Here is a 60,948-nt window from a genome sequence, read left to right on the forward strand (position 1 = left end):
CTGGAGCAATAGTATAGCTGATATTTGCCCTAGATGCAGCCAACTCAGGGCAAAAGATGATCTCTGGCATCTTATATGGTCCCCCAGGCCTGCTAGGAGTAAGCTCGGAGCACTGCCAGGTGTGGTGCAAAAACAATATTTATAAACTTCCATATCAGACACATCCAGAAATTTTATTGAAGAAAATATATGTAGAAACTTTTATAGCATGGAAGCTAATAGTACCTCCAACAATTCAGAACCAGTTGTCAAGCAATGGAAGCAAAGATAAATAGTACATCAAAAGAGAAGGCTCTGCACTGCAAAAGAAACAATGATGAGAATAAAGACACCCACAGACTGGAGAAGAATGTTTCTTGATAAATTTTTATCTGATTAAATCATCTGATAAAGAGTTAATAGCCAAGATATATAAAACATTAGTAAATTTTAACAAGAAAACAAAATTAATCCCCTCAAAAAATTTTCCATATTATCTCAGGGTTAAAATATTACTAAAATTTCTACTGTTGTATAGAATCCTTTAATAGCTCCCAATAACCTTTGACACTTTCCATTAAACCATCAATGAGATCTTTCCCTAGGGTCATCAGGCTTCAGTGTTCTCAACGTCTTCTTACCTGTCCACTCTCTCATCCTGTCATGTTTAGCTTCAACCACTGCTTCAATTTTAGGTTTCTGTTGCATGGAACCACACTTCCGGATGACCAAAGCTATTTCAGTTTCTATGATTATATAACAAGTTACTCCAAAATATAGTAGCTAAAAGAACACGTTTATTTTGTTCAAAATCTAAAATTCTGGCTTAGCCTGGTAGGAATAACTCATCTATGCTTCACCAAGGAAGATATAGGTAACAAAACATTCGGCAGAGCCTGGCAAGCTACCCGTAGCATATTCAATATGCCAAAAACAGTAATAATAAGAGCCTTCTTCCCATGACCCTGAAAGAGGCCCCCATACATCAGCGCTGGGAAAGATGAGTAAGGAGAGGTTGATAAAATATGCTCTTCATGTTCCTGGAGTGAGCAGATGCCATTGGGTTACGCTAGCACTCTACAGGGATGAATGGAGACATTACTGGTGCCTACTCAAGCAAATCAGTGAGCAACGGGATGACAGGTGATACAGGTGATGACTGACAGTTTGAATATTAAGAAGGTACACAACGGAGGCTATTATTAATCTCATCTTTGAGCCAAAATTAGGGCTGTCCTAGTGGGCAGTTGGAACAGCAAAGTGTGGGTCGTAACTGGGAAAAGTAGAAGTGAATTAATGAGCCAGTCCTTTAAGGTGGAAAAGCAGACAGGAAATAACAGATGAGGAAACAACCTTAAAGAACAGTTAAGAAACAGTGATGGGGCCAAATAAACTGCAATGTTCCCAAGATTGGCAAATACTGGGAACTGTGAAAAACTGCAACTGCTATAAAAAGCTTCTAGGAAAATCAAATTAAAAAAAATATTAAAAAGTGCTGTTCATGGAGAGACAGGTTTCCAAAAGACACCTGATAGAAAAGCACCTAGGAAGAAAAGAAAAGTCTAGTCTTAAATATTCATATGATCAGATTGGAGCTCCCTGCATGTTCTGCATTTCTAACTCACCCATCCCAATCTTTTTTTTTTTTTTTTTTGCTTTTTGGGTCACACCCAGCAGTGCTCAGAAATTACTCCTGGCAGTACTTGGGAGATCATATGGGATGCTGAGGATCAAACCCCTGGTCAGCCGCGTGCAAAGTAAACACCCTCCCCACTGTATTATCGCTCTGGCCCACCCATCCCAATCTTAACGTTGGGAGAAGATAAGTCTATCCACACTGTCTACTAAACAGGCAGAGGTGGTAGTGACCATTAGAACTTCAATACCTTCCAGAAAGTTTGAGTTATGAAGTTATTTTTACAGGCGGAATCATTCACTCAGGTTCATGGTAGGAAGTAATTTTTTTTAAAGGCTATTATTGTCTGTTTTTTCTCTACAATTTTACCTATCATTTTTATATAGTCAACCACACATTCATATTATATTTCAAACCTATCAAAGTCGGTGAACCCTATTGTGAATCTTAACTATTACATGTTTTCAAATAGAAGTGAAATTTTTATTTGGCAGTAGCACTGAGTTTGATTAGAATTGGGAAATTTAAGAAATGACTGTTGTATGCAAAACAGTATTTTATCCATCCTTACTTTAATGACAAATATGCAAATATGCCATGGGTAGCTTACTAGGCTCTGCCATGTGGGCGGGATACTCTCGGTAGCTTGCCGGACTCTCCGAGAGGGATGAAGGCTTTTAGAGCGGCCTCCAAGCGCCATTATAGGTGTTCCATCAAATACAGCGCGGTAATGATAGAAAATGGGTTGGAAGTGTTTATGATTGGTCCAGAAAGCGGCCTGAATTGTAGCGGCAGTTGGGTAGTGTAGGTTGGCGGATGAGGAATTTATCTGGCACCAGCAGGGTGGGTCTTATGGGTGTGACACCTGGGTCGCTGGAGAATGGTGGAAGCAGGCAGAGGATCTCAGTTTCCTGGTCCCGATGAGCCTAGAGTCAAAGGTCACAAAGTTCTGTATTACCTGGTTCTGTGGAACTTCACTCATGTGTGTTCTCGGCCTGAGCGTCCGGAAAAATGCCCTGGAGTGTGGTGGCTGATAAATGCCCTGGAGTGTGGAGGCTGATAAAATCTCAGGGTCAAACTAGGCTGCCAAAACGAAGAAGGACTAAAATGACTATTTGCACTTTTAACACATGTATGCTAGCACTGGAAGCATCCATCGAGGATCTGATGGTGCAAGCACAGAAGATCAAGTATGACATCATTGGATTGACCGAGACGAGAAGGCATTGATCGAACATATCACGTTGTTTTCAACACTGGAGAATAACTGTTTCTCAGAACATGCAACATACTGCATCAGTGGCATCAGTGTCCTTGTCAACAGGAACTTGGCCATGAGCATTGATTCGTTCAAATATCTAACAACTCAATCGGATGCCCACATTTAAATAGATGTGTCTCATGTCTTCGTCGTCTATGCACCAACATCCAACTACAACAAAGAAGAAATTGAGAAGTTCCACATAGAGCTGGAGAAGTTCTATAAAGAAGACCACACCTTCTACAAGGTCATTGTCGGTTAATTTAACTCCAAGATAGGACCTAAAAGGTCACCCGAAGAACTCCACATTGGGACCCATACCCTAGAATGGAATGAAAAGAGTGAGAGACTGTCTGAGTCCATCATGTTAACCAAGACCATCCATGGTAGGGACTGGAGTGATAGCACAGCGGGTAGGGCATTTGCCTTCCACTCGGCCAACCCGGGTTCAAATCCCAGCATCCCATATGGTCCCCTGAGCACCGCCAGGGGTAATTCCTGAGTTCAGAGCCAGGAGTAACCCCTGTGCATCGCCAGGAGTGACCAAAAAAAAAAAAAAAAAAAAGACCATCCATGGTAACTCACAGTTCCAGAAGGCTGAATCTAAACGTTGGACATGGGAGTCTCCCAATGAACAGTTCCACAACAAAATTGACCACATCATATTCAATCAATGATTTTGCCTGACCGACACCTCTATTGTCCCCAAATTCCAAACGAGATTAGACCTCTGTCTCCTTCATGCAAAATTCTACTTCACAGAGTGGGGAGAAAGGGTTGCAAATTTTAAGAAGAGCACTCCCAGAACGGCAACCAACTGGGAGCTCTTTGGCACTACTGTAGAAATATGGGAAGATGCCGTCATTGACAACATCAACGATGAATACGATCGACTAGTTCAGCACCTCTATGATGTGTGAGGAATGCAAAGAGAAAGAAAGCCACGAAAAGTCACCTGTCTTCAGAAAGCCTTGAGCTCATTCGCCATCATGGTCTGGCACGAGCCTCAGGCAATCACAAGCTAAAGTCTGAGCTCACAAAGCTGTGCAGAGAATCGATAAAGAAAGAACTCAGAGATAGAGCAGTAGTGTTGGCCAATGCAGCAGAAGCCGGGAAAAGTATTCGCAACACCCTCCTGTCCTTCGCCAACTATAAGACAAAGATGACTGTCCTCCGATGTCCTGGTCAATCTATCACACCTTCCAGAAGGGCAATGGAAAAGGATATCCACGACTTCTACTCGGATCTCTTCAATAGCCACATCCACCTGCCCACATACCAAATTCTGCAGGATGGATATGTCGTTCCCAGCATTCTCCCTTCTGAAATCCAACATGCCATTTCATCAACAAAGAAGCGTATGGCACCCAGTCCAGACAAGGTCAGACCCAAACACCTGAAGAATCTGCCGCCAGTATCGTCAATACACTGGCTCAATTCTCCACACACTACCTGTCTGAATGCAAGGTTCCGTCCCAGTGAAAAACCAGCAGGACCATCCTGTTGTACAAGGGAGAAATCCACGACATCAACAACTATCTCCTAATCTGCCTGTTGTCCATTGTCTACAAGTTATTCACTCGAGTCATCCTGAAAAAGATTTACAGGACACTAAACAAAGGACAACCATGGGAGCAAGCTGGGTTTGAAAAGGATTCAGCATGATCGACCATATCCACACAGTGACCAAGTTCATTGAGGTTTCACGAGAGTTCAAGATGCTGCTCTGGTGTGTGCTGAAAGTAGATAATGGACCAAGCATGATGACCTGTCAAAGTCTGTGCTGCAAGCCAAAATGTACAAAGAGTAGAGAGAGAGTATGGGGAATATTGTCTGCCATGGAAGCAGGGGGAGGGTGGGAAAGGGGAAGATATACTGGGGATATTGGTGGTGTGGAATGTGCACTGGTAGAGGGATGGGTGTTTGATCATTGTGTGATTGTAACCCAAACATGAAAGCTTGTAACTATCTCATGGTAATTCAATTAAAAAAAAATTTTTTTAATGCTGCTCTGTCTAATGTTTGTGGATTTAAAGAAGGCCTTTGATTCTGTTGAGACTGAAGCGCTCATCGAAGCCCTAGTCAAACAGGATGTTCAAACTCAATAAATGAGGATCCTCCATGAGCTCTATTACATATTCACCACCAGGATCTCACCAATCTACAAAGAAGTGATCATCAACATAAAGAGAGGGGTTCAGCAGGGCAACACCATTTCACCAAAACTCTTCAGTGCCACCTTAAAAAACATCATGTGATGACTAGAATGGGAAGGAATGGGAGTGAAGATAGACGGTTGGCAACTACACCACCGCCGCTTCGCTGATGACATTGCTCTCATAACACCAAATATTTGCCAAGTTGCACGAATGCTGGCCAACTTCGACCTTGAGTGTTGAAAGGTTGGATTTCAGCTGAATCTCACCAAGACAATGTTCATGGAAACACACTAGTTCCTGATGTTCCATTTGCCCTCAACCGAACGAACATCTCCAAATGCAGCAGTTATGTGTACCTAGGTCGAATTCAACATGACAAACGACCTGGCACCTGAGCTGCGCAGGAGGGAGAGAGCAGCGTGGAACACCTTCAAGAGCGTCGAAGAAGTGGTTAAGAGGACGAAGAACCTTCAACTCTGGGTACATCTTTTCGACTCCACCATTCTTCATGCACTAACATATGCCTCAGAGACCTGGGACTTACAAAAACAGGATGAGAACGCTATTCGGGTATCTCAAAGAGGAATCAAAAGAGCTGTGCTTGGAGTATCACGTTTCACTGAAGTGAGAGCAGGAATCTGGACTTCTGACCTCTGTCAATGATCAAGAATCAGGGACGCTGTCTCATTTGCCAAGGCGTCGAAAATCAGATGGGCAGGACATGTAATGCGATTTAGAGACAACCGCTGGACTACTGGACTAGAGCTGTTACCAACTGGATTCCACAGCACGTCAAAAGACCATATGGCCACCCACCTATGATATGGTCAGACTTCTTCGTCAAAACCCTGAATGCACGATTTGAGGCTGTTCTTGTTCCTGGAGTAAGCAGACACCATTGGGCTACACTAGCATGTGACAGGGACGAATGGAGACATTACTGGCACCCACTCGAACAAATCGATGAACAATGGGATGACAAGTGATACAAGTGATACTTTAATGACATAAAGAATCTGCACTCTCGGAATCTGAAGAAGTCGTGATGGCAACAGAAGATGCTTTCATTCTTAGAACTCAAGTGAACAAAAATTATAGTGAGATTCAAATAGAATCACTAGTGTAACAACTGTGTCACTCAGATAAGAACTTCTGAATTTTTAGTATTATAGAGTTCAGAGTATGTATGGAGCATGGAAACAGGAAAAATTGTTCCCCATAAAAAACATATTTTTTCTAAATAAGCATGCTTTATTCTCAATAGCACTGTAGCACTGTACCACTGTCATCCCGTTGCTCATAGATTTGTTCGAGCGGGCACCAATAAAGTCTCCATTGTGAGACTTCTTGTTACTGTTTTTGGCACATCAAATATGCCACGAGTAGCTTACCATGCAGGCAGGATATACTCTCAGTGCTTGCTGGGCTCTCCGAGAGAGATGGAGGAATCGAACCCGGGTCGACTGCTTGCAAGGCAAACGCCCTACCCGCTATACTATCGCTCTTATTCTCAGTATCCTCTCTTAAATAGCAAGGTTAAATAAAATTTAAATAGAACCTAAAGATCTTGATTTAGGCAGCTCTAACAGCAATTAGTGAATTTCTGTTTTATTATTTTAATACTGAAATAACAATTATTTTTGGTTTGGTGTTTTTCTTTCCTATTTTTTACTCCTTTAAAAATCAACCCCTATTTTTCAACTCACATGAAAAACTTGCTAAACATCACTAGCTTCTGTTTTGAATACAGATCTAAAAATCCTATCAACCATCAAAAAGCCATTGCCCCTAAGTGTGTTAATAGCTTCATTGAAACATCTTGTCCACCCAGCCCAGCCAAACTAGAGTGAGGGAACACTAAACCCAGTAATCGCCAATGAGCAGTAAAGGAGTTGACAGAGTCTCACAGTACGGCAACATATGCAAGAAACTGCCTAAAGCAGCAGGGACTGCGGCCATAACAATTTCTACACAGATGAAGCCGTCTATTCTGCTTTAGAATCTTAGGTATCAATATGCTTTATTTCTATTACTGGAATCTCAGTCCGAAAATAGAAGAAAAAATGAAACAGGAAAAAAATCTTAGCTATCAACTTGCTACATTATCCTACTTTGACATGTACATTATCTGTTCTTATTTGGGGGCCACAACCAGCAGTGCTACTCCAGGCTTAATGATCAGGGGTCATTTCAGGTGTTTATCAGGAGAACACACAGTGCCAGGCATAGATCATGAAGGTCTCACAGACAAAGCATGTGCTCCAGTTCATTGAGCTATCTCCTGAATCTTCCTTTATTTAGTAACTTGTTAAATTTTATTTATGGAAATTTTGAAATAAAATTTTGAAGGTATTTGGATAGCAGAAATTGATTTTCTATATGTATGCAGTTTCATTATCCAAAATTGTAACCCCTCCCCTCCAAAGAAAATGTTTGCAGAAACAAATCTGTTCTCTGAAAAACTCCCCTAAGACATTTTAAAGAATTATAATACAAGCATCCTAACAATAGATAAGCAAGACAAATTTTAAATATAAGACCTGAAATAGTGCAACTCTTAAAAGAAAGAAAAATCTCCTTAACTGTGAGCTTGGAAATGATTTTATTAATATGAAACCAAAGGTACAAGCAATAAAAAATTTGGAACAAATAAAACTAAAGGGCATCAAGGAAAGTAAGTGCTAAGCATCACCACTTGTGGGCCAAAAACCAAATTAAAGAAAAAAAAGCCTTCTAAAAGAAACCACCACCAAGGGGCTGGAGAGATAGTATAAGGATTAAGTCAGTAGTAAGCCTTGAGATTTGCTGGGTGTGACCCAACTACCACCCTCAAAAAACAAAATTAAACAACAAAAAACCAAAAAAACCACAATCAATAAAATTAAAAGGTAACCTACCTAATGAGAAAAAAAAGTATTTGCACACCTTACAACTGATACAGGATTAATATCCAAGGTTACAAGGAAATCTTACAACTCTATAGCAAAAATACAATCAATCATACTTAAAAGGAGGAAAAAAAACTGAATAGACATTTTTTAAAATGTAAGAGTACTGCTATTTATTTAGCTATTGATTACGCTGATTGAATTGGGCATGACCTCCACATTATTTTTTTTAATTTAATTGAATACCCATGAGATAAACCATTACAAAGCTTTTCATGATTTTGGGTTTCAGTCATACAATGATCCAGCACCCATCCCATCCCTCCACCAGTGTACATTTTCTACCACTATCCCATTTCCCTACCACCATCCTTTAACCCCCCACACACACATCTTCAACCTCTATGGGAGGCACTTTCATTCTTGCTCTTTCTCTTTTTTTCCTTTTGTGAATTATGGTCTGCAATATAGGGTGTATGTTCAGGGCATTCGGCATTTTTATCAGGACAATAAAGTTGAGGTAGCTTTTCAATTGGGTGGCAGCTTTAGGGTGTGGATGTGACTGCCGAGGCTGCTGAAATTACAAGGAGATGGGGAGAGGTAGCCCATTCTGACTCCAAGATAGCCTGGAAATTTCAGTCACAAATCCCACATACCAGAATTTTCAGCAGAGTATGTCTTGGTGAGATTCATCCTGAGACGGTGGAGTCAGGCCAGGGGTGTGATGGAGATTTTGGATTATGGAAGCAAGTGGCTGCCAGGGGCTCTGTTCAGGCAGGCACCAGGCCAACCCACTCCCCTCTGATTTGTGCAGGTCCAAGACTAAGTGTGGCTTGGTCGGTAGTAGAGCTTACATGGTGGCACTGGAGTTGGTTCATGGGGGTGACTGCCAGTCTTGGAAAGTGGGGAAGAGGTAGCCCATCCCAACTCTGAGAAAGCCTGCAGGGTTCAGTCACAAAACCCATATACCTGAATTTTTAGCAGATTATATGTTGGTGAGGTCCACCCTGAGACAATGGAGTCAGGCCAGGGGTATAGTGGTGATTTTAGATTGAGGAAGCAAGCGGCTACCAGGGGCTCTGCTTGAATGGGCTCCAGGCTGCCAGGGGCTCTGCTTGAACGGGCTCCAGGCTGACCCATTCCCCTCTGATTTACCCTGGTCTGTTCAGCCATGCGTGGGTCTAAGATTAATTGTGATCTCTTTCGAGATTTATATATAGGTTTCTGAAATAAGGCTAATAAATGAGCTTGTGTAGCTGAACTGAGCTGGTTTGTGGGTGTGGTTCCTACATACTTAACTTTTGGCTGTTTAATTTATTGGTAAACTTGGTCCCAAGTTGTTGAGGTTCGGCCAAAGGCACAGCAACAATTTGGGGGTATCATGAAGCCTGAAGTCACCATCAGGCTGCTGATGCACTTGCCCTGCAGGTACAGATTGACCTGCTGGCAGCACCATAGCCCCTGAATAGACATTTTTATAAAGAATACATACAAATGGTCAGTAGGTTAATGAAAAGATGTTCAACATCACAAATAATCAGGGAAATGTAAATCAAAACCACACTGGATACCACCTCATATCTATTAAAATGGTTATCATCAAAAATTCAACAGAAAACAAGTGTGTCAGTGCCTGTGGAGAAAAGGCCATCTGTGTGCCCCATTGTTAGGAATGCAAACTGTAGAACCATTAGAGAAAATGGCATAGCAGTTCCTTAAATATTAAGTTAAAAATAGAACTACTCCCACCGCTGCCGAGATGTGACCCTGGGGGCCGCACGCGCATGCGGCTCCTCCGCAGCTGCACGAGCGTGAATCCAGACCCAGCTGAACCAACTTCAACATGGGCAGCTCCTTGCAGATTGTCTCCAGCCAGAGAACTAAGCCGCGACCCCATGCCTGCCCAGGAGGGGAAAGGTATTTCTCTCTCTCGCCTGTCCCTTCCCGGGGATGAAGGGCGTGGGGACCGCCATATTATGACAACCACAGATGGGGTTTACAAGCTTGCAATGATCGAATATCCGGAAGAAATCTCCCTGGACTTAGTTGTTAAAGTACAGAAATACAAAACCGCGCGGCCGCTACCACGGCCGCATGACCTCATTTCCCTTCACAACAGGTCTGACTCTAGTGGGGTGCTCCTAATAATAATGGTGAGGTTTGTGTTGAAATATTGAATGTAACCAAAGTAAATAGAAAGTAAAGTGAAATTTATCAGTTACAAGGCGGGGGGTGTGGGGGGGCGGGATGGGAGGTGTACTGTGCTTTTTTGTTTGTTTGTTTGTTTGTTTTTTATCTTCGGTGGTGGGATATGGGCACTGGTGAAGGGATGGTTGTTTCAGCATTGTATGACTAAGACTTAAGCCTGAAAGCATTGTAATTTTCCACATGGTGATTCAATAAAATAAAATTTAAAAAAATAGAACTACTATTAGTCTAGCAAATAGAAACTACTGTGATCGACCAAGTCCATTTGTGTGTATAAGGAAAATAAAATCAAAATCTCAGATATTCATATGCCAATGTTCACTACGTAATTATTTACACTAGCCAAAATGCTAGTTGGGGGCCACCATCTTCCAGAGGCCAATGCACAGACAGGTTTGGGCCCGAAGTGAGAAGGCCCACGGGGACCTCATGGGTGGGGGTGGGGCCTGCCCTTTCCTCTCCCACCCAAACAAGACCCCGAGTCACAGTCCACTAATTGCCTCTCTGACTCCTGATTGAGTTGCTGAATGGCCATGAACCCAGAGACTCAGAAATAAGTACAGGAACCCAGTGGCGTTTGGCAGAACTCCCTCCAGATTTAATTATTAAAATTCCAGAATTCCAAATAATATATGCTATTCTTAATCAGCAATAGAAAACATAGTGTCTAATGTTGCCTTTTCGGCAGATCTAAGTGTTGGGAGAAAATTTCAAATAACAATTGCGGGCCCCGTATCGAAATATTGAATGTAATCAAAGTAGAGAGAGTAATATGGACATCATCTGCCACACAGGTAGTTCGTGGTGGGAAATGTGCACTGGTGAAGGAACGGGTGTTTCATTATTGTATAACCAAGTCTTAAACCTGAAAGCTTTGTAACTGCTCTCACGGTGATTCATTTTAAAAAAGAATGTTTAAAATTAAATAATAAGCAATACATTGTACCTTTTAAAGAAAAACTAACTCTGGAACACAAAAGAAAAATTATGTGCAGAATGATATGCCACAGATCCGGAGAGCAACAAAATCCAAGTGAACCAGAAAGTAAAAGTCTGTAAAAGAATCATTGTTCAAAAGTGGGTGGGGGTGGAATTCTTACATCCTAAAGTGATAAAGAAGTCAGATAATCTTGACAAAAAGTATTTTATGTCTTGTCAATAAGAAAAATACTTCTAAATTCTGTGGGGTAGCAATTTTTTAAATTATTTCATTGTAAATCAAAAAATTGCATGATTTTGAAGAAGTATGGAGTAAAATAAAAGATAACCCATTTGATCTTGATTCCAGATGCAACATGCACTTTCTTCCTTCCTGGTGAATGTTTGTATTGCTATGAACTTTCCTCTTAACACTGCTGTTGCTGTGTCTTATAAGTTTTAGTAATTCAGTAACTTGTATCCTCATTTTTTCTTTTTCTTTTTTTAAAATTTTATTTTATGATAGTTCACACTATTTAATATTTATTTAATACATTTAATATTCAAACACCAATCCTACCAGTATTACACCTTCCCATCACTATATTTGGGATATTTCCATCCCAAGCCCCAATCCCTGTCCGACCAAAATATATTTTGTATTGTTATGAAAAACTGCTGAAATACTACCAAAAAAGTATCTATAGAGGAAATAATATAGATTGTTCTATTTTGGCAGGTACCATTAAGACCTTCTTTAGGATATTACAAACATGTTGCTAAAAGATTGAGTGATGTGAACTTTCATATATATATATATCTGGAAATATATACATGCATGTATATATTTCCTATGTGGAAATATATGTACATATATGCATATATGATTGGTTGCCTACTATTTGAACGCCGTCAAACGTGGTGTGGCACTCATGGAGAATGGGTAAGGAGTGTCTTATGATATGTCCCAGCCTCAAGGTCCAGGAATAGTGTGCCTGAGGCTCAGTCTGAGCATATGGGGAGCGGCCTTGAGCATGACCAAGGTTGGGCAGTGAAGTTTTTCAGCTGCCAAGGCTGGGTTCCTTGGCACAGGGAGGGCTCTCACCAGCCCCTCTCTGGGGCGCCCCAAGAGAAACAGCCTGGTGTGGGGTCCCATGGCATGACAATGGCGGGTGTCATATTGCTTCCTTCCAGGAAAGCCATGCAACCTTATTTTGTTTTTATAAATCTCTTGATTTCTGATTTCCTCTCTCACCCACTGGTTGTTCGGCAGTGAGGTCTTTCATTTCTTTTTGTGGTTAACTTCTATTTCCAGGATATTATGGTCTAAGAAAATAGTTTATATAATTGCTAAGCTCTTGAATTTAAGGAGGTATATTTTGTGGCCTTTCATGAGGGGTCTATCATGGAGAATGTCCCAGGTGCATTGGAGAATGTGTATTGTGCTTTAATGGAGATTAAAAGTGTATGTGTACATATTAATATATTTATATATACACATATATATAAATATATATGACACTCTCTTTTATTTCTTCCTTCAAGTCCAGTATTTCCTTGCTGAGTTCTAATCTAGTTGATTTTCAAGTAGTGATAGAGCAGTGTTGAAATCTCCAACTATTATTGTGTTATCAATGTCTTCCTTCAAGTCCATTAGCAGTTGTTTTTATCTATTTTGCTGGTCTATTAGGTGCATGTATGTTTAGAAATGTGAGTTCTTCCTTATGTATATAACCCTTCATCATTAAGAAATGGCCCTCTCTTTTATAACTCTTATAATCCTGAGGTCGATGTTATCTGAAAGCAGATGGCCACACCAGCCTTTTTGTGTGGATTGTTGAAATATTCTTTCAACCTGAATATTGAGTCTGTTTGCCCTTACTGTTCAAATGTGTTAGCAGTAGAAAGTTGGATTCAATTTTCTAGTCCATCCTGCCATTCTGTCTCTTAATTGGTATATTTAGGCCACTGACATCGAGATTATTGTCATGAAGTTTTGTGCTATCTCTCTGTAGAAGTTTGGTGTGCTTGTGAAATTTGTTTTAAGAGTATCCCTTTTAGTTGTTCTTGTGGAGATGGTTTGAGTCTATGAAGTTCCTTGTTTATGAAGTTGTGTAGCATTCCTTAAAATCTGAATGAAGAGTCTGGCTAGATAAAATATTAGTGAAGCATTAATTTCTTTGAGTTTTTTAACTATATACCACCATTGTTTTTAGGCATGGATAGTCTCATGTTATAAATCTGCAGTAAATCTTATTAATTCTCCTTCACGATTTTTTTCTCTGATCTTGCTGTTTTAAGTATTCTATCTCTATGACATTCATCATTCTGATTAGGATGTGTCTTAGAGTATTTTTACTTATTTTTTTACTTGGTACCCTTTGGTACTCTTGGATCTGGCTGTCTGAACTCTCCAGCTCTGGTAAATTGTTAGCAATGATGTTTTTGACTGTTGCTTCTTCATGAGAATTGCCTTCCTGTCCCTCTTAGAGCCTGATGACTCCTATGTTGTTATTCTTGAATTCATCTTTTGTAAGCTGTTGAGTCTTTTTTCCATCTGCTGTTCTTTGGAGGTTTTCTGCATTTCATCTTCGGAGTTCAAAGAGGCCTTCAGTGAATTTTTCATTTCACCTACCAAATTTTTTAGTTTGATCATTTCTGCTTGTAGTTTTCTAATTTCTACTCTGATATCCTCTTGTATTTTACTGGTTTTCCATTCCATTGTTCCTTCAGTATCCATCGTTTCAAGTTCCTAAAACATACTTAGTACTTCTTCTCTAAAGTCCTTATCACAGTGGCCATATTACTAGTTATCACTGATTGAGTCTTCAGGGCTATCACCTTTAGTGACAAAGCATAGTGGGTTTCTGCATTGCGTTCCCATTGTACCTTTTGGTTCCTGGACATGAGATGAATTTTGTGTACTCTAGTGTGGACGAGTCTATAATTAGAATTGTCAGCGTATTCTCTTATGAGATATACATAAAAGAGTCTGGGAGCCTACTTAGGCTGGAAGGTGCACTTCTGGAGCTCCTGATTGATATGGGGGGTAAAATGGCACAGCTCTGAGTAAGCTCCTTAGTTGTGAATTCACAGGACCTGGGAAGAACCTTGAAGGACCTAACAGGGGTCTTCCAAAGGGCCTATCCAGGCTGGCTAGCACACATCAGGAGCTCTTGACTGATCTGGGGCAAAATGACAGCATTCTGAGTGCAGCGTCGTTGTTGTCTCCACTTCTCTTTTAAACCAAGGGTTATATCACAAGTTTGATATTAATAATTAAACCCTAACAAACTGTCCTTTAATAGTAAGAAATTACAAACATATGGCCCTGCTGCTCTTGAGCCAAACTTAAGTGTCAATAAGGTAACAGCTTTATTTAAAGGGAGAAATCAGAATTGATGTCCAGATGTTCCTCAGCAGTCTTGCTTTTATTTCAAAAACTGTTCCTCCACAAATTGCTCTTAAGAGTAGTACTAGGGTTCTGATAATTGTAGGAAATGTTGAATATTATACAACCTTTCATGGATTACTAGAAAGAGACACAAAAATATGATAAACTTGGACTCAGAGACAGCTTAGTGGTCTACTGTGCAAGAATCAGGCTGTGAATTGGATTCCTGACTCCATCTCATATGCTGAAGACCAGCTTTTGTAGTAATAAATAGGAGGAAAAATAAATAAAATTATTTTAATTTTATAAGGTCAATATTAACAAGCAAATAAAATAGAAACATTTGTAAAATTATTTTATAAAATGATCAAGATGAAAACAAATCCAGCACATAAGAGTACAAAAAGCACATATGCAAGCACACACATATATTGGAAAATGAAAAGAAAAATGTACTAAAAGGCACTTTAGAAAGCAAATAATCCTATACCCAGTCATGTGAGACCTCTAGGCGATCGTGGGTGAGGGGCAGGCCATGTTACACCCTACCGAAAGCCCAGCAGCTTCACTCACACCCCAACAGCTGCTTCCATGCCTCCAACTGAACTCCACCATCATATGACTGAGCTCCAGAGAGATCCTAATCTGCCAAAAAATTCAAGCATATTGGAGGTTTTTGGCTAAACAGTCCAGGCCTTCTCAGAGTCAGGATGGACCACCTCCCACCACCTCGCCATACTTCTGGAAACTCCAGCAGCCAAACCCACGTCCCACTTCTGCCACCATGTAAGCTCATCTATCAGCCTTGTTACAGAGATTCATAAATAAATATCCAAAGAGATTAACTAGTCCAAAAATTTCTTAGATATCCAATCCCATCTGAGACCCCAAGGTGATCTTGGGAGGGGTGCAGGCCATGTTCCCACCCTATTAGAGACCCAGCAGCTGCACTCACATCCCAACATCCACCACCAGAGTTGAGGATTATAGGCACGAATATTCAAGAGGCCTGAAGAGTCCCAGTGAAAACAGACCTAATAGACCCATTTAGTAAAACTCCAAGACATATAGTATTCAAAATAAATTCAAAGATAGAGACAGAATACTGAATGCAGAAAAATTTTAAAAAGGAACTTAAAGCCTGTAAGATGTATAGCAGATCTATTAAATGAGACTCTATAAGCCAGAATATTAATATAGTACAAAAACTCATCATCACCATCATCATCATCCCATTGATCGTTGAATTTCTTGAGCCGTTTCAGTAATGTATCCATTCATCCTAGCCCTGAGATTTTAGAAAACCTCTCTTTACTCATCCTTCCCAACGATGCCGCATTGGAGGCTCTTTCAGGATCAGGGGAATGAGACCCATCATTGTTACTATTTTTGGCATATGAATACACCATGGGGAGTTTGAGGGGCTCTCCCATGTGGGCAGGAAACTCTCGGTAGCTTGCCAGGTTCTCCCAGAAAGAGAACTTTGAGACCGCGTGCTTCCAGGAGCTTGGTTTTAAGTCTCTGGATATTGGCCGTTGGTGGGATTACATGGCACTGGGGACAGTCCCTGGGTGTGACCGCCTAGCTACTGGAAAATGGGGAATCTGGGCGGAAGAGGCCCAGTCCCGATCCGAGCAGGCTTGGAGGTCTTAGCCCCAGGTCCCACACACCTGGGTTCTGCTGGTACCTTCATGCATGAGGCTCTTCCGAGCATATGGAGAGGGGTCTTGAGCATGGCTGTGGCTAAGGCTCCGGAGGTCTTTGGCCGAGGGAGCTTTGCTCGGGGTGGGGAGGAAAGCTGAAGCCCATCCCCTTCCAGGGGCCCCCTGGGATGAGAGCCAGACATGCGGGCAAGAGACTCTCTGAAACAACTCAATGAAATGAATACCTCACGAAGGATGCTCTACCTAGCTAGAATATCATTCAGATTTGAAGGAACTATACAGAGCTTTATGGACAGCTTAGGGAATTTGAAGCCTTGAAATCAGTTTTGCAAGAGCTCCTTTGAAGGACAGGAGAGGGGCTGGAGCGATAGCACAGTGGGTAGGGCATTTGCCTTGCAAGCGGCCGAGCCAGGTTTGATCCCCGGCATCCCATATGGTCCCCCAAGCACTGCCAGGAGTAATTCCTGAGTGCAAAGCCAGGAGTAACCCCTGAGCATCGCTGGGTGTGACCCAAAAAGCAAAAAAAAAAAATGAAGGACAGGAGAAACTTCTCATCATGTGGCACCAAGTATGGCATTCACTAATTGTGCATATTGTTATACTCTACTAGATTAAGGAAGGTTAAAAAACATACAGCAATTAATCACAAAAGCTGAGTTTTATGGTTTATTTTCTGATAATTCTATTTTCCATTCTTTTCAGACTTTTAGGCCAAGAGAGATGAAATAAATGCCATATGCCTGCCAAGAGGGCAGACTGAGGGGTGAGAAGGAATTAGGGACGTTTGTGAAGGGAAGGGAACATTGATGGTGAGATTGATGTTGGAATGTTGTTTGCCTGAAACAACTCTATCATGAACTTTGTAGATCATGGTGTCTCAATAAAAATTCCTGAAAGAAGAAAAAGAAAAAAAAAACCAGAAATCAATTATTTAGGTCCATTGGGGGCAGCTCTGCTTCAAACTATGGTCAAATTGACTCCTCTCCATGTTTCTTCATCTGCAACTCTACGGGCAGCAGGTATCCAACACATATTTTGCTATACGAAGGTTGTAAATTCCCAGAAGATCAAACAGGAACACTTAATACCTCTTAAGGTTGAACATCAAAAATTATACACTGTAGCCAAGTGATAAATATAGTCTCCTCTTCCCATGAAGACAAGAAAATGCTATCAGCTGAACAATGATCTAATCTACAATAATCTGTAATTATTTACAAAATATTATAGACTTTTTTTGGGTGTTTTTGTCTTGGGGCAAAACCTGGTGGTGCTCAAGCCTTACTCATGGTTCTGTACTCCTTATGTAGTACACTATATGTAGTGCCAGGGATCAAACCCAAGTAAGCCAATTGCAAGGCAAGCACCTATCCACGATGCTATCACTCCAACCCTCCAAAACATTCTGATTTCTATGCAGTAAGCCTGATTCATGTAAAGATCAAGAGAAATGGAAATTAAGTAATGATAATTAAGAAAGCATATATTGATTGGGAAATGGTGAAAATGAGCAATATTACAAGAGAGTAAATGAATCAAGTTTAAAGTTGTTTAAGAAGTAGTACATGGGGGCTGGAGTGATAGCACAGCGGGTAGGGCGTTTGCCTTGCACGAGGCCGACCCGGGTTTGAATCCCAGCATCCCATATGGTCCCCTGAGAACCGCCAGGGGTGGTTCCTGAGTGCGCAGCCAGGAGTAACCCCTGTGGATTGCCAGGTGTGACCCAAAAAGAAAAAAAAAAAAGAAGTAGTACATGTAGGTAATATAAATTGAAGTAACCTAAAAAACAAAATGAGTTCAAAAAGTGTGGATACATGGTGCACGGGAGGTGTGTGTTCAGTGGCAGAATAACGCCCCCCCTCCAGGCTGGCTAAAGGCAACAAAAGAACATGAGGGAACAAACAAAGGAACTTACGAACAAACAGGGCCACAGACTGATTGGTAGTCAAGAGCCACTCAGTTTTCTTCTTTCTCCCTACTTCTCTCTTACAGTGTAGTTTTCCTTGCTCCCTCCTTACAACATAGTTATATAGAAATTGTGAAGGGTGGGGGTGCACATAGGTGGGGTTGAACATTATAAAAACAATAAACAGATCTAAAGCCCCTCCTTCAGGTGAAGTTCTAGATTAACTCAAGGACAAAATCTCATCTGGGAGTTCAGCACTCTAAATTACTAGGAAATCTGCTCAAGGGAGGAATTCTACTAAAAGCAGATTGCTTTCTCCTTTCCTTAGCTAGTAATCCATTTAAACAATCATATTACATATACCACTTACTGATATTTCTAGTCATTCTGTATGAACACAGTAAGAGATATATTAAGCATAAAGAGTATCTCTTCCTGGGAACAGCTTGCTTTATATCCCAGACTACAATCCTCAGGCCACATTAGTTTTTCCTAATCCCAGCAGAGTACTTATTCAGTTACTTCCCTTTGAGTCATGACAGAGTTTGTTCCATAACTGTGCTCTTCTTCGCTTGTCCCTTTTCAATGCCAGGGTATCTTACAGCTTGCCCTGGGTCCTCGTCCCTCACCAGAACCCTCATTTTGTTTTTTTTAATAATTCAAAATATTATTTTATTTTTATTGAATCACTGTAGGATACATTTACAAAGCTTTCATGTTTGAGTTTTGGTCATACAATGATCAAATACCCATCCCTTCACCAGTGCACATTTTCCACCACCAAAATCCCCAGTATCCGCCCCCCACGATCCCAACCCTTCCCCTGCCTGTGTGGCAGACAATATCCACAATACTTTCTCTCTACTTCTATTACATTCAATATTTCAACACAAGTCCCACCATTATTTGGAATTTTCCCAGTACCACTCACATCTACCGAAAAGGCAATGCTAGACAATTTATTTTGTATTGCTTGTTATGAATAGCACATGATGTCACGAGGCCATTCCTGAAATTCTAAAATTTAATAATTAGGGTCTGAAGAGATCTCTACAGTGAGCTGCTCAGTTCTGAGATTCCTTTGTGTGTCTCTGGATCATGACTGTTAAGGAGCTTAAATAGTAGCTGGATGCAGTTTGTGGGTGTCATCTCAGGGTCCCACTGGGGCAGAGAGACAAGAGGGACCAGCTCCTCCCCTATCCTGTGAGGCCTGGCATTTGCTATTAAGGAACCTCTTTTGGGGGTTTTAGGAATTAAGGTCAACTGAGGCTTAACTCAAGAAAATATGATGGGATGAGTAAATATTATTCGGAGTCAATTAAATCCCATGTTACAAAAGCACAACTGTCTTCCTGTGTCTATACAAAAAACACGTTGCTAAATCATGCAAAGGACATAAAAAAGAGAGAGAAAAGCAATATAGGATTAGGAGTGCCTGATAGAATTGGGTGTGCTTCAGGAGCACTGTTGGTGGGAGTAACACAATAAACCTAAGCTCCCTGCAGGAGGAGCAAGGACAAACCAATGTTATCCAGCACAAAACACCTTGGAATCAGGAAGAGAGTTCAAAGGGCAAGTACAAAGCAAATGCAAGACTGTAACTTTGATCCCTAACACTGTATGCCCTTCTGCATCACTACTGGGCCAAGAATTACTGAGCATGCAACTCAAAGAACACCAAGACTGTACAAATTGTGTGTGTGTACATATATATATATGCATATATATACACATATGTATATATATGAGGAATTAAAGTAAAAAGTTTCATCAAAACCTCTATACCATAATTTTTGCCATGATCATGTATTAATCCAAATGAATAAATCTAAGATTTCTTACTTATATAAATGTGGGATTACACAGAGCGTGAGGGGCAGTTTGTGGGTGTGACTGCCTAGCTATGGAAAAGGGGGGATCTGGGTGGAGGAGGCCCAGTCTTGATCCAAGCGGGCTTGAAGATCTCAGCCCCAGGTCCTGCACATCTGGGTTCCTCTGCCAGTTCCTTCATGCGTGAGGCTAGTTCGAGCATGTGGAGAGTGGCCTTGAGCATGGCTGTGGCTGGGTTCCGGAGGTCTTCAGCTGCTAGGGATCTGGTTGAGGTGGTAAGAGAAAACTCAACCCGCCCCCCTCCTAGGGGCCCCAGTGAAGACAGCCAGGCATGGGGGCAGGAGACTGCGTCACTCTCTTCTGGGAGCTTTGTTTTATAGTCCTGGATCTTGGCCTTTGATGGGATTACATGGGATTGATTACATGAAGATATAATTCCATTTTAGTATTTATTATTGGAAAACATCGGATGCTGTTAAGGGCTGACTCCTAGATCTGTGCTCAGGAATCAATCCTGGCACAGTTCAGGGGACCATATATGATGTCATGGGTGCTGGGTCTCTTGTACCCGGCAAATTCCTTACCTTCTGTACAATCTCCCCAGCCCATAAAGACGTATTTCTTGGACTTGGAGTGACAGTAGAGCTGATAGACTGATAGAGTGCTTACCTTGCATGTGCCCGACATGGGTTCAATCCCTGGCATCCCATATGGTCCCTGAGCCCAACAGGAGTGATTCCTGAGTACAGTACCAGGAGTAAGCCCTGAGTACCGACAGGTGGCCCCAAAACAAAACAAAACCAAAAAATATATATATATATAATTTTTTAATGGAAAACTCATGGCCACCAGGCAGTATTAACTAAAAAAGTTTGGCAGATATTCCAAGAAAAAAAGGAAAGTCAAAGGGTCTAAATGAATATTCAGCAAATAGTAAAATATTTTGCTATTGGCACAGGTCATTTTGCTCAATACAGATTCTCACGCATCTCTAGAAAAAAACATCACTAAGCTGTGTGAAATCAAATTGTCTTCACCCCAATTCTTATGTCCATCTGTCCAAAATACTCAGCATATTAATCCATCCTCCTAAGTACAATTATCTGAATTATGACCGATGACTTTGTCTTAAAGCAGCCAGTATAAAGGATGTCATTTATTAATGATCTGTGGCTAATCTTCCAAAGATAATCCCATTAAATCCAAGACTTTCAACTGGAGACATACTTGTAAATGAAAGTGGATATTGGAGAGAAAAGATCACATAAAGTGGGGCCAGAACTATAGAATAGTGGGTAGAATGTTTGTCTTGCAGGCAGCTTATCCAGGTTCAATCCCTGGCATCCCATATGGTTCCCAGACCACAAGGAGTAATCCTGAGTGCACAGCTAGGAGTAACCCCTGGGCATTGCTGGGTGTGACCCTAAACAAAAGCAAAAACAATAAATTCTTTTTAAAAATCATGTAAAGTAGTGATGGGAAGTCTTGTGTCCTCATGAAAAATGAATAAGCAGAGACTCCAAAAGAAGAACATAACCTTACTTCTTACTTTTAGTTATGAGGCTCCAAAATACTTTCTGGAGTAAGTCAATGAATGGGTCCTCAAAACTCCCTGGAGTGGTTATTATTTGTTTTTGTTTTTTGACCACAGCTGGTTGTGCTTGCACTTACTCCTGGCTCTGTGTTTAGGCATCATTCCTGGTAGACTTGGAGAACCATACACAGTGCTGAGTATTGAACCCAGGTCAGTGCCCTCTCAGGCAAGTGCTTCCCCGTTGTACTCTCCAGCCCCAGCAATGTTTTTTTGTTTTTTTTTCTTAAGTGGTGCATAAGTTCTTAAGAAAGAAAGATAGGACTTACATATGACCCAGTGATTCCACTTCTGGTATCTACTCCAAAAATATAAAAACATTAACTCAAAGGAGAAGTAATATGTGCATAAATTGATTATAACACTTAATAGTAAGGATATGGAAACAACTCAAATGTTCAATGACAAATGAATGTAAATAAGTTGTGGCATATTTGTGGAATAATATAAATCCATAAGAAAAGATGAAATCTTTGAGAAACTTAGGTAGAGCTGGAGAATTACATGTTAAGCAAAAATAAGTCAGAGAGAGAAGGAACAAAACAGATAATCCCCCTAATTTGTGATTACTGTCACTGTCATCCCATTGCTCATCGATTTGCTCGTGCAGGCACCAGTAAGGTCTCCATTGTGAGACTTGTTACTGTTTTTGGCATATTGAATACGCCATGGGTAGCTTGCCAGGCTCTGCCATGCGGCGAGATACTCTCGGTAGCTTCCCGGGCTCTCCGAGAGAGATGGAGGAATCGAACCCAGGTCAGCTGTGTGCAAGGCAAATGCCCTACCCGCTATGCTATTGCTCCAGCCCCCTAATTTGTGATATACGAGAAAAAGAAAGGAACAGACAGTATCAAATGATGACAAACTCTTGACTGAAACCTGATCATGAACAGCGTTATAATTGTGTACCTCATGTTGACTCAAAAAAAAAAAAAAACACAGAAAATAATGAAAAACTCTTGATCTTGGATTACAAAACTGGGATTACCAAACCACAGGGGGAAGAAATAGAGAGGAGAAATGAAGAGGTGGACTGTAAGTAACACAAAAACAGTAATGGTGGAGAGAAAGTACAGGGTTAAGGGCTTGCCTTGTACAGTGTAATCCGAGTTACATCTCCAGTACCGCATATGGTCCTTCAAGCACCAAGAAGGGTGATCACAGAACCAGGAGTAAACCCTGAGCATTGCTGGATGTAGCCAAAACCGCCTGTGCTCCCCCCTGCTGCCACCCCCCTGCAAAATTAAACAATGATGGATTTTTTTAGGGCACTTTGGTGGTGGTGAGATACAGTAACTAAAACTACATCAAAACTACAAATATTAGAAATATAGTAACCACATTACATAAGCTATAATTTTAAGTGGTATTGGGGGGAGAATCCCCTCATATTACTTAAGCTAGTTAATCAAACAAAGAATTAAAAACAATCTCTTGAGGCTGGAGAAATGGTGTAGGTGTTAAGAAGATTGCCTTGCAAACAGTTGACTCCAGTTCAATCCCCAACACTGCATATGGTTCTCAGAACACTGTCATGTTTGGACAGAAAAACTAACACAAACAAAAGAAATTACTGTGTCACTTCAGTAATAGTTTTGAGTTCCATGGGAGGATACTATCTATAATGTAAATTGTATGATTCCAAGCAAGGCAAATAAAAATCAATTAACTGAATTAACTAGAGTCAAGGCACACTATTAGGTGAATAAAACGTAGTAAAGATAGCAATACTCTAGTTATAACATTTTACCACTAAAAACAAGCATCCTCTTCGATAGAAATAAACATCAAAATTATAAACTAAATGTTCAAATTAAAATTTCCTCTTTAAACCCTAAAGGTGGTGGAGAAAAGATTGTCCATTTCACACAATTCATCTGTGAATTGTTTGGTCAGGGAAAATTAATTGGGGAAAAAAATTAATTTGTCATGAATTCAACTCACTAGTATACACCTAAAGACAAATTCCCTTCAACACCTTATTTCTTTTTCCTGTAACATTTTTTCAGTAAGAATCATTCTGATGTATCAAAGGTAGAGAAAAGAGAATCAGATTCCCATTCTGTCCTTCAAGGAATATATCATTATATTCTAGGTAAGTTTATGGATGCATGTAGACAGATAACTGAAAGGACAATAAATCATCCTAACCTATCACCAGTTTCTGAAGCCCAGACCTTACTTAGAAAAGGATTTTTTTTTCTTGCTGGGAGGGGTTTCGAGGGGTGTGTGTGTGTGTGTGTGTGTGTGTGTGTGTGTGTGTGTGAGAGAGAGAGAGAGAGAGAGAGAGAGAGAGAGCGGTTCTCAATGCTCCTGGCCCTGTGCTTAGGGATAACCTATGGGGGACCATATGCAGTGCCAGGGGTATTTAACCATGGTCAGCCACATACATGCAAGGCAAGCAACCCTGTACTACCTCTCCGGTCCCAGAAAAATAGTTCTTTTTATTAACAATTCCAAGAAATGTTAATTTCATGTTCACTGACTTGTTCATTGGTAGGGATGAACCTACCATTGGTAAGGATCTTTTCATCTATAGCTAAAATAAAATTTTCATCATGGAAACTTTTGTGTTATAAAATTACAAGTTACAAAACAGAATGTTTATAGTTTTATAATTATTATTTGGCAACTTGCCAAACAATTGTGTGGCTACAGCAAATACATTCTTAATATTCTAATAACCTAACTGGAAAAATACACTAAAAGTAGCATACTGGAAAATGAATGATATAAAGAATAATGATTATTTCATTTCCCTCCACAAAAATTAAAAGGAATTAAGACGTTTTCATAAAGGAGGCAATTTTAAAAAGAGTAAGAAAAATAGAATAAATCCTTAACTATCAATAGACATGCATATCAACCCACCAGCATAGATAACCATCTTGATGTTATAGCCTTATACTCCATTCGTTGCCTGGGTTTCAGATTCAAATAAGCACGGGAAGTTGCTATAGTAACAATATGCTACTTTTGGAAGCAGGAGTTTAGTACTACTGGGGACTCACATGAGCTTCATAATGTCAGTACTTCTTCCCCCACTTTGAATTATAAATCAGACAATATAATTTTCACAAAAATTTGATTTTTGTCCTTTAGAATTATTACTGTAACCAGTATAATATATATCAAGATAAATAATCTAATTCATCTAACAAGCTAAAGAAGGAACATACAGAACAGTCAAAAAAAAACCTCAAAGGTCTGGGAGCTCAAGAGTCAGAAAATGAATTTTCATTTTTTTTTTCCCTTTCCTTTTCTTCATGTAAGAGGAGCTGTACTTCGATGGCAGAATTCTTCACAAAACAGAAAGTCCTACTAACAAAATATTAGTAAAAATAATAATAATAATAATAATATTTTTAAAAAAGGTCCCCCACCCCCAGTTCCACACCCAATTCTCCCCAGGCAATAAAAATCCACAGTATGGAAAGTAACACAGCTGAAAGTAATACATGCCTAATGCCACACATAAACATTTGTACAAAGAATTTGGTTCTCTCTCTTTCAAATAAGTACATTTAGTTCCTACATAGACAACTAAAGGAAATCAGGATAATAAGTGATCAAAAAGAAATACATTAAGCTTGAATTGTCTCAACCTATTCTCAGATGCCTTGATTTCCAAAGGAGCAACTGAAGGCCTTTCCCAAAGTCCTCTATGCTGGAAACCAAAGTGGGCCTGGGCACTGGTCACTGAATTACCACAAGGCACACTTTTCTACTAGACCCCATTTTTAATTACTTTCCAAGCAATAAAATCAAGTGCTTATAAAATTTTAACTTGCCATTTTGTTACTTCAGTATAATACACATATAAAATATAGCACTATATGTTAAGAATAAAACATATTACAATAATTATTTGACTAATAATGAAAATGCTGGCTTAACATAATTGTATGCCATCAATGGCCTTACTATTTTACTACTGTAACTGTGAAAGAGAGTAATTTATGTCTAAGTTCATTGTCATTAATAATGGAAATACCATTATTAACATATAATGGTATTTATAATATTATAGTAGTATTTATAATATGGAACCTATAATGTACCTATCATCTAATGTATAATTTTTTATTTCAAAAATATGATTAAGAAGCTAAATTTTTATTTCATAGATTGACACTTGCATTTCCTCCAGAAACTATTCTTAATAACTAAGAACTAACTATAAATAATATCCAAGTGAGTGGGTAGGTTGTTGCTAGTAAGATAGTTATAATAATGACAAATATATATTTCAAATCAGACAATATTTTGCTGATGATAAAAATATCAGAACTGGTAATCCTTATACATTGCTATTGCTGCTGGAAATGGGAAATAGTACATTAACTTTGAAAAACATTTGTTGATTTCTTAAAAAATTATAAGCAGAACAGTCTTTTGATAGATCACTTTCACTCTTAATTATCCAGCCAAGAAATAAAAATATGTCCACATGAGACTCGCACACTAAATTTTTCAGTTTTTTATTCTATTTTTTAATTTTTATAAAGTTGTTTACTATAATTCATTACATTTAACATTCAAATACCAATCCCACCACCATTGCACCTTCCCACCACCATATTTCGAATGTCTTCACCCAAATTCCAAATTGTGCCCCCAAAGCTTGGTACATCAGTGGTGCAGAGTATGAGAGGTCGTGCAACCACGAATGCAGGTGCATGCTCCAGGAATTCTAAAATTTAGAATATGACTATACAGCAGATTTACCATGGGTAGGACTTATGCAGATCGCTTATAGCAGCTTTATTTCTGAATCTGTGGATCATGCCACTAATGAGATTACATGCCACCATGGGACAGTTTTGTGGGTGTGACTACCAAGCTACTGGGAAATTTGGGAGATGGGTGAAGGAGGCCCATTCCCACTCCAAGTGATTGAGATTTCAGTCACAGGCCCCACAGACCTGGGCTTTTCTACATGTTTCCCCATGGGTGAGGCTCGTCTGAGCCTGCAGAGAGCAGCCCTGAGCATAGTGGCAGTTAAGTTCTGGATTCTTTTAGCTTTTTTTGGACTATACCCAAGGCTCTCAACACTTAAACTACTGGCTCTTCACTCAGAGATCAAGCTTGGTGGAACTTGGGACCATATGGGGTGCTGGGCCACGTGTAAGGGAAATTGCCCTGCCAGGTATATTATTGTTCTGGCCTGGTATAAGCATTATCCTTAATAGTCCAAAAATGTAAACTTAGATGTCTGTGAACTTGTAATGGCTAGACTAAAAAAAAAAAAAATCCTAGTAGGATACCACTCAGCAATAAAAATATATATACTAACACATGCTACTCATGTATGAAACTCAACAGTATGCTAAATTAAAGAAGCCCAATATTTGTATGATTCTATTTGTATGAAATGTTAAGAAAAGGCACAGTTATAGAAACAGGAGTTGCATTAGTAGTTGTATGGATGGAGGTAGAGATTAACGTGAAAGGGCAAAAGAAATCTTATTTGAAAGATGAAAATGTTCTAAAACAAATTTAGAATGGTGGCTGCAATACCATGGTAAATTTAATAAAAATCACTTATATACTTATACTTGGATTACATACCTAAAGTTTATGCTTTGTTTTGATTTGGTACTTAACCAAAAAGTAACTGAGAAACTACTCCTGGTATATAACTTGGAGGTCCATTCCTGAAAATGCTCTGTGGACATATGGTACTAGAGATCAAACCCAAGTCTACCACATGCAAGGCATGTCTACTGACCCCTTAAGTGATCTCCTGGTATTTAAAATATAACTCATGCCTAGAGACATAGTACAAAGGGTAAAGCAGTTGCCTTAAGCACAGCATACCCAGGTTAGATCCCTGTCTCAGCACCAGCACCACCAGGAGCAGAACTGAATACTGCAAGGTGAGGCCAAAAGTAAATTTTTCTTAAAACAATAAAATATATTTCAGTTAAAAAACTTCTGTTAGGGGCCGGAGCAATAGCATAGCGGGTAGGGCATTTGCCTTGCACGCGGCCGACCCGGGTTCGATCCCCGGCATCCCATATGGTCCCCCAAGCACCGCCAAGAGTGGTTCCTGAGTGCAAAGCCAGGAGTAACCCCTGAGCATCGCTGGGTGTGACCCAAAAAGCAAAAAAAAAAAAAACTCTTGTTAAATCAGAGAACATCAGAGTTGCAGGAACCCAACTAAATGCTTTATTTGTATAGATGAATGAGGTCCTAAAAGATTAAGCAACTTGCTTAAAGTTCATGGCAAAAGCAAAAATATTAAAGATCTGAATCTAGCCTCACACATGAAAAAATGCTCATCATCACTTATTACTAGGAAAATTAAAAAGAAGACAACAATGAGATATCATCTTATACCAATAAGAATGGCACACATCAAAAATAATAGCAACAATATGTGTCAATGGGGATGTGATGAAAAATGAAACCTCATCCACTGCTGGAGGGAATGCTGTCTAGTTCAACCCCTGTGGAAAATAAATAGTATGGAGGGTTCTCAGTAAACTTTGAACTGAACTACCACACAACCCAGCAATTTCATTTTTGGGTATTTACCCCCAGGAATGAAAAATATTTATTCACTAGGACATATGCACACTATCTCTTATTGCAATACTTAGTACAACAGTTACAATATGGAATTAACCTTGATGTCCAAGAATAGGTAAGTGGATCGTGAAGCTACAGTATATATACATAATGGAATACTACACAGCTGTAAAGAAGGGTGAAATCATGCAATTCACTACATCATGGATGGAACTGGAAGATATCATATTAAATGAAGTAAGCCAGAAGAAGAAAGACAGACACTGATTTCACTTATATGTGGTATTTAGAATAATGAGATGAGAGAATGCAATGGTTTAAAGGGAGATCCCTAAAGTACCCTCTCCCCTGAAGGAGACAGATCAGAAGCAATGGAGGGAGGAGGCTGGGGACAAGAGGACCTGAATACACTGGTGGTACAGAGGAGTGGGATAGTCAAATATCCAATCCACAGAGCCAACACTGAGATCATGAGACACACACAACCTTTGACAACCAAACTTAAAAAGAGGCCTGTCAAGATGCATTCTGGGCAGGAGTTGGGGAGGGAATCTAGGAACATTGGTGGAGTAAGTTGACACTGGTGGTGTGATGTGTGCTGAAACACTGTATGGCCAAAACTTAACTATGAATAATCTTGTAATTCACAACGATTAAATGAAATTTAAAAAAACAAGATCCAGTCTCATATTCCCACCAGTTCATTATTATATTTACTAAGATTCAAGAAGTTTTACAATTATAAGTTATATAGAATTGAGAGATATTCTAGAAACATCAACATTTGACTCAAAATGAGTTGATTAGAACATTCCAAAAATCCGTGAATAATAAAACAATTTTATTATAATAAAATCTTGAAAAACTCACCTATCATACTATGAGATTATCGCAAAAATCAGTAACAGAAAAGTATGTCTTCTGCCTTTCCAATAGAAGTTTTGTTTCAGACAATGAAATTTTATCAGTTTAAGAAAAAAAAGCTTCTGGGTCCAAAGAGAGAGAGGACAGTGGGAAAAATGCTTGTTTTGTATAAAGACAACTAGTTCCATCCCTGGCACCCTACATGATCTCCCCAAGCCCCACCAGGAGTGATCACTGAGCACAGAGCAAGGAGTGAGCACTCTGGGCACCCATGGGTGTGGTCCAAAAACATTTTAAAAAAAAGGAAAAAACCTTCTAAGTTATAGAACGCAAATAAATATTGATGAAATGAAAATTACCATTTTGCAATCACAAAAATATATAATTCATGTGAAATAGGACTGCAAGTATAAAACAGTAAGGAAAGTACTGTAAACCATATTATCTCAAAATTTTTTAAGTAAAAATAAAATTCTGACAAGAATTACCAATTACTGAAGGTATTATATGGATTGTTGAATGTGTTGGTCACTGAGAAAGTAAAATAGTATCTCACAGAATACTTTCCTTAAACCTGAACTTTACAGGGGTTTTGTTCAGGGTGTTTGTTTGGGAAGGTGATCAAGATTTAATCTAGTTTGGCAAGAATGTCCATATTTATTGAAAATGTGGAAAGTAAACTAAACACCAATTACTGAAGGTGAGAACGTATCATGCAGGACCATAAAACTTGTCCCTCGCTATTTTTTTTAAAGTGATGTGACTACTGTCCTTTTTTTTTAAAACTTTAAGTCCAAAAAAAGAACTAGAAAAAAAAAAGACAGAACAAAACAAGAACTAGAAACAAATGAAACAAATGTCCTCAAATGGATCCTAGTCTGGACAGAACTGCTATAAAAGGCCACCAGATAACTCGATAGATCTGAACAAGGTGTATTTTTGTTAAATAATAATATGACTGTGTGAAGAATCAAGCTATAAAATTAAAATTAGGGCTGGAGCGATTCTCAGCATCCCATATGGTCCCCCAAGCACCGCCAGGAGTGATTCCTGAGTGCTCATGAGCCAGGAGTAACCCCTGTGCATCGCGGGGTGGACCCCCCCAAAAAAAAGCAAAAAAAAAATTAATTAAAATTAAAGCCTCTCTGGGGCTGGAGCGATAGCACAGCGGGTAGGGCATTTGCCTTACATGAGGCAGACCCGGGTTCAAATCCCAGCACCCCATATGGTCCCTGAGCACCGTCAGGAGTAATTCTGAGTGCAAAATCAGGAGTAACCCCTGTGCATCTCTGGGTGTGACCCAAAAAGCAAAAAAAAAAAAAAATTAAAGCCTCGGGGCTGGAGCGATAGCACAGCGGGTATGGCATTTGCCTCGCACCCGGCCAACCCGGTTCGATTCCCAGCATCCCATATGGTCCCCTGAGCACCACCAGGGATAATTCCTGAGTGCATCGCCGGGTGTGACCCAAAAAGAAAAAAATTAATCAATCAATTAAAGCCTCAACTGCCTAATTCACTGGTGTTTCCATTTAATTCGTCAACTTCTCACCAAGATAACAGGAACTGCAGAGAAAGAACTTCTTCAGAGGAGATGTAGAGAATCGACCTCCCAAGAAATGAAAGCTAAAAAAAGCTTTCTTTCTCTTTCTTTTTTTTAACCAGATCCTGGATTAAAGAGCTCTCTGGGCTAACAAACAATTCCGTTTCATGCTGCTACTACGGGGACCAAAAGGCATCAGGGCAGTACGGACGGCAGTGCGGACGGAGGATTTTTCTCAAAGAGCCCAAAGTATCGAACCGAACCACTTCTATAAAGGGGCTTCCCACCCGACAACGAGGCTGTCCTAAAATCCCACGAAGGCAGTGGAGTCGCTGTCCCGCTAAAGAAATCCTCGATTATTACCTAAAACTTGCTTACTCCTTTCTGACTTCACTTCGTCCACGGCCAGTGAACGTCTTGGCAAACAAAAAATGCGTCTCTCAAATCTAGAGGGGGTGGGAGGGGTGGGGGGTCGCCAGGAGTCAAGAACAGCTTCCTCGGAACCACCTGTGGACTCATCCGCCTTCCCGCCGGCCCCTCGAAATCCAAAGGGTGGCGCTGTTCACACTCCTTTTACACACACACTCACACACACACACACGCGTGCGTCACACACTCGGGTGCGCGACCCTCAGTGTGCGCGCACACACACACACTCGGGTGCGCGACCCTCAGTGTGCGCGCGCGCGCGCACACACACACACACACACACACACACACACACACACACACACACACACACACACACACACACACGTGTGCGACCCTCAATGTGCGCCGCTCCGGGGCGGCCTCGGCCGCGCCCCTCGGCTGCTCCGCCCCGCGCTCCTCTCCCCACACTACCCGTCACGGTGGGCCCGCGACTGCGCCCGCTCCCGTCCTGAACGTCTCCCTCTCAGGAACACGTCCTCCTCCCGGCAGCTGGGCCGGCCGAGAAACACCCTGCAGGCGGGCCCCGTAGCTCCCGGTCGCCGGCTAAGCCACTCAACCGTTTTGAATGAGAGCGACACGACCCCGCCTACGAAGCCCAGTTCCGCCACTTCCTCCTGCTGAGCTCTGCAGTTAACCGACCGCCTATCGACTGGGACTGGACGCGGCCGCGGCTCTGTGACGCGCGGGGGCACGCGGCCCCCTCACTGGCCCGGCCCTCGGGCCCGCCCCCTTCGCCTCAGCCCCGCCCACCTGCCTGCGTGCGTCAGGGGTCACGTGCTGCGTCTCCCTGCCCTACCGGCAACCGGGCGCTCCCCTCTTCCGGAAGTCGCGCCCGGCAGCGCCGGGCTCCTCCCACCAGCGGCGACGTCAAGCTCCGCTCCTACCACTGCTCTGCCTCCGCCTCCGAGCGCGGGGAGGGTGGCCGTTTCCTCCCCCAAAAGCCTCCCGCTTTCGTGCCCCCAAATAATCCCAGGAAGGTTTCGAAGAGGCTGAATTGCGCAGGCCTCGGACGCGCGTGAGTAGAGTTTGAGAGGCTAAAGGCTAGCTACCCGGACGCCACCCCTGCAGCGGCCTTTCCCCCCGTCCGCGGCTGCTGCCGCACTTGGTTCCGCCGAGCCTCACGACGGTTCCGCCCCCTTCTTCCTTGTCATTGATGTTGTTGTTCTTGTCAGTGCCGCAGCCCCGACCGCCGGGAGCTCGAACCCGAGCCGGGGCCACCCGGGTGGCGCGGTCGCGGCTGCGGCTGCAGCAGCTGCGACGGCTGCGGGGCCTGCTCCGGGGACTGCGGGGCCGGCCGGCGGCCGGCAGCCGGCGGCGGGGCCGGATGGCTCTGTGCGGGCAGGCGGCGGGCGCCGCGTCGCTTCCCAGCGAGCTGATCGTGCACATCTTCTCCTTCCTGCCGGCGCCCGACCGGCTGCGGGCCTCGGCCTCCTGCTCGCACTGGCGGGAGTGCCTCTTCTACCCGGCCCTGTGGCCCCAGCTCCGCATCTGCCTCCGCGTCTCGCCCCAGGAGCAGCCTCGGCTCGAATTCCTCATGCGCAAGTGCGGCTGGTTCGTGCGGGAACTGCGCGTTGAGTTCGCCGCCGAGAATTACCTGAGCGGCGGCGGCGGCCCGGGCGACGGGAGCGGCGCGGACCCCGGCACGCCCGGCGGCGAGGAAGTGGAGGCCCTGCAGCTCTCGACGCGGTGGCTGGAAGTGCTGCGCACCTACTTGGAGCTGGTGCTGTGCGTGCTGGTCAGCATCCGTAACAACAGGTAGGTTCGCCGCGGACCCGCCCTGCGTGCCCCCTCCCCACCCCCACCCCCGCCCCCCAGCACCCCGCCCGGGCCTGGGGGCGCGGGCTCGCCGCCGCCTCGCTCTTGCCTTGAAGTCGATCGGCGCCGCGGCTGCCCTGCCACGGTCACTTCTCACCCGGGGATTTCCTGGGGGGGGGGGGAACGGAGAGCAGAACGAGACGCCCCCGCCCCCCAACCCTCCACCCTCCGCATACTCGGTGATATTGAGGGAAGTGGTGGGGGGGCTCACACGCCACCCCCGGGCGCCTTCCCGGCCCTTCTCATTCATCCTCCGACTGGCGCCGTCCTTCCGTCGCGCTTCATTTTACAGGTGGATGATGGGTCGTGAGGCTCGGGTAGGACACAGACGAGAACTCGGCTTTTCTAACTCTAAAGCTGGACTACCTAGAAAGATCTAGATGGTCCGTGGTGGGCAAAGACTCGAGTAGGTTAAGAGTTAGCGGTGTCGCGTCGTTCCAGACTCTTCCTTAGAAATCTTTGACAGCCATTTTCTCACTGGCTGTAGTTTTGATTAACTGGGCCAGGCACCAAGAGGAGGAGGAGGAGTGTGGGTGAAAGGGGTTGGGGGAAGAAATGGATCATCAGGGTTGGAAGTCCCTCCCCGTGTACCCTCCAGATCCAACTTGTCTCCCCCTCCCAATCCCTCGTCCTCCCCCCCCCCGCCCCCCCACCCCCCCGCGATTTACGGAAAAAGTAAAACAACAGCAGGGCCGCGTGTTTGTGGAAGAGAACTGGCCGGGTATCTGCCAAGGCGCAGCTCTCCTGGTTTGCAGCAGTAACTTTCCGTAATCCTGGGACTAACTTTCTACATATTTGACCCAGATTTACCTTTATTTCTTTATTGTCCTTTACAAAATCCTAATTAGATGTTTTGTATCTGAAAATTCTATCTCACCATTCAACTGAGTTGGAAGAAGCTTCAAAAATAGGAGCCACTTACATAATAATAATAGTTTAGCAGTTTACAAGTAGTCATATTGGCTATATTATTTGTTTTAGTGACCCTGTGAGTTAGGCAGGGCAATCGTTATCGTCAGATTTTATAGAAAGGAAGCTGATGGTAACAAGGTCAAGTGATGTGCATATTGTCATACACTATCTCCCCTCCCGCCCAAGTATATTATGTTGACTGTCGTCCATTATCTTTCACTGGGTTAACAGCAAGTCCTGGTTTAATGCTAGGTCATAATCTGTGTCTGAATCAAAAGGGTAGAACACCAGCCCATAACTCCAAATTGTTTCTGGAGCTGCATCATTCAAAGGCCCTGTGTGTTGTCACCAGCTTTTCATGACAAGCCATCAATTTCCTTACTTTGGTTTTCTTGTGGTGAGAAACTAGATTGGTCTTGATACCAGTGGAGACACTGCCAGAATTATGCGTACAGCTAGAGAACCTGCTGAATTGGCAGTTGAAAAGATTCAGTCAGTGAGCAGGTCCTGCTGATAAGATCAAGAATGGGAGGTGAATTCATAGTGTACCAATTAAGTTTTTTCTGTCTGAGATCAAATAGCTCTTCTGAGCATCCATATAAAAAATTAGTGCTTTTGAGCCAAGTAAAAACAAGCCTTTGTGCAATACCTAATTTCTTTTATGTGCTGTGATAACTGTAAAATCAATTTGATTGGGGTTGTATAGACACAGTAGTGATGATTTCCATTGTTAATTCTTTTTTTCTCCCTTCATCATCATTATCACTTTTTCCCCAGCTTACTGAGTTGTAATTGCCCAAAAAAAGTCATTTCCTCCCTTCTTCAACCATTACTTTTCTCCCAGCTGTAATTGACCAAAAAAAAAAAGTTATATTGACCATTTTGTCCCTTCAGTACAATCACTTTTTATCCAGCTTATGAGTTGCAATTGACTCAGAAAGTTATAGCTGCCATTTTTATTAGAGTTCCAATCTACTTCTCTTTAAAAATGTCTGACCTTGGTCCCTTCTGCATTATCCATCATTTCACAAATACCTTACATTGTCCGTCCCTCTCAGAGAGCCCGGCAAGCTACCGAGAGTATCCCGCCCGCAAGGCAGAGCTTGGCAAGCACCCCATGGAATATTCAATGTGCCAAAAACAGTAACAAGTCTCACAATGGAGACGTTTCTGGTGCCTGCTCCAGCAAATCAATGAACAACTGGATGACAGTGCTACCATATAATGTCATCTCTGATTCTTAAGGGCTTTTTTTAAACTACTGTAGTGTGGTAGTATTTATTGTGCTACTTTTGTAGTATACTCTGTGTGTGTGAGTGTGTGTGTGTGTGTGTGTGTGTGTGTGTAAGACACAGTGACATTACATGTGTTTGAACTGGCATCTGAAAGGAACTTTTTTCAGTCATGTAATATGACCACTTTCATTTAAATTTTGTGAATGTTTTAGTATTTTGTAAAACTTCTATTAAGATATAGTGCATATAACTTGCTCATTTAAAGTGTTCAATGCATTTACTTCTAGTATGTGCACGAGACTTGTCTAGCCATCAACCCAGTCCATTTTATTTATTTATTTATTTATTGCTTTTTGGGTCACACCCGGCCATGCACAGGGGTTACTCCTGGCTCTGCACTCAGGAATCACCCCTGGGGGTGCTCAGGGGACCATATGGGATTCTGGGAATCGAACCCGGGTCAGCCGTGTGCAAGGCAAACGCCCTACCCACTGTGCTATTGCTCCAGCCCCCCCCCAGTCCATTTTAAAACATTTTTTCAGTGTTTCCAGAAGAAGCCTTTATCTCTTAGCTTTCACCTCCTGTTACCTTTATTTTGCCCGACAGCTGTTTAGGTCATTACAGGCTTGCCTGTTCTGGATGCTTCATACAGATTAATCATATAATAATTTGTGATTGGTTTCTTTAATTTATAATGTTTCAAGATTTATGTTTAGCACTTACCAGCATTTTATTCCTCAAAGAAATTTTTTTAAGTAAATTACATATTTGGAAATAAGTTAAACCTTTATTTTTTTAAATTATCTTGGTACTCTAGTAATACTGGAAGTATTAATATAATTGTTAAAAACATAAGGGAGTTTGGTTGTCTTTAAATTTTAACAAGTTTATGTTTTAAGCCAAGTTGTTTATTTGGTATAATTCTGATAAAACTGATTCTTATTTCCTTCCATAATAAACTGTAGAATCGCATTCATAAAAACGCCAAACACTGGAGCAATAGCACAGCGGGTAGGGCATTTGCCTTGCATGTGGCTGACCCGGGTTCGATTCCCAACATCCCATCTGCTCCCCTGAGCACCACCAGGAGTAATTCCTGTGTGGTGCAGTCAGGAGTAACCCCTGTGCATCGCCAGGTGTGACCCAAAAAGCAAAAAAAAAAAAGACCCCCAAACATCATTTAGCATGTTTTGCTTTTCTAAAGCCTTAACATTTTGTAACTGTAAAAATGAATATTTGACATTGTTTTTTTATATTCATGAGTTAAATACACAGTGGTTTTGCTCTGTGATTTTTGCCATTTTGTGAGCAGAAAAGATAGATATGAAATTTGCTAGGTCTCTCTCAAGCTTTATGTTTCCATGATTTGCATTGAATTCCTTTATGTAATTGATAAAATTTGGTTATTTTGTGTTTCATTTATTTTCATAGCCCTAGGAATGAAGTAAAATAATGCATTGAACCATGGGAACTTTCTGAGGGTATTGTTCTGAGTGTATAATTTTGTTTGTTTTTGGTTCTTTGCTTGATTCTTGGATTTTATATGCCATGCACACTTAAGACTACTGCTGCCTTACTGATTGCTTGGATTTTGGGAACACTGATGAAAGTCAAGAAAGTACAGAAATGCCTCTTAGACAGTAAAACAGCCTTCCAGTTTTCAGAATGTTCGTATTTACAGAGGGATAGGCTTCCTGCCTCTTGATCACCATTAAGAACAAAAGCACAGTAACCAACTGTATGATAGGTAATAGGCGGAATCTCTTGTCCAGTTGTTCCACCAGAAATTATACTTAGCTAATGATCAGCAAAACAGTAGATATTGATGTGGAGTTTTAAAATTTAACCTGGTTGTCAACTCCAGTACCAACTTTTAAAATACTGAATTGAAAGTTGTTGGGAAATATTAGAATCTGTGGCAATTAAGATTTATGGTAGTAGCCAGTTGATGCACTGAAAATACTTTGACTGTAAGCATAGTTATATTGTCATCGGTTATATGCTTTTCTGGGTGAAATAAGTATTTCATATGACTTTTTAACTAAAATTTTTAATTGGAAGCCGTACTTTTTTTGAAAAAAAAGATGAATACCGTAATAGGCCAGAGAGCTGTTGTATGGGGTTGACCAGCTTGTTAAAATTCTGGGTTACAAATCAACTCAGGATAAAACTACATGTAGATTGACTGTGCCTGCTTATTCATAAGAATAGCAGAGTAGCACTGTCATCCCATTGCTTATCGATTTGCTCAAGCGGGCACCAGTAACATCTCCATTGTGAGACTTGTTACTGTTTTTGGCATATCGAATACGCCATGGGTAGCTTCCCAGCTCTGCCTTGTGGGTGGGATACTCTCAGTAGCTTGCCAGGCTATCCGAGAGGGCCAGAGGAATCAAACCTGGGTCAGCTGTGTAGGCAAACGCCTCACCCACTGTGCTATCACTCCAGTCCTTTTTTTTTTTTTGATCTTGTTGCTTGGCATACATAATAAATGAGGTAGCTCTGTATTACTTCCTTAATATATATTGCCATGATTCAGTATCTGATAAGTCCATTTAAAATACACGTATAGGAGCTGTAGTACAAGAAGTCAGGCACTTGCCTTGCTTGCAGCTGCAACAGTCACAACCCTAGTTCATATCCCAGGTACCCTATGTGGCCCCCTGAATACGGAGCCAGGAATAGCCCCTAGATAGCCCCAGGTATCACCCAAAACCCACAGAAAAGTGCATTTGTAGGACCAGATAGTCCACTTGGATGAAACACATGCTCCCGGGGATACAGGGTTGATTCCTGGCACCACAGTGTCCCCCTGGGGCAACCCTGTGAGCATGAAGTTAGAAGTAGCCCATTGGCACTGGCAAGTATAATCTCCTCTGCCAGATTTTTTAAATTTTTTTTAATTGTAAAAATTTTTGTAAATAATTTAAAAAATTCTTTGGATATTTCATATTACTATCAAAGATGGTAGTAAATGCCTTAAAGGGGCTTTCTCCAACGACCATTAGCCTTACTTCTTTAAATTTTCTGTTGGTATGGTGTATACATACATGTAATAATACCCTTTCAGAATAACGATTACTTTTACTATCTGCTAAAAGAAGTTCATTTACAGAAAGTTATTAAAAATATATTTGGATGCTTGAAAAATCTATAGTGCCTGCAAGTTGGTTACCTATAGAAAAGAAAGATGAGACAGTGCATACCCAGCAGGTACCTTACCTAAACCCTGATTCCAAAGGGATACCCTGTAGCTCATTGAGATGAGAGGTGACACTAACCTCTTCCTAGTGCTGTTAAGAGGAATTAGGACCTTCTGTACTGACTTAATAGGTACATCTTATAATGAGAACTGATAAGAGTTTAAGAGAAAAATCAACAGTGATTGTCCAAATAAAATGTTAATTTGTTTGGTGAATAGCTTTTGAGTAGGGTGATAAGATAATTGCCCTTTTAATGTGTTCTGAGATATCCTGGAAAAGTTTATCCAGTTTCATCACTGTATTTAAGATCTAAGATCACAGTTATGAGAAATTGGAGTTTTTATCCTCCAAATATTGAGAGCCTACTACATGCCACCTGTGCTTTTGTTCCCATAAAGTCTGCAGTCCAGAGGACAAAGAACCAGGTAAACAAAGATGATTTTTGTTGTAAAAATAAAACAAAATGGAGGGAACGGAGAGTTAGTACTACAGGTAGTGTGTTTGCCTTTTACACAGCTAATCTAAGTTCAGTCCTTAGCATGTACTCCCTGGAGCACCACCAGAAGTGATCATGAGCACTAAAAAGCCAGGAAAAAGCCCTAAGCACTCCTGAGGGTGGCCCCAAAATAAATAAATTAAAAATAATTTTTGTTACTGGATTAGATAGAGAAAATGCCTTTTGAAAGGGACATTTGAGCTGCAACATAGAATGAAATGAATGGTCCTTTGGAAGACCTAAACAAATGGCATTCTAAGCTGAAGAAACAGCACCTAAGCCAGAAAGATTCCAGGCTTGTTGAACCAATAAGAATCCCAAGAATATGTAGATGAGGGTAAGAATGGTGTCATGAAATGAAATGAACTATATTCTAAGAATAAAGATGCCATTGAAAAGAAATTAGGGACAAGAGTACGTGTGATTTCAATTTAGGAAAGTCACTGTTGTTGCTGTTTGATGAATGAATTACGAGTGAGCTACAGAGGAAACAGGAAGATTAGTTGAGAAGTTACTAGGCAAGAAGTGAGGGTAGCTTAGAGTATACCGCAGAGAGTGGATATCCAAGAAATCACAGAAAACTGGATTGACTTGGAATGTTTTTTTTTTTTTTGAATCACCGTGAGATACAGTTACAAGCTTTCATGTTTGAGTTTCAATCATATAATGATCAAACACCCATATCTCCACCAATGCACTTTCCTCCACCACCAGTGTCCCCATTATACTCTGCCTTTCCAACCCTCCCCCTGCCTCCATGGCAGACAGTTTCCCCCATACACTCTTCTGTGGGGCATTATGGTTTGCAATAAAGATACTGAGAGGTTATCATGTTTGGTCCTTTATTATACTTTAAGCACACATCTCCCATCCCGAATGATTCCTCCAACCATCATTGTCTTAATCATCACTTCTCTATTCCAGCTGCCTTCTCCCCCAGCTCATGAGACAGGCTTCCAACTATAGGGCAGTATTCCTGGCCTTTGTGTCTACTGTCCTAGGATGTCGGTCTCATGTTATTTTATATTTGTAATGTATTTTGGGCAGCACACAGGTGAGGGTTGTATCAGCCAAATGTATGGCAGGGGTTTATAACCGCTGTACTAGCTCTCTGGCCCAACATAGTAGTTCCTTTTGTTTGTGAGACAACCTGGTAATGTTCAGCAGTCACTCCTGGCAGTGCTCAGGGGATCACATGGATGCTGAGGATTGACCCAGGTTGCCACTTGCCAGGCAAGTACCTTAACCACTGTACTCTCTCAAGCCCAAGTGTAATTAATTACTTTTAGCTTTCAAAACCTGCAATGTAACTTCCATTTCTTCATATAATGGTACTTTTTAAAACTAGGAGTTACCCAGTGTCAGAGATTGAATTCAAGGCCTTCCATATGTTAGACATATACTATTACCTTGTCAGATTCCTGACCCTCTAAAGTTTTAATTTTTTTCTGGAGAAAAGGGGTGTGTTGAGCCACACCTGGTAGTCCTCAGGGGATGTTACTAGCTCTATGCTAAGCGACTATATGTGGTACCTGCTATTTTAATCAGGGTCTGCCTGATTCTAGGCAAAGAAAATTATACTATCTCTTGAGCCTCTTTTTTGGGGATGGGGGTGCACCCAGCGATGCTCAGGGCTCTGGACTTTCAGGATTAGTTAGGGGCCAGAGCAGAAGCACAGTGGGTAGGGCGTTTGCCTTCCACACAGCTGACCCAGGTTTCTTTTTTTTTTTTTTTAATTTTTATTTTATTGAGTCACTGTGAAAAAAATACAAAGCTTTCAGGTTTAAGTCTCAGTCATATAATGATTAAACCCCCATCCCTTCACCAGTGCACATGTTCCACCACCAAGAACCCCAATATACCCCCCTCCCACCCACCCCCTACCTAAGTAGCTAATGATCTTCACTTTATTCTCTCTATACTTCGAATACATTCAATATTTCAATAGAGAACTCACTATTATTATCTGGAATTTTCCCCCAACAATCAGGCCTGCTGAAAAGGCATCATTTAATAATTTCTTTTCATTGCTGAGAATGAAGACTCTATGAGCTCTATGAGGTTTTGGATTTCTGATAGTTTAGCTCAGTTCACAGTCTAGATGCATTTCTGTAAGAAGCCACTCTGGGTGCCAAAATGGGTTAGAGGATCTCTCGGATCATATAAGGAGCAGAAGGGCTGTTTCATGTGTGGCTCCTCCGGATCTCATCTGGGCAGAGAGTGGAGAGCGTGCCGGTAACACCCCATCCCATGATCTCCTGCACACCACGTCACTGCAAACTCATACGTCTGGGTTGGGAATCTTAGGAGCTGGCTCTCACCACGTGAATGTTGCCACCGCCACCATTTTCCACGCAGAATAACAGGATGGAGAGGGGGAAAATCCCTCCACGGCGCACGGGGTTGTAGCACAGCTCACAGTCTAGATGCATTTCTGTAAGAAGCCACTCTGGGTGCCAAAATGGGTTAGAAGACCTCTCAGATCATAGTCTTTAGGAGCCCCAGGTTTGATTCTTGGTGGTCCATTTGTGCCCTCCCAGCACCCCCAGTAGTAACCCCTGAGCTTTGCTGGGTGTGACCACCAAAAGAAAAAATTAATTTTGGGGACATCAAATTATCAATAAGTTTTGTGCTGTTATAATACTGTTTTGAAAGGTCAAGGGCAGTAGTTTTTTGTGATACAAGGGATCAGTGCTATCATGATATTATAGAGAAAAGTGATTACTCACTAGTTTGTAACAAATTGGCAGTCTTTTAAAACTATTAAACCATTAAACCAAAGCCCCTCTCCACACGTTTGGACGAGCCTTACTGAAGGAACCAGCAGAGGAACCCAGGTGTGTGGGACCCAGGGCTGAGATCTCCAAGCCTGCTCGGATCAGGACTGGGCCTCTTCTGCCCAGATTCCCCATTTTCCAGTAACTAGGTGGTCACACCCAGAAACTGCCTCTGGCGTCGTGTACTCCCATCAATGGCCAACATCCAGAGACTATAAAACCAAGCTCCCGGAAGCCACGCAACATCTTATAGCCTAGTTCTCCCTCTCAGAGAACCTGGCAAGCTACCAAGAGTTTCCTGCCCGCATGGGAGAGTCTGGCAAGTTCTCTGTGGCATATTGATATGCCAAAACCAGTAACAATGATGGGTTTCATTCCCCTAACCCTGAAAGAGCCTCCAATGCTGCATCTTTGGGAAGGATAAGTAAAGAGAGACTTCTAAAATCTCAAGGCTAGAACGAATGGAGATGTTACTGAGACCGCTTGAGAAAATAGACGATCAACATCATGATGATGATGATGATGATGATGATGATGATGATGATGATGATGATGAATGTATTTTGGATTAGAGTCAAGATCTTCATTGTGCAGGCAGATGAGAAAAGAACCAAATGTATTTCATAATTTTTCTGTAAGTCTTCTTAAGTTTCTTATTCCTAATAGTAGCACTGTAGCACTGTCATCCTGTTGTTCATCGATTTGCTCGAGCGGGTACCAGTAATATCTCCATTGTGAGACTTGTTGTTACTGTTTTTGGCATATTGAATATGACACGGATAGCTGCCAGGCTCTGCCGTGCAGGCAGGATACTCTTGGTAGCTTGCCAGGCTCTCCGAGAGGGATAGAGGAATCGAACCCAAGGCAAATGCCCTGCCACTGTGCTATCACTCCAGTCCATTCCTAGTAGCACTGTTAAAAAATGTTAATATTGTGTTGAATAGCAGTGTCTGTAGCACTGTCTCCCATTGTTCATCGATTTGCTCTAGTGGGCACCAGTAACGTATGCATTGTGAGACTTGTTGTTACTGTTTTTGGTATATCGAATATGCCATGGGTAGCTTGCCAGGCTATGCCATGCAGGTGGTATATAGCTTGCCGGGCTCTCCGAGGATGGAGGACTCGAACCTGGGTCAGCCACATGCAAGGCAAACGCCCTACCCGCTGTGCTTTCAATGTAGTCTAGTCCGTGTTGAATAATATTTTGGTTTCTAGTGAGGCAGATGTTTTTTATTAAAAGAAATTTAGAGATGTGTGAGAGGAGAGAATGAGGGGAATATATGTTCAAGATATTACATAGTCTTCTCCAGAGTGGAAAATGTGTTAAATATTTTCTTTTCTGTATAACCTCAGAGATTTGAGGGTAATGGTAATTTTTAGATATTAATTAAATGAATCTGTTAAGCAAACTTAGAGAAATTGCTTTTAAGCATGGATACTAAGGAATACTATTATATGCCAGTGAATTATTTCTGATATATAAAGCTGTGCTATTCAGTATGGTGGCCACTAGTCATATATAGATATTTGAGTTCATCAAAAACAGTTGAAAATTTAGTCGCACTGGTCATATTTCAAGTGTGCAATAGCAAGCCATATGTGGCTGTTAGCTGCTGTATTGGACACCATATGGAGCATTTCCATCAGGGCAGAGTTAGTCTATATTCAGCATTCATCTGAAATATTGTTTGACTTGGCTATAGTCATTCATTAGCATTTTGAACAGAAGAAATATTTATTTTTATAAAATGTCATTTTAAGCATACTTGATAATGAATGTGAACTAAGAACAGAATTGACCTGAAAGAATTTCCTGAAGTAATATAAATTGTTAGTTTTTTTTTAAGTTTAGGAATGAAAAAGAAAAGGAGTCACTTTGTTAACTCTTTTATAGTCTTGGAACGGACTTTAATTTTTTTTAAGACTTTTTAAGTTACCATGTTCTTACATAGTTCACTTTTCTATAGATTTAGCTATACTAACTTTGATTCAGAATTGCTGCAAATTGCATTTTTCACTGATATTGTATCAAAAAGGAAATATTTTGGTATCCTCTGAAATTATATGAGGTATTAAAATTACTGGAGTTCTTCAGTTCTGAGTAAACAGGGTCATCAAGACCAACATAACTGAAGCTTTTAGATCTCAGTTATTTTAGCAATTTAACAGAAATATCAGAAATATAATGAAGGCTTTTCAGCACCCTACAGTTAGATCATGAATATTATTGCATAAATGCATAGGTGCTAAATACTGTTTTGAGCAAGTTTTTCAAACTAACACACACATGTGTGTGTATGTGTGTGTGTAGGTGTAGGTTTTTATAAAGCTATAAAAATTTGTTGTGGTTGTTTATGTCAGAGAAAGTAATCAAAAAGAAAACAAGCTCTTTTTTCAAAAGTATTTTCATATCATTTAAATATATTCAAACTGTGTTAAAAGTTATTGTTGAAAGGGCAAGTTCAAATCACAGGTTTTGAAAAGAAATTTTCACTTTCTGGGCAAATTTATCCTCTTATAAAAGGTGGTTCTTAATGTATAATGCACTTGACAGCTAATCTCTACCTTTAATTTGTGAAGCATGAGATAGTTAAATCATTCCTAGCTTTTAGATAAATTATTCAATAAATATTTACTGAATTGAGCACCATGCCCTATTTTAGCAAGTGCTTTTTTTTAAAAAAAAAAAAATAATGCAGTAATTTTTTTTAAGGAAAGAAAAATGTAGCCCTGCCCATATGCTTTTTCTGATTGAAAAAGAAGACAAAGATACAGGGAACTTAAGGAATATATTAACTGCTGAAATGGTATTTGGAGTAAACCCTGTGTGTGTCTCTGGAAGTGATTCCAGGCACAGGAAGTAGCAATAAGTGGAGGAATGAGACCAGGGATATAGCTGAGTGACAGAGAACTTGCCATGTAGATATGAGCAATGGTTTGATCATGGTACACCCCAAAAATTTTTTTAAAAAAGAGTGTGTGTGTGTGTGTGTGTGTGTGTGTGTGTGTGTGTGTGTGTGTACACACATACATATATAGTGAAAGTAAAGACTCTTAGTGGAACTCTGATTGCTTAAAACTCCCAAGGACAGCAGTGATGTGTCAGCCAGGTCAGCCGGTAGTGGGGGAGGTAATGTGGGAATTGGTAAGCCTTTTAATTTAGATTCTCGTATATAACCTTAGATTTTTCCTGTCAGGAAAATACTTTGAGCCAAGGAGTGATGTTACCTAAATTTCAGAAGGAACTTTTCTATCTGCTGTTGGGATTAGTTTTATTAGGACAAGGCATAAAGCATCAAACTGATTTACGGAGTCTGTTGTAGAAAAGTAGATAACATTGGTGTGGATGGACAGAATAGGATAGTGAAAATAAGGAGTTGTCTTCATGGTGTTTGTTTTTTTTTTTAACCTGAACACTTCTAATCTGAAATGGAATGTGAGTATAAAAAAATTAGATACAAGGCCAGAAGGTACAGGAGATAAGGCACATCCTTGCATGCAGCTGTGGTGACCCAGTCCTTGGTTTTAGTTCCCAGCACTACATATGATTCCCTAGGCACTGTCAAGGCTCACTAATGAGCACAGAACTAGAAATTGCCGCTGAGTACCAAAGGGTGTGCGCCCCCCCCCACCGAAATATGTCTAGAGTTTGATCTGTTATTTTCTCAAAATAATAATTCCTTAGCTTTATCTGGTTCTTTAAGAATCTTGTTGGAATTTAACTGCCATAATTTTCACGTCATTGGCACACAGTATGAAATAATCATCAAAGAATAGGAGAGCTATTTATCAGCTACTAAATTGTAAATTCATATGATTTAATTTAGTTCTGGATCTGAAACTGGTGAATTTTTAAAATATGGTTAAGGAAATATGTGTTAAGTTGAATAAATTTATTCTCTTCACAGTCATGACCTATAATATGTTTTTAAAGATTATCAGTTATGATTTTGTATTCTTTCACAGTATATCATGGATAGGCAAAGACTAGTAAAAAGCAGTATACAATTATTACTAGAGGAACAGCTAGATTAATTTTAAGAATTAAGGTAGAAAACTCTAAGCACTTTGTTTTTCTGATGTTTTTGTTACATGCCTTTGAGCAGATGTATTGTAGACATTGTGCAGGAAACAATCCTGATTTGCTTTAGTTCACTTGCTGATTCAACAGTAAATAAAGGAACACATAAACCTCAGGTCACAGATTTCACTGCTAAGGGACAGAATTATGTGATACAATTGTCTTGTTATTGGCATATTCTGGTCTCAAAATGAAGCATCTATTTAATACAGTAGTTCAGGAGGTTCTGTTCTAGTATTGTTGCCTAGATGTTCTTTCAGTCTCTGTTTTTACCATCTGAAACCATAATAAGCCACCTGCAGGGTATATGCTGTTTCCTCTGCTTCGGCGTATGAACAGTAATCTAATTTCAACATGATATATTTGAAAGCTGCCCTTGAGTTACCAGTGGTTTTTTTTTCTGTTTCCATTTTTGTGAATTAGTTTCTATATTCCCTAATAAAATTTTGTTTTGAATGGTAAAATAAGAACATAAATTTTTTTCCACAAATATCCTACTTCAAAATATTCCAAGTACCATTTTTCCAGTCACCTTAAACACCACCTTGCATTAAAGACAGTTTAATTATAAGCAACAACATGAGCTCAGTGAAAATCAAAACACTAGTTCTTTCCCTAACTCTCTACTAATTGGGATTGTAGTCATGAATAATTCAATTCAGTTTTGTCATCTGTTAAAGGCTGGAGCGATAGCACAGATGGTAGGGTGTTTGCCTTGCACGTGGACGACCTGGGTTCGATTCCTTCACCCCTCTCAGAGAGCCCAGCAAGCTACCAAGAGTATCTCACCCGCACAGGCAGAGCCTGGCAAGTTAGTCGTGGCGTATTAGATATGCCAAAAATAGTAACAAGTCTCACAATGGAGGTGTTACTGGTGCCCACTCGAGCAGATTGATGAGCAGCGGGATGACCGTGATACAGTGATTTGTCATCTGCTAAAGAAAAGATGGTTAACTTTTGATGATCCCTCAAATCATCCCAATTTCAATTTTGTCCACTTAATTTTTAAGGAGAGTTTGTGCATGTATTGTTGGTTCTGCTGCAACAAAATTATTGTTTCCTTGTTGCAAATGGGGAGAATGTTCATTAAATTTTCCTTGAGGACCGGAGAGATAATACAGCAGGGAAGGTATTTGCTTGCATATGGCTAACACAGGTTCTATCCCTCCCCAGTACCACATGTGGTTCCCCAGAGCACTGGATAGAGTGCTGAACACAGAGCCAGAAGCAAACCCTGAGTACCATTGGGTTTGGCCCAGAAACGACAAATAATTAGTCTTTGAATGGCATATTACTAATAACATTGCAGCACATTTTTCTAATGGATATGGCTCAGCTCTGCACGGCAGAACCTGGCAAGCTCTCCGTGGCGTATTCGATATGCCAAAACCAGTAACAATCGGTCTCATTCCCCTGACCCTGCAAGAGCCTCTGATCCATTGGGAAAGACGAGTAAAGAGAAGCTGCTAAAATCTCAGGGCTGAGTGTAATGGAGACGTTACTGGTGCCTGCTCGAGTAAGTCAACAAACAACGGGATGACAGTGATACAGTGATGGTTCAGCAGTAGATCTCTTAACTTGCATGTGTGAGGCCCCAGGTCTGATTGCCAGTACTGAGAATAAATAAATATTGAGTCGCTGAAATTAAAACAGAATTTCATTATTTAACTTGACAAATTTTACTAATATGCAGGTTATTAATTTTTTCATTATTTCAGTTAAATTAAGTACTCATAAAAGTTATGGGGCCAAGCGACTACATTTGCTTTGCATGCACTACATCCAGCCCCACATGGCTACCCGCCAACCCCCACTCCACTCACATTGCCAAGCCTGAGCTTTGAAACGTCTGACCCAGTTGGCCAGGAGTACTTAGGAGTCACCCCAAGCTGGGCTGGAGACCAGGAGATGACTCATTGACTAAAGTGCCTGCCTTGTAAGCATTGTGAGTTCAGTCCTGTGCTGAGGTAATTGCTTGAGCATGGCAGTTCAGCTCCTTGAGATCCCCTGATACCACACAGTTTCTACCTCTACCATAGTCAGGTGTGTGTGAACAGCTGAAATGTTGTGCACTTGGTAAGCTCTACAATCAGAATGTGCTCAAGCACCATAACTAAATAAATTAGTGTTGCCCTGAGGAGCACATGTTTTAGCACCTCAACTAAAGAACTGCAAGCCCTGGCAAGCACCATAGCCAAGAGTGCAAGCACCATAGCCAAGACTAAAACAGCACTACTAAATGCCCAAGTTCCACAACCAAGCATATATGTGGTCTCATACACCTACCCTCCCCCTGCCTTACCCTACCTGGTTATCACTGCAGTAAACATAGAGTGGAAGAGAAGAGGGGATTTTTTTTAAAAGAAAATAATTAACATTTTTAAATTAATCTCATTTATATACCAATTTACCCAGTAGAGCAGAGGCAGGGGACAGATAAGAGGTGAAATTTGCTTACTTTAATTGTTTTACTAGATTTGTTCCCCCAATACCCCCAGCCCCAGGGTGGAGGGTCACACCCAGCAGTGCTCAAGAATCAAACCCTGGGCTCTTGCATGTAAAAATGTGCACTTTAATCTTTTGAGCCATCTCATTTCATTCCTTTTTTTTTCTTAGCTTTTATTTCTAAATGAACACTTCACTCAGTACTTGCAGATCAAAGTTCAGTGACCATGACTTTAAAGAACCAGAGAATTTTGAAGTTAAAATTGATTTAAACAAGTAGTTTTCTTTACATGTAGCAAGATATCAAATACAACATTTTTCCTATTCGTAGGAAGAACCTATGTATTTCCAATCTGAGGGGTATTTTGCCTTCCAAGTGACTAATTATTTTATTGCAGGTAAAAAGAAACTGCAATTTCGAGTCCTGGATGTGTATATGTGAGAAGCAAGATTGTTTTTATTGAATGAAACTAATTTAGAAAGATATGAGGAGAGAAAGAGAGAAAGTATGTGTTCGAGAGAGAACACGGCTTTCTCAATAGTGGAAAAAACAAGCAAATATAGAAATAAGCAAGCAAGATACATGTTCAAAGGAAAGTGTGGCTTGAATAGCAAGGGGCAGTTTAGAGAATTTTCACATTAGGATACCAGATTTCCCATTCAACATTACCTTGTTTTTCCTGGGTAGCCAACCCTTTAGTCATGTGGTAACATTATTCTTGTTGAGTATGATACAGTTTGTATTTTTATTGTCTGAATAAGTGACACTGATTGCATAATTTAGTTCAGTGTGGTCTGAATGGGCTGGAGCGATAGGACAGCGAGTAGGGCATTTGCCTTGCATGTGGCCAACCCAGGTTCAATTCTTCTGCCCCTCTCGAAGAGCCTGGCAAGCTACCGAGCATATCCCACCTGCACGGCAGAGCCTGGCAAGCTACCCATGGCGTATTGGATATGCCAGAAAACAGTAACAAGTCTCACAATGGAGGCGTTACTGGTGCCCACTCGAGAAATCAATGAGTGACAGTGGTCTGAATATGAAAAAGAAATAATAGTACTTCAATGATATTTGCCATTATGTATTTTTTTTTATTTTCAGCATCTCAGCTCTTTAGTGTTCTGACCTTTTAGTCTTTTTCCCCTTAGGCAGATTTAGTTCTGTTTCATAAAAAAATCGTAATAGAAAAACAGTTCAAATAATAGACTGTATAATTATTTGGAATAGTTGTTACTGCTCATAAGCTAATCTCTCTCTTTACATAAAGGTTTATCCAGAAGGAAACATTTATATTATCGTTTATATTATAACTGACTACATTACCATAAAATTAACTATGATTTAAAAATTTGTGTTTGTCATTCCAAAGTCTATCCCAGGCCCATCTTCCTTATTTACATAATAGTAGAACTTAGTCTCCAAAGAAATCAATCTGTTTCGGGCTAGGAGTATAGTACAAGGTGCAGTACCTGCCTTGCATGTGTAAGACCCTGGGTTTGATCCCCATTACCACAGGAAAAAAAAAATAAGTGTTTAGATTTTCAACAAATGCTCATTGAAAACCTGTCTTGCTACAGAAGTTGCTTCTTAAGTATGTTAGGTAACTAATTGAGGTAAAGTATAATGCATTTTAATGAAGACATTTTACAAAACTTATGGAAGGCAGGCTCATACCCAGTGCCTCCTGCTACAAACTGGAAACAGCTCAGTGAGTGCCCTTGTGAACTTGGCTAGAGGCTCATTTGGACATGGTCCCAGCACCATCACGATCTGCCAGAGCAGCAGTAGAAGTCACTGCCACCAACCTCAGTCTTAGCTGTGGACCCAGTATCAGCCAAGACCTAGCTTTAAACCACTCCAGGAGCTATCGTCCTCACTAGGGATTCTCAGAAAACCCAACCATCAGTGCTCTGGAGACAGGCCTGTTGGTGTGATTTAGATACAGCTCTGTAACTCAATTCCACACCCTCAGCTCTAGCCTACGAGTAGTTCTGACTGCTGAGAAACATGTACGTCCATGCCCAGAAGCAGGTTGACAGACCAAGGTTTTACTGTACATGTTAATACATGCTCTAATCCAGTTCTAGTCCCTTTCAGACATGGTCAGAGAACAAATCTACTGCTCCAAAAGATGTCAGAAACTTACATCAGTGCCTATGAAAGAGGCCTTGTACTTTCACTGTTGAGGAGTACTCCCACCATAAGTTACTGTTGTGACATAAGCTTTGCCCAGTCCCATTTCTCCATATTGTCCTAACCAGAAATCCTAAAGCAAGCCTGTGTGTGACTACTGCATCCCCACTGAGCCAAGATCTGAAGTTAGGTCAGCAGGAGATTCAACCATCAGGTACCCCACAGCCCCTCCAATAAAGGCTTGGGGGCCTTGATTCCGGCTGGGGATCCTGGGACTCAGTTCAGTTATCCAGGCCACTTTTGCCTCCCAGAGATACAGCCAGTGATAAAACAGGAGCACCCCACTTCTACCCCTCTTGAATCCAGCAAAGAGCCACGTTATCTACATACCTCACAACAGGTTCCATATTAGTGCAGCAGCAGACTTTTGTCAACTAGCCCTATTGACCAAGAACCTGGAAGCTGTTCTGTCCACCAAAGGATAAGCTGGGCCCTACTGTCTAGTAAGGGGCCTACAAATGGTGGACCCCATGTAGACGCAGCAACAACCACATAACTTGACTCAAACACTACAGTAATCCTAGATATAATCTCATCATCCAGGAACCAAAAGAGGAATTCTTTACATGTTCAAATCAGTCCATAAAATTAGGCGTTTTGGCCCCTAACAAATACACAAACACCATTACCAGTCTATTCAGATCGTGAAAAATCAGGCACACAGAGCCACCAAAAGAAACATAATAAAGCCAAACCCCAAAGAAATGGAAAGCTGTAAATTGCCTAACACTTCATACTAATCATGTTAATGAAATTCACATAAAAGAGAATACAGACAACACGGAAATAATGCATGAACACAATAACATTTTTAATTTTTGGATAAAATGTATTGGTTGACCATTAGCTTACAATACTAGCTAAATTTGGGGAGTTCCAGCTTCATGCATCTATATGTGTATAAGCCTGACTCATTGTAGCCACCACCGTAATGCCATTTTCATTATATTGCTGCCTGCTTCCCTTTCCTCCACCACTTTCTTCCTCTCTTGTAACCAAATTTTTTTGTTGTGATTTGTGCTTCTGTTTTATTTGTATTCATATATGAAGGAAACCCATCAAATTTCACTTATTTCACTTCTCACAGTTAGATTGATTTAAATTCATATTGACACAAAAAGCAAATTGCATCTTCACTGAGCATACATGCCACAACTTCCTTATTTGCATTTGGGTTGTTTCCATGTCTTAGCTATTGTGAACAACTCTGCTATGAAAATAAAGCTGTATATATCTTTTCTTTTTTGTTTTGTTTTGTTTTTTGCTTTTTGGGTCACACCCGGTGATGCATAGGGGTTACTCCTGGCTCTGCACTCAGGAATCACCCCTGGAGGTGCTCAGGGGACCATATGGGATGCTGGGATTCGAACCTGGGTCGGCTGCGTACAAGGCAAATGCCCTACCCTCTGTGCTATTCCTCCAGCCCCTGTACATATCTTTTATGTTTTCATATTCTTTAGACAAAGATGTTTAGAATGGTTGGGCACACACAATATTTTTACTTTTCTCTTTTTGAAGGACTCTCATCTTGTCCTCTATGGAAGTGGAACCAGTTTATATTCCCACCACCATTGTATGAATTCATTTTGCCACATGTTCACTAATACTTATTTCCAGGGTTTTTTGTTTGTTTGTTTTATGATATACTGCTCAGAGGCTATTCCAAGCTCTTTGCTCAGGATTGCTACAGGCAGTACTAAGGGGACCATGGAACCATGGGACCATGGGACCATGCAGTGCTGGGCATTGAACCCTGACTTGCACAAAAAGGGCTCACCCAGCCCATGAAGCCATCTCATCTCTCTGGCCCTTTGTTTCCTTTTCTAAAATAGAAGTTAATAAACACATTTTGTCCTCAGCTTACAAGACTCCATGGCAGTATTAAGTTCACCACAACCATTTTTTTGCCTTCTTTTATTTTTAGTTTTCGTAAGCCCCATCATCTCCATTTTTTTAGGTTATCATCTGGGTAACTTTCAGACCTGGAATAACCACCTTAAAACACTTATTTGATGATCTTAAAGATGTACATTGAAAAATAATGTTTTACCACAACACACACACACACACACACTCACTCATACCTTAATTAGCTTATGATTTATTTCTAAGAATTCCTGTCTCTGTAAAGTTCTGCCATATACAAAGTTTCACAACTCAGAAAATTTAGGACTTATTCTTAACTGTTCTTTCCCTCACTCCTACAGCTAATCCAGCATCCCTTCCTGTCCATTGTACCTCTCAGTGTAAGTAAACGTTGAGCCTATTCGTTTAAAACTACCACCAAAACCCAATTCATCCTACCATTATGTCTCTTTTTTGAGGTTTTTTTGTTTGTTTGTTTGTTTGTTTGTTTACTTGTTTTTATTTTTGGTGTACCAAAAGAGACCCTACCCTGCAGCAGTGCTCAAGGCTTACTCCTTGCTGTGCACTTAGGGATCACTCCTGGCAGGGCCCAGTCAACCACCTGCAAAAGCAAATGCCCAACCCTACCCAGTCCTGCCCACTGTACTATTGCCCTGGTTCCTCTCCTTTATGTCATTATAAACACTCTTTAACATCATTGCTTTGACACTGTCTACTCTCAATTCGCAGTTCCAGACATGAATTTTATTATTTATTCTGCTCTTAGTCATTTAAGGGCGTTTCTTTGTTTTGAAGGCAAAAAAATATTTGACCTCTGCAGCCTGATTCCATTTTATCTATGTACGCTCTCTCTCTGCACTAGATTCCTTTCATTGTCTCAGACTAACTTGATCCACTTCAACTTCAAAGTCACTGCACATGCTTTTGCTTTTTCTTGTAATCCCCTTCTTCTCACCCTCCTCTTTAATAACTACTATGTATCAATAAAGTTCCAATTTAATTGGTTTATTTAAGGAAACCTTTTTTGATTTACACAATGTCAGGATACCACCATGATCTTTGGTACCCAGTGCTTGTCCTTCATTACACTTTATCACTGCTGTGTTTCTGATAGAGTACACAATGCTTGATACTTAGTAGGCCCTCAGAAAATGGGCAGATGAATCAGTTATTCTTCAGGTTCAACTTTAGAGTCATCAAACTTTTAACTAAAACTGTTTAAGATCATGAATTAGAAAAATATGTAACATACTCTCAAAAACATTCTTATAAAATCTTTTAACCACTCTCATGAGCTATAAATGTCATACTAAAGTTATACTGTTTTATATTTCTGAAATCTTTAGTTGGGTATTATTAGCCTTTGTGAGTTTTTCTTTAGCCAATTATTCCCTCATTTATTTAGAATTTTACTGTTAGAAAATAAATGTTTTATTGCTGTTATCTAAGACCTAAGTATTTTAATTTCTGGAAAAGAGAGGGTGTTGCCATATCCGAAGGTACTCAGTGATGATTGCCAGCAGGGTTCTTAGAAATGAGTTACTCCTTCCTTGCCTAAAGGACCATATCATGCAGGGGATCAAGCCTGGACTTCTGCATGCTAATCATGTGTTCTGGCCTTCTTGAATTATCTTCTCAGTACCAAAGAATATTTCTTAGTGGAAGGTTATCTTCAGGTCTGTTCCCCACCCCTGAACATTTAACACATTGAAGAAGTACATTGGCCTGAGATACGTTTATGCTATACCTAAATTCTACATAACACTTGGGTTTATTATACAGTTCTTTTATGTGGCATCTGTTATTCATTCATCCCTAAACCCTTTGAGGTAGGAATTATTACTAATAAAAAGTGCTCTGCTATTGGAATGTCACGGATATTGAAACTTTTCCACAATAATATGCTGAGATTATGAACTAGTCATTATACCTTAAATACTATTTCTTTGAAGAGTATACTATTTCAGGCCAAGGATATAATGTGGAAGTAGAGCACTTGACTTGCATGTGTGAAGCCCTGAGTTCAATCCCAGACACCATGAAAAGAAATATATTTTTCAGAATTAGTCTTACATCATTTGTCTTGTATCATTTTGTTTACTGTATAGATAAGTAATTTGAAGGCACTTAATTGAATCCTAAGTAAATTATAAGATAGAAATTCCTGGCATATTTTTTCTGTGTACTTTTTAATATTTATTAAGGAAATAATTCTAAATTATTTTTCTTATAGGAACCTCCAGAAGTTTAGCCTTTTTGGAGACATAAGTGTTCTACAACAGCAAGGAAGTTTGTCAAATACATACCTCAGCAAGGTGGACCCTGATGGCAAAAAAATTAAACAGTAAGTTAAATACTTATGGAAAAGGGCTCATATTAATTAATAGCCTTAGTTTTTTTCTGAAATTTTTTTAAGATAAAAACAGAATGATTGATTATTTTTCTAGAAAAGCCATAGGTCAAAGAAAAATAATTACCATAACTTTCCGTGTCATTAGTATTTAAAATAACACAAAGAAATTTCTTGGTAATTCTTTTATTTGGATGTGGGGAGCTCCCAAGCAGTGTTCACAGAGCCCAGGGGCCACTCCCGGAGACACTTTGCTAACTGGATCTGGCAGTTCAGTGCTAGGGTCCGAGGATGCTGAGCTGCTTGGATCCTGTGGTTCCAGAAACTACCAACACCATCCTTGTAGGGCTCAGGGGCCTCCATGGCCATATCTGGTGATGCCCAGGGACCTCTAGGTTTATGCCCACCCATTCATGCTCAGGAGACCATGTGATGCCAAGTCTGAACTCAGGTCTAGTGTTTTGCATGTGCCCCTGTGCACTGAGCTATCTCCTTGGTCCCTGCTTGGTAATTCTTGTTATTTATCTCTCTACTTGTCTTTATTATAACAGATTGTATGTCATCTTTTCTACCATCCTGATGTAAAAGGATGAATAGTATATTTCTGAATGCTTAATATATCTATATGTTTAAATAATATTCACTAGCCTTTAATGTGAATTTTAATAATATTTATAATAATGTTATTTGCATATTAGGTAGAAATTAATAAGAGGGGCCAGAGAGATACTACAGCACGTAGGACATTTGCTTTTCACACTGCTGACCCAGGTTCAATTCCCAGTATCCTTTAGCACCACCAGGTATGGCCCCAAACCAAAGCAAACAAACTAATGAAAGTTGTTCTTTGCTTGCCATTTCATTGCCTATTTCCAAAAGTCACTGTTTAAAATAGTAGAGTTAAATGTTAACAAATCATTGTGCCATGTATTTCCCTTACAGAATTCAGCAGCTCTTTGAAGAAATACTCAGTAATAGTAGACAACTAAAGTGGCTTTCCTGTGGGTTTATGCTGGAAATAGTAACCCCAACATCACTATCATCTCTCTCAAACTCTATTGCCAACACCATGGAGCACCTGAGTTTACTGGACAACAATATACCGGGTAGTAGCACCCTTATCACCACAGTGGAACTGGAGCGATTTGTGAATCTACGCTCACTTGCCCTGGATTTCTGTGACTTTACAGCTGAGATGGCAAGAGTCTTAACTGATAGCAACCATGTGCCTTTGCAGCGATTGTCTCTCCTGGTCCACAATGTTTCTGTGATGCACAAGTCTCTGGACAACATGCCAAATGATGAGCACTGGAAAGCCTTGTCAAGAAAGAGTTCCAGCCTTCGGGTCTATATCATGGCATTTGATATCAAGAGTGAAGATATGTTAAAGATTCTGAAACCCAGTATACCACTAGAGAGGATTCATTTTGATAGCTACATTACTTGTGTATCAGGGGCTATTGTTGATCTTATATCCAGGCAGTATGACAAGTTCCTCACTCATTTTATATTAATGAATGATGTGATTGACACGTCTGGTTTTCCAGATCTTAGTGATAACCGAAATGAGGATCCATTGGTTTTATTAGCGTGGAGGTGCACAAAACTCTCTCTTCTAGCAATTCATGGTAGGTTATATTTGAATATTTGTTACTGCAATTTGATACTAATACTGCACAGGAGACATTTTCTGATAGTTAAAAGATAGCACAGATAATTTGTAGTGCCAAGAAGTCTTTTAACAAGTTAATGTACAGATTTGTATACTTCCAGAGTCATGAATAGCTCTGAGAACCGATGGGTGTATGACCCAAAAACAAAACCAAAAAAAAATGTTAAAAATGACTTGTTTTCCTCTGTCTTCCCTACTAGTTTTTTTTCTTCTGCCATGTGAAATAGTTCACAAAATGGCACTTGTCATTATCTTACCTTTCTAAGAGTGCTTACATTCCTACCTCATCATAAGATCTCTTAAATACTGCAGGGGGAAAAGAAAAATTTCTTTCATGCCCACTGTCTTAATTTGTAGATTCTAGGCCTCAGCCTAGCATATTAATTTACATGACTTTTTCTTTGGGAAGGGGATGCAGTTGAGGCCACACATAGCAGTGTAGAGGGACTATTTCCTGCTGTGTGTTCAGGGGTTGCTCCCAGCTTCTCGAGAGATCACACAGGAATCAAACCTAGGCTTCTGTATTCAGACCGTGGAGCTATCTCTCCGGCCTGCTTAGTGACATTTTTTTTTAAATGATGGTTTCATTGGTTGGATCTCTGTTCTTACTACCTTTTATTTTAATGTGAACTATTCTCATTTAAAATAGTTACTGTCTCCCAGTTACAGAACATTTAACTTTTCTGGTACCTATACAACATTTACTGGAAACAAAATCTGTGTGAATTCTTACACTCTCTAAGCTATCTTATTTATTACTTTATAGATTATTTTGTAACCTGCATTTATGTGTGGGAATGCATATAACTTGTTTTTCAAGATTTACTTTATAATTTGACCCAGTAAGCAGAGGTAATCTTTTTTTTCAATACCAGTATTTAATAAGTAGAATGGGGATTTTTGTAAGAATTGGTCAGGTTATTAAAAGTTAATCTTGTCCTTTAAAATCTTTTCCTTATTTTTAAAAAAGCAGTTATAAGTTCTTATTAAACTCTTAGATAATGAGAACATGGTAGGGATCACTAGAGGGGACAGGGGAATTGGATGGGACAAAAAGGGTTAAAGAAGTCAGCTGTGTGGTGCTGGGTGGAAACTTAATTTTTGTTGAGTATCAGAATGTGGTACATACAGAAACCAAATTGTAATGACTATATATATCTTAAGCCTGTATAATACATAAAGCAATGCTACTTCACTAGAAATCAAAAGAAAATATGTTAGATATAGCTAAAGTCCCTCCATCCATTCCCCTTTTTTCTATCTCATGGGTTACCATTATCATATGTATTATCCCATATGTTATCATATGTATTATCCCTTAATTTTTTTTACGTATTTGCTGCTAAAATTAGCATGCATCTTCAGAGTTTAGAATCTTTATAACTGAGCTGTAAAGGGTGTGAAGTTTCACTAATGAAAGTTGTTTACTGTGGATTATTAATGGGTACACGAATATGAATAAAAATTTGGGCCAGAGCAATAAAACAGTGAGTAAGGTGCTTGCCTTGCACCAGGCTCAATCCCTGGCACCCCATAGGATCCTCCAAACACCGGGTGTGGCCCAAAATACAAAATAAATTTTTTTTTCTTTGCTACATCACTATTCAAAGTTACAGTATTGTACTTTAGACTATATAGCACCTACTACATCACCAACCATAGAAATGTTTTTGGAAATAATCTCAAACTTCTAGTCTTTTCCCACTAAAAAGTTATACATCCCTTTCCTATTGTCAGCATATTTAGAAAAAGGGGCCAACCTAGTGATAACAGATTTGTTGAATATACTAACATCATATAGAATAAAAATGCAGATAAATTGCATTACTTGTCTTTTGTTTACTTTTCAGGTTACACAGTGTGGGCACACAACCTCATTGCCATTGCTCGTCTTCGTGGCTCTGACCTAAAAGTGCTTGAAGTCACTGAAGAAAGCATTGATTTTGACCAAGGTGAACTGGCTGACCAGGATGTGGATCCAGTACATAACCTTATTGAGCAGGTATCCCTGGGCCTAGGTCAATCTTGGCATGCAGTCATGGACATCGAATCACTCAGTGTCTTCACTGAACCAAATCGTCATTTTTACAGAGAGATGCAAAGCTTCAGCGAAGACATTTAGCTTTTTTTTAATGTACAATTCCTGTGGTTACATATGCAAGTAGGGTCCTATTATGTTTTTTTTCAGTAGTGTGAATTAATCCCTTTGTGCTGTGTTTAATCAGTATTAGCTTTATAGAATTATATATGTATATTCTACTTCTTGATCAAAGAACGTAGTCGGGTATTGGTTTAGAAGTTCAAAGTGACATTGTATAGGGCTTTCACGGTTAATGGACCTGCTACCAAACCTTAAGGATATGTCTGAGGTTGCTGGCTAACTTTATTTTTCACTGAGTTAACTCTGCCTTTTCAATGTTTTTATTCCTTGTATGTTGGAGTTCAAAGCTCAGGAGCCAAAATATTTTTATACGTAGATAGATATATCCATAGCCTGGTGGATTTGTATGCAACGCACTGCATTCATGCATTCTGATAACATTTCATTAATTTTTTTGAAGTTGTATAAGGAAGGATAATTTGATCCCAAATGAGTTATCAATAACAGAAAAGCCAAGACTTTAACTTTCACTACTATATACTAGTTGACCAATTACCATTCTGAATTTTGTATAGAACTAGGTTAGAACATTGCTTAATCCATTTTTTAAATGCATTTACATAAACGTGAATATTGAAATTGTTGGATTTTTTTTAAACTATGTCTGACATAATTTTATTCATCAATTATATTGTACATTCAAGTTAGCTTTTTAGCCCAGATTTAAAGAATGGAGGAGGTTAGAAACTGTATTCCAGGGTAAAACCTCCTAAAAGAAAATCAAAATACAGAGTTGTAAACACACATGCTTGTAAACATTAGTCGTGAAATCCCTAGCAACAAGTCACTGGATTTTTCTCTGTCAGCGCGCGTGTCAGCTGCCAAAGAATAGACTTAACTGAAGAAGTGCCCACATGCTGGCAGGGGCCGGCTCACTCTGGCCAGCCAGATACTGCTAGATTGTAATATTTAAGGTCGAATTTCGACCTGTGGTACACAGCTGTGCTGTGGCTCAGTCAGCAACCTCAGAACTCTGAAAAAAAACAAAAAAAAGAAAAAAAAACATGCACCTGTTTCACTGTGAATAGTGAATGTAAAGGAAAGAAAGGAAAACAGAAAGCTTGTTCTATCACAGGTATGAGCTGCTATGATACATGAAGAACATTCCATGAAGTATGTTTTAAAACCTTGTTATATCTGAGAGGCTTTAAAAGCCGATTTACTGTTTCAGGGCAACCGCGGTACAGACGTGGTCTCTGTGAGACTTCCACCTGACCCCAGTTTTAAGTGGTACGAATGTTGTGCATTTAATGTTAAAGGACAGTCTGCAATAATAAAGTAAGTAGCCAACGTGGGTGCCCAGCAGTGCTGAGACCTGGCTGCTCTATTGTAAGCTTTGGAAACACAATTTATGCAACAGATGTCCAGATATGATTCTATTTATGGAAAAAGTTTATATGTGTTTTACAAATGGTTTTACCATCTTATATTAAAATGACCTTTTGACAGGTGTGCACTGTTTTGTCTCCAGTGAGCACATACCATGCGGATTTTATATGTACATCAGTAGTGTGAATCCACTGGCACAGTGTGTGTGAATGCCAGATGTGGTGAGATTTTATCTTATAAATGTGATCGGATAAAATAACTCCTGACAGAAACTGGAAGGAAACCAGCTGAATGTGTTTGACTTAATGACTGATGTTGTATGGTTTATGTTAAATGTATATTCTTTTAATCAATGAATAAAGCATTAAAAAGTGATCATTGTAATATTTTTTATTGTATGTGACACGTGGTATACACTTATATACATATAATTATATACATATAATTAACTCTAGTGTTAATTAAACAAAATGCAGTTATCTGTTTATTATGAATAGCCATGTATTAGCCACTATTGTGTTATAATGCAGCAAAGCTTAAATTTGGAAATATGATAAAAAGTTCTAGGCTAAATAGTTTGGAGCCTTTTAATTTTTAAGTAACTTTGGCAGAATTCAGGCTTAAAAAGCAATTAGGCTGGTTAGCAAAAATATGCATAGATTACATTATGTGGTGGGAATTAATTTATAAACCATAGGAACTTATTTTTTTTAGTTCCTACATTGGATGCCAAAATGCTGATATACTAGTATTGAATAGATCTAAGCATCATATTAGTTCAGTTTGAATTTTCAATTTCCCATCTTGATTGTTAGGCAAACAAATATGTTTTATAAGAAAGTGTCTGCTTTAAAAGAAAAAAAAATAGGCTGCTTTTCTTTCTTCCATCTTCTTCTCAGTCATTCTAGATTCTGACTCTTCTAGGCACATTTCAGAATAATCAGATACTCTAAAGAGCTGTGATAGTATAATATTCCTTATTTATGGATATATCCAACTTCTTGAATCAATGTGCTTGTTTATTTAATATTCAGAATGTAGGGGGTTGTATTAAAATATATGAATAACATACAAGTCAAAGTATATTAAAAAGGCTTAACATCTGCTGTAGGCCATGTTTCTAAATCCTACTTGAATGATACAAACTCTTCCTTGAGCTTCAGTTTCCTCATCATCTGAAACTCTATGTTTTTGTTTGTTTGTTTGTTTTTTGGCTTTTTGGGTCACACCCAGCTGTGCACAGGGGTTACTCCTGGCTATGCACTCAGGAATTACTCCTGGCAGTGCTGGGGGACCATATGGGATGCTGGGAATCGAACCTGGGTCGGCCGCGTGCAAGGCAAACGCCCTACCCGCTGTGCTATCGCTCCAGCCCCCGAAACTCAATGGTTTTTTGCAGTGCCAAGGAGATAATACAAGAGGCAAGGCCTTGCATACAGCTAACTTCAGTTTGATCCCTAGCACTGCATATGGTCCCCAAGCACCATCAAGAGTGATCCCTGAACACAAAGCCAGGAGGAAATGCTCAGCACAGCCAATAAAACAAAAAAATGGTGTATGGAGAGGATAATTTTTGCTATTTGGTAATGTATTTAAAATACATTAAGAGGG

The 60,948-nt window shown here is 40.3% G+C and overlaps 1 protein-coding gene across 1 annotated transcript; it reads left to right on the forward strand.

The window, feature by feature from the left end:
* Positions 1-31,700: 31,700 nt before the first annotated feature.
* On the forward strand, positions 31,701-59,712 carry FBXO33 (F-box protein 33). The gene is made up of 4 exons (XM_055132631.1): positions 31,701-32,559; positions 54,059-54,169; positions 55,118-55,803; positions 57,698-59,712. The coding sequence occupies exons 1-4, from the start codon at positions 31,958-31,960 to the stop codon at positions 57,967-57,969; spliced, it is 1,671 nt and encodes a 556-aa protein (XP_054988606.1). The 5' UTR covers positions 31,701-31,957; the 3' UTR covers positions 57,970-59,712.
* The last annotated feature ends 1,236 nt before the right edge of the window (positions 59,713-60,948 follow it).

This window comes from Sorex araneus, chromosome 3 (assembly GCF_027595985.1).
Source record: "Sorex araneus isolate mSorAra2 chromosome 3, mSorAra2.pri, whole genome shotgun sequence".
Classification (NCBI taxonomy): domain Eukaryota; kingdom Metazoa; phylum Chordata; class Mammalia; order Eulipotyphla; family Soricidae; genus Sorex; species Sorex araneus.

Excerpts from the sequence above, each read along its gene's own strand:
- FBXO33 (XM_055132631.1), top strand. The coding sequence starts at position 31,958 with ATGTTGTTGTTCTTGTCAGTGCCGCAGCCCCGACCGCCGGGAGCTCGA. Across the intron at positions 54,170-55,117 it reads GATGGCAAAAAAATTAAACA|AATTCAGCAGCTCTTTGAAG; the intron begins GTAAGTTAAATA and ends TTTCCCTTACAG. Across the intron at positions 55,804-57,697 it reads CTCTCTTCTAGCAATTCATG|GTTACACAGTGTGGGCACAC; the intron begins GTAGGTTATATT and ends TTTACTTTTCAG.